The following is a 72089-nucleotide window of genomic DNA, read 5'->3' on the forward strand; positions in this document are numbered from 1 at the left end:
CTGAGTTAGGTCAAAGTGGGGATGAGAGACACCAGGTCCAGGTGAGGCCAAACTGAGGACCAGAGTCACCAGATCCAGGTGAGGTCCATGTTGGAAAGAGAGTCACCAGGTCCAGGAGAGGTCCAGTTGGGGACCAGAGTCACCAGATCCAGGTGAAGTCCAGGTGGGGACCAGAGTCACCAGATCCAGGTGAAGCCCAGGTAGGGACCAGAGTCACCAGGTCCAGATGAGGCCCAGGTGAGGACCAGAGTTACCAGGTACACGTGAGGCCCCGGTGGGGATCAGAGGCAACAGGTCCATGTGAGGCCGGCTTGGGGACCATGGTCAACAGGTCTACTTGAGGCCCAGGTGTGGAACACAGTAACCAGGTACAGGTGAGTCCCCGGTGGTGACAAGAGTCACCACGTCCAGGTGAGGCCCAGGTGGGGACCAGGATCACCAGGTACAGGGGAGGGCCTTGAAAGAACCAGAGTCAACAGTTAGAGGTGAGGTGCAGGTGGCAACCAGGGTCAGCAGGTCCAAGTCAGGCCAAAGTGGGGTTCACAGTCACTAGGGCATGGTGAGACCCAGAGGGGGACCAGAGTCACCTGGTCCAGGTGAGGTCCAGTTGTGGAACACAGTCACCGGGTCCCAATTATGCCCAGTTGAGGACCATGGTCAACAGGGCCAGGTGAGGCCCAGATGGGGATCGGAGTCACCAAATCCAGGTGAAGCCCAGGTGGGGACCACAGTCACCAGATCCAGGGTAGTCTCAGGTGCAGACCAGAATCACCAGGTCCAGGTGAGGTGCAGGTGGCAACCACACTCACCAGGTCCCAGTGAGGTCCTGGTGGGGACCAGAGTCACGAGGTACATGAGAAGCTAGAAACACTGCAGCCACCAGGTCCACATGATGTCCATGTGGGAACGAGAATCACCAGTTACAGGTGAGGACCAGGTGGGGATCTGACTCACCAGGTCCAGGTGAGACCCAGGTGGGAACCAGTGTCACCATGTCCAGGTGTGGCCCAGGTGAAGACCAGAGTTAATAGGTCCAGCTGGGTCACTGTTAGTGAACAGTGTAAGCATATCCTGATGCTACCCAGGTGGGTACCAGAGACACCAGGTCCTGGTGAGGCCCAGGTGGGACCAGAGACATGAGGTCCAGGTGAGGTCTCGATGGGAACCACAGTCACCAGGTCAGGTGAGGCCATGCTGAGGATCAGAGTCACCAGTTCCAGGTGAGGCCCAGGTGGAGCTAGAGCCACCTGGTACAGAAGAGGCCAAAGTCAGGACCAGAGTTACCAGGATCAGGTCAGTCCCAGTGGGGAATAGAGTAACCATGTCCCGATGATGCCCAGGTAGAACCAGAGTCACCAGGTCCAGATGAGGCGCAGGTGGGGAGCATATTCACAAGGTCCCGGTGAGGCCCAGTTGAGGACCAGAGTCACCAGGTCTAGTTGAGGCCTAGAGGGGTACCAGATTCACCTGGTCCAGGTGACATCCAGATGGGGACCAGAGTCACCATGTCAGGGTGAGGCCCAGAGGGGATCCAGAGTCATCATGTCCAGGTGAGGCTCAGGTGTGGAACAGAGTATCCAGGTCATAATGGTCCACAGGTGAGGTCCAGAGTCACCAGATCTGGGTGAGGCCCAGTTAGGATCAGAGTCACCAGTTCCAGGTGAGGCCAAGAAGGAGTCCACAGCAATCAGGTCCAGGTGGGGAACAAAGTCACCAGGACTGGGTGAGGCCCAGATGGGGACCAGATTCACCAGGTCCAGGTGAGGCCCAGGTGGTGACCAGAGTTACCAGTTCTGGGTGAGGACCAGGTAAGGACCAGATTCACCAGGTCCAAGTGAGGCCCACGTGGGGACCTGTGTCACCAGGTATGGGTGAGGCCCAGGTGGCAACCCCACTCACCAGGTCCAGGTGAGGCCAACCTGCAGGCCAGAGTCACCAGATCCAGGTGAGGCCCTGGTGGGGACTGGAGTCACCAGGTAAATGTGAGTCTACAAGAACACCACAGTCACCGGGTCCAGGGGTGGGTCATGTGGGAACGAGACTCACCAGGTCCTGGTGAGACCCAGGTGGGGACCACAGTCACCAAGTCCAGATTGAGGCCTAGGTGGGGCCCAGAGTCATCAGGGCCAGGTGAGGCCAAAGTGTGGAGCGAAGTTATCAGGTCCAGTTGAGTCCCAGGTGAGAACCAGTCATCTCGTCCAGGTGAGGCCCACAAGAGTAGTGCCTCCAAGCTCAATCCCGCGACTTCCTAGTAATTCCTGTCTTAGACTGGTGCTACATACTAAGTTCCATACTAGCTAATTGAACCCTGCATCCAACGGCAACTTACATCTGAGAGTTGGGCTCACACGCATTCCACACTGACTGCAGAATGTGTTTCCAACGTCTTCACCAGAGAAGCTTGTCAGAAGCTTGTGAGACGCAAGTGGAATAATGCAGGCCTGGAAGGTGTCTCCAGGTGGAGTAGAGTGGTATTCTTGGAACCTCCTGAGTTAGAATACTGCTGCGTTCTCAGGGCCAGAAGAATGCAGCTAGTTGAAAGCTGGCTTCTAGACATGCTTCCTTGTGAGAGTTGAGGTGAGGGCAGGACCCTCCCGCTACCTGACTGCCTGTAGACATAGGTCCTAACATCCTTATGTTAGGTGCTGGAAGAGGTTGTGAAAAGCATGTAGACCTTTCAGGCTTGTAGTCACGTGTAACTGAGTTCAATACAGCGATTTCCAACAGCCTTGTTCAATTAAAGTGTAGCTAGGTTCTAACTCCCATAAAAGAGTGGCTAGCAGACAGCTGCCTGCAAAGCATACACGCTTCTCAGAGTTGAGCTTATGGCCTGTACCTCCCACAATCTGACGGCCTGTACGGTCTGCTTCCACAGCATTCCGTTCTATGCGGGACTGTAGCCAAGTGAGAACCAAGTGTCTGCATTGTCAATTCGCGACTACCGGACACCTGCCTCCAAGTGATGCACACTCCTTTGGATGAGCTTATGCCTTGTTCCTCCCACATGCTGACCGCCTGTACCTTTCACTTCGAAAGGACGTCGTTTGATACGGGACACAAGTTTTGTGAGAGGCAAGTGCCTCCTAGCCCAATCCAACTTCTGAATAATTCCTCCCTCAGAAGGGAGCTACATACTAACTTCCAAACCTGAGTACCTAGTTGAAAGCTGTCTCTCTGGGGAACTTCCTTCTGAAAGATGAGCTGACACGCGGTCCTTCCCAGTTCCACACTGCCTGCAGATGCAGTTACGAACATCCTCACTAGACATGTTTTTCAGAAGCTCATGGGACGTAAGGGGCAAGCTGCAGGCTTCAAGGTTGTGTCTCCAGGTGCAGTAGAGCTTTATTCATGGAACGACCTGACTTCCAACGCTGTAAAGTTTGAGTTAGGTTACGGGTTAGGGTTAGGGTTAGGGTCCTGTTTAAGCTTAGGGTTAGGGTTAGGGTTAGGGTTAGGGTTCAGGTTAGGGTTAGGGGTAGGCTACAGGTTAGGATTAGGGTTAGGGTTAGGGTTAGGTTACGGGTTAGGTTACGGGTTAGGGTACGGGTTAGTGTTAGTGTTAGGGTTAGGGTACGGGTTAGGGTTAAAGTTAGGGTACTGTTTAGGGTTAGGGTTAGGTTACGAGTTAGGGTTAGGGATAGGGTAAGGGTTAAGGTTTGGATTAGGTTAGGATTAAGGTTAGGATTAGGGATTGGGTTTCGTTATGTTTAGGGTCGGTGTAAGATTAGGGTTAGGGTATGGGTTAGGGTACAGGTGAGGCTTAGGGTAAGCGTTAGGGTTAGGGTTAGGATTAGGGTACGGGTTAAGGTTAGGTTTAGGGTTAGGTTTAGGGTTAGGTTTAGGGTTAGTGTATGGGATAGGGTTAGGTTTAGGGTACTGTTCAGCATTAGGGTTAGGGTTCGGTTACAGGTCATGGTTAGGGTTAGAGTCGGGTTAGGGTTAGAGTTAGAGTTTGGGTTATGTTTAGGGTTCTGGTTAGGGTTAGGCTACAGGTTAGGGTTAGTGTTTGGGTTATGATTAGGGTTTGGTTTAGGCTTAGGTTAGGGTACAGATTAGGGTTAGGGTACGGGTTAGGGTTAGGGTGAGGGTACAGTTTAGAGATATGGTATGGATTACGGTACGGGTTAAGGTATGGGTTAGTGTACTGGTAATGGTTAGGGTTTGGGTTAGGTTTAGGGTTAGGGTTAGGGTACAGGATAGGGTTAGGTTTACAGTGTTAGGGTTTGGGTTAGGGTACAGGTTAGGGTTAGGGTTAGGGTAGGTTATGGTTAGGGTTAGTGTTAGGGTTAGGTTTCGGTTAGGGTTAGGGGTAGGGTTAGTGTTAGGGTTAGGGCTAGGGTTAGGGTACTGTTTAGGGTTAGGTATAGTGTTAGGTTTAGGTTACGGGCTAGGGTTAGGTTATGGGTTGGGGTTCGGGTTAGGGTATGGGATACGTTTTGGGTTAGGGTTAGGGCTGGGTTTATGGTTAGGCTTAGGGTACGGGTTCAGGTTAGAGTTAGGGGTAGGGTATAGGTTTGTTTATGGTTAGGGTATGGGTACGGTTACGGGTTAGTGTACGGGTTAGTGTTAGGGTTTGGGTTAGGGAACGGGATAGGATTAGGGTTTGGGTACGGGTTAGGGTACAGGTTAGGGTACAGGTTACGTTACGGTTTAGGGTTAGGGTACAGGTTAGAGTTAGGGTTCAGGTTAGGGTTAGGATTAGGGTTAGGTTTAGGGTACGGGTTAGGTTTAGGGTCACGGTATGGGTTAGGGTACGGATTAGGGTTAGGGTTAGGGTACGGCTTAGGGTTAGGTTTAGGGTTAGGGTTAGGGTTAAGGTACATGTTAGGGTTAGGGTTAGGGCACTGTTTAGGGTTAGGGTTAGGGTTAGGTTTAGTTTATGGGTTAGGGTTAGGGTTAGGGTTAATTTATGTGTTAGGGATACAGTTAGGGTGAGGGTTTCGGTTAGGTTAGGTTTAGGTTTAGGTTTAGAGATAGGGTTAGGGTTATGATTAGAGTTAGCGTTTGGTTTAGGGGTAGTTTTAGTGTTATGGTACGGGTTATGTTTAGGCTTAGGGTAGGGTACCGTATAGGGTTAGGGTACGGGTTAGGGTTAATTTTAGGGTTAGGTTTAGGGTACGGGTTAGGGTTAGTGTTAGGGTACCATTTAGGGTTAGCGTACACGTACGCCTTAGGGTTGGGGTTAGCGTAAGGTTTAGGGCACAGGTTAGGATTAGGGTTAGGCTATTGTTTGGGTTTGGGTCAGGGTTAGATTTAGGTTATGTGTTAGGGTTAGGGTATGGGTGGTGTTAGGATACGGGTTAGGGTTAGTGTACGGGTTACAGTTGGGGTTAGGGTATGGTTCAGGGTTAGGGTACGGGTTAGGGTTAGGGTACGGGTTACGGTTAGGGTTCGGTTAGGGTTAGGGTACGGGTTAGGGTAAGGGTTAGGGTTAGGTTTAGGGTTAAGTGTTGAGTTTAAGGGTTACGGAGAGCATTAGAGGTTAGGGTTAGGGGTTAGGGTTAGGGGTAGTGTTAGCGTTAGGGTTAGGGTTAAGGTTTGGGGTTACTGTTAGGGTTTGGGGTTAGGGTTAGGGTTTGGGTTAGCGTTAGGGTTAAGGGTAGGGTTAAGGGTAAGGGTTAGGTGTTAGGGTTAGGGTTAGGGTTATGGTTAGGTACGTGTTAGTGTTAGGGTTAGGATACGGGTTAGGGTACGGGTTAGGGTATGGGTTAGTGTTAGAGTACTGGTTAGGTTAGGTTTAGGGGATGGGTTAGTGTATGGTTATGGGACGGGCTTAGGGTTAGGGTACGGGTTAGGGTCCGGGTTAGGGTTGGGGTAGAGCTTAGTGTTAGTGTACCTGTTAGGGTTAGGATATGGGTTTCGTTAGGGTACGGGTTAAGTTTAGGGTTAGTGTTCGGGGTAGGGTTAGGGTTAGGGTTAGGGGTTAGGGGTAGGGTTAGCGTTACGGTTAGGGTTAGGGTTAGGGTTAAGAATTAGGGTTATGCCTAGGGTTAGGATAGGTTTAGTGTTAGGGGTTAGGGATTAAGGTTATTGATTTGATTCGATTCGATTCTTTTCGATTCGATTCGATTCGATTCAATTCTTTTTGATTCGAATCGATTCGATTCAATTCTTTCAATTCGATTCTTATCGATTTGATTCTTTTTGATTAGATAGATTCTTTTCTATTCGATTCAATTTTATTCGATTCGATTCTTTTCGATTCGATTCGATTCGAGTCTTTTTGATTTGATTCGTTTCAATTCAATTCTTTTCAGTTCGATTCGATTCAAATCTTTTTGATGCGATTCAATTCGATTCTTTACGATTCGATTCGATTTTTTCAATTCGAATTGATTTTTTTCGATTCGATTCGATTCTTTTCCATTCGATTTGATTCGTTTCTTTTCAATGCGATTCGATTCTATTCTTTTCGATTTGATTCTCTTCGATTCTTTTCGATTCGATTCGATTTTTTCGATTCGATTCGATTCCTTTTGATTTGATTCAATTCGATTCAAATCTTTCGATTCGATTCTTTTCGATTCGATTCGATTTTTTTCGATTCGATTTGATTCTTTTCGGTTTGATTCAATTCGATTCGAATGTTTTCGAATCAATTCTATTCTTTTCAATTCGATTCGATTCTATTCTTTTCGATTCGATTCTTTTCGATTCGATTTGATTCTTTTCGATTCGATTCGATTCAATTCTGTTCAATTTGATTCGATTCAATTCGATTCGATACTTTTTGATTCAATTCTTTTCGATTCGATTCGATTCTTTTCGATTTGATCGATTCTTTTCAATTCGATTCGATTCGATTCAATTTGATTCTTTTCGATGCGATTCGATTATTTTTGATTCGACTCAATTCGATGGTTTGATTCGATTATTTTCGATTCGATTTGATTCGATTCTTATCGATTCGATTCGATTATTTTCGATTCAATTCGATGCTATTTGAATATTTTCGATTCGATTCGATTGCATTAGATTCAATTATTTTTTATTCAATTCGATTCGATAATTTTTTATTTGATTCGATTCATTTCGGTTCGATTATTTTCGATTCATTTGAATTCAATTTGATTATTTTCGATTCGACTTGATTGGATTCGATTCGATTATTTTCGACTTGATCCGATTATTTTTGATTCGATCGATTCTTTTTGTTTTGATTCGGTTCTTTTCGATTCGATTCGATTATTTTCGATTCAATTCGGTTCGATTCGATTATTTTCAACTCAATTCGATTGATTTGGTTCAATTATTTTCGATTCAATTCGATTCGATTATTTTAGATTCGATAAGATTACTTTCGATTTGATTATTTTTGATTCGATTTCATTATTTTCAATTCAATTCAATTCGATTATTTTCTATTCAATTCAATGCGAATCGATTATTTTCTATTAGATTCGATTCAATTATCTTCGATTTGATTTGATTCGATTATTTTCAATTCGATTCAATTTGATTATTTTCATTTTGATTCGGTTCGATTCGATTCTATTATTTTCGATTCGATTCGTTTTGTATCGATTCGAATCATTTTGATTCAATTCGATTATTTTCTATTTGAATCGATTCTTTTCGATTCGATTCTTTTCTATTCAGTTTGATATTTTCGATTCGAATCGACTCGAATCTTTTTGATTCAAGTATATAAGATTCGATCCGATTCTTTTCTATTCAATTCAATTCGATTCGATATGATTCTTTTTTATTTGATTCGATTCGTTTTGATTCGACTCGATTCTTTTCTATTCAATTCTTTTCGATTCAATTAAATACGATTCTATTCTTTTCGATTCGATTTGATTCTTTTTGATTCGATACGATTCGATTTGATTCTTTTCGATTTGATTCGATTCAATTCGATACTTTTCAATTCGATCATTTTGATCGATTCGATTCTTTTCATTTCGATTCGATTCTTTTGGATTCGATTCAATTCTTTTCAATTCGATTCGATTCGATTCTTTTCGTTTCGATTTGATTCTTTTCTATTTTATTTGATTCGATTCATTTCAATTAGATTCGATACTGTTCGATTCGATTCTTTTCGATTCAAGTCGATTGGAATCGATTCGATTCTTTCGATTCTATTTGATTCGATTCGATACGATTCTTTTCGATTCGATTCTTTTTGGTCTGTTCGATTCGATTCTTTTCGACCCACTTCGATTCGATTCTTTTTGATTCGATTCGATTCTTTTCGATTTGATATGATTCGATTCGTTTCGATTTTTTTCAATTCGTGTCGATTCGAATCTATTCAATTCTTTTCTGTTCAATTCGATTTGATTCTTTTCGATTCGATTCAATTCTTTTCGATTCGATACGATTCTATTCGATTCTTTTTGATTCGATTTTTTCGATTCGATTCTTTTCAATTCGATTCAATTCTTTTATTTATTTTATTTATTTATGATAGTCACAGAGAGAGAGAGAGGCAGAGACATAGGCAGAGGGAGAAGCAGGCTCCATGCACCGGGAGCCTGATGTGGGATTCGATCCCGGATTTCCAGGATCGCGCCCTGGGCCAAAGGCAGGCACCAAACCGCTGCGCCACCCAGGGATCCCCGATTCGATTCTTTTAAATTTGATTCTTTTCGATTCGAATTGCTTCACCTCTTGTCGTTTCGATTTGATTCTTTTTGATTCGATTCGATTCGACTCTTTTCGTTTCGATTATATTCTCTTCGATTCCATTCTTTTCGATTCAATTCGATTCGATACGATTCGATTCTTTTCGATTCGATACCATTCGATTCGATTCTTCTCGAATCGATTCAATTCGATTCTTTTTGATTCGATTCGATTCTTTTGGATTCGATTCTTTTCGATTTGATTCGATTCGATCATTTGGATTCGATTTGTTACATTTTGATTCGATTCTTTACGATTCGATTCAATTCAATTCTTTTGGATTTAATTGGATTCGTTTAGATAATTTTTTTAATTTTTTAAAATTTATTTATGATAGTCACAGAGAGAGAGAGAGAGGCAGAGACATAGGCAGAGGGAGAAGCAGGCTCCATGCACGGGGAGCCCCACGTGGGATTCGATCCCAGGTCTCCAGGATCGCGCCCTGGTCCAAAGGCAGGCGCCAAACCACTTCGCCACCCAGGGATCCCCGTTTAGATAATTTTTGATTCAATTCGATCCTTTTACCCTAGCTTCGATTTGATTCTACTCGATTCAATTCATTTCGATTCTTCTTGATTCAATTCATTTCGATTCTTTTTGATTCGGTTTGATTCTTTTCGACTCAATTCGATTCTTTTCGATTTGATTCGATTTGATCATTTGTATTCGATTTGTTACATTTTGATTCGGTTCTTTTCGATTCGATTTGATTCAATTCTTTTGGATTTAATTGGATTCATTTAGATAATTTTTGATTCGATTCGATTCTTTTACCCTAGCTTCGATTTGATTCTACTCGATTAAATTCATTTCGATTCTTCTTGATTCAATTCTTTTTTTTTAATTTTTATTTATTTATTTATTTATGATAGTCACAGAGAGAGAAAGAGAGAGAGGCAGAGACATAGGCAGAGGGAGAAGCAGGCTCCATGCACCGGGAGCCTGATGTGGGATTCGATCTCGGGTCTCCAGGATCGCGCCCTGGGCCAAAGGCAGGCGCCAAACCGCTGCGCCACCCAGGGATCCCTTCTTGATTCAATTCTTTTCGATTCTTTTTGATTCGGTTTGATTCTTTTCGATTCAATTCGATTCTTTTCGATTCAATTCGATTCGATTTGTTTTTGAATCCATTTGATTTGATTCGATTATTTTCGATTCGACTCGATTTGATTCGATTCGATTATCGATTCAATTCCAATTATTTTCTATTCGATTCGATTCGATTATTTTTTATTCACTTCGATTCAATTATTTTCGATTCGATGCAATTTGATTCGATTCTTCTCATTTCAATTCAATTCGATTCTTTCGAATTCGATTCGATTCTTTTCGTTTCGATTTGATTTTTTCGATTTGATTCAATTCTTTTCAATTCGATTTGATATTCTTTGATTCAATTCTTTTCGATTCAATTCGATTTCGATTCGATTCTTTTCGATTAATTTCAATTCGATTCCATTCCATTCGATTCGATTCTTTTCGATTCGATTCGATTCTTTTCGATTCAATACGATTCGATCGATTCTTTTCGATGCGAATCAATTCGATTCCATTCTTTTTGATTCGATTGATTCGATTCTTTTATATTTGATTTGATACGATTCTTTTCAATTCGATTTGATTCCATTCGATTCGTTTCGATTCGTTTAGATTCTCTTTGATGTTTTTTGATTCGATCTTTTCAATCGATTTAATTCGATTCAATTCATTTTGATTCGATTCGATTTGATTCGAATTTTTCGATTCTATTCTTTTCAATTCGATTCTTTTCGATTCGATTCGATTCGATTTTTTTCTATTAGATTCTTTTCGATTTGATTCGACTCGACTCTTCGTTTCGATTCGATTCTTTTCGATTCGATTTGATTCTTTTCGTTTCGATTAGATTCTTTTCGATTCGATTCTTTTCGATTCGATTCAATTTGATTCTTCTCCATTTGATTCGATTTGATTCTTTTCGATTCGATTCGATAAGGTTCTTTTCGTTCAATTCAATTCTGTTCGATTCTATTCCATTCGATTCGATTCGATTGTTTTCAATTGATTTTATTAGATTCTTTTTGTTTCGATTCGATTCTTTTCGATTTGATTCGATTCGATCATTTGGATTCAATTTGTTACATTTCGATTCGATTCTTTTCGATTACGTTTGATTCGACTCTTTTCAATTCGATTGGATTCTTTTCCATTCGATATGATTCCATTCGTTTCGATTTTTTCGATTCGTTTCGATTCGAATCTATTCAATTCTTTTTTTTAAACATTTTTTTAAATTTTTATTTATTTATGATAGTCATCAGAGAGAGAGAGAGAGGCAGAGACACAGGCAGAGGGAGAAGCAGGCTCCATGCACCGGGAGCCCGATGTGGGATTCGATCCCGGGTCTCCAGGATTGTGCCCCGGGCCAAAGGCAGGCGCTAAACCGCTGCGCCACCCAGGGATCCCCTATTCGATTCTTTTCTATTCAATTCGATTCGATTGATTCTTTTCGATTCATTCGATTCGATTCCATTCGATTCGATTCTTTTCGATTCGATTCGATTCTTTTCGATTCGATACGATTCGATTTGATTCTTTTCGATTCGATTTTTTCGATTCCATTCTTTTCAATTCCATTCTTTTCGATTTGATTCTTTTCATTTCAATTCGATTCGATTTTCAATTCGATTCGATTCGATTCTTTTCGTTTCGATTAGATTCTCTTCTATTCGATTCTTTTCGATTCGATTCGATTTGATACAATTCAATTCTTTTTGATTCGATACCATTCAATTCGATTCTTCTCGAATCGATTCAATTCAATTCGATTCTTTTCGATTCGATTCTTTTTGATTTGATTCGATTCGATCATTTGGATTCGATTTGTTATATTTTGATTCGATTCTTTTCAATTCGATTCGATTCGATTCAATTCTTTTGGATTTAATTGGATTCATTTAGATAATTTTTTTAAAGATTTTATTTATTTATTCATGATAGTCACACAGAGAGAGACAGAGAGGCAGAGACACAGGCAAAGGGAGAAGCAGGCTCCATGCACCGGGAGCCCGATGTGGGACTCGATCCCGGGTCTCCAGGATCACACCCCGGGCCAAAGGCAGGCGCCAAACCACTGCGCCACCCGGGGATCCCTCGTTTAGATAATTTTTGATTCGATTCAATTCTTTTCCCCTAGCTTCGAATCGATTCTACTAGATTGAATTCATTTCGATTCTTCTTGATTCAATTCTTTTGATTCGGTTTGATTCTTTTCGATTCTTTTCGATTCGATTCAATTCAATTGTTTTTTAATCCATTTGATTCGTTTCGATTATTTTCGATTTGACTCGATTTGATTCGATTCAATTATCGATTCGATTCAATTCCAATTATTTTCGATTCGATTTGATTCGATTGTTTTTTATTCAATTCGATTCAATTATTTTCGTTTCGATGCAATTCGATTCGATTCTTCTCATTTCAATTCAATTCGATTCTTTCGAATTCGATTCGATTCGATTCTTTTCGTTTCGATTCGATTCTTTTCGATTTGATTCAATTCTTTTCAATTTGATTTGATACTGTTCAATTCAATTCTTTTCGACTCAATTCAATTCGATTCGATTCTTTTCGATTAAATTCGATTCGATTCTTTTCGAATCGATTCGATTCTTTTTGATTCAATATGATTCAATCGATTCTTTTCGATATGAATCAATTCGATTCCATTCTTTTTGATTAGATTCGATTTGATTCTTTTAGATTTGATTTGATACGATTTTTTTCAATTCGATTCGATTCGTTTCGATTCGTTTCGATTCTCTTTGATGTTTTTTGATTTGATCTTTTCAATCAATTTGATTCGATTTGATTAATTTCGATTCGATTCGATTCGAATTTTTCGATTCTATTCTTTTCAATTCGATTCTTTTCGATTCGATTCGATTTTTTTCTATTCGATTCTTTTCGATTTGATTCAATTCGTCTCTTTTCGTTTTGATTCTATTCTTTTCGATTCGATTTGATTCTTTTCGTTTCGATTAGATTCTCTTCAATTCGATTGTTTTCGATTCAATTCTTTTCGATTTGATTCGATTTGATTCTTCTCCATTCGATTCAATTTGATTCTTTTCGATTCAATTCGATAAGATTCTTTTCATTCGATTCAATTCTGTTCGATTCTATTCTATTCGATTCGATTAGATTCGATTACTTTTCAGTTCGATTCTATTCGATTCTTTTCGTTTCGATTCGATTCTTTTCGATTTGATTCGATTCGATCATTTGGATTCAATTTGTTACATTTCGATTCGATTCTTTTCGATTCAGTTCGATTCGATTCTTTTCAATTCAATTCGATTTGATTCGATTCTTTTCAATTCAATATGATTCGATTCGATTCTTTTCTATTCGATTCAACTCAACTCGATTCTATTAGATTCGATTTTTTCGATTCGATTCTTTTCAATTCAATTCGATTCTTTTCGTTTCAATTAGATTCTTTTCTATTTTATTTGATTCGATTCTTATCAATTCGATTCGGTACTGTTCGATTCGATTCTTTTCGATTCAATTCGATTGGAATCGATTCTTTTCGATTCAATTCGATATGATTCGATTCTTTTCGATTCAATTCGATACGAATCGATTCTTTTCGATTCAATTCGACATGATTCGATTCTTTTCGATTCCATTCGATACGATTAGATTCTTTTCAATTCGATTCGATTCTTTTCATTTTGATTCGATTCGTTTTGATGCTATTCAATTTGATTCTTTTCAATTCGATTCGATTCATTTCGATGCTATTCAATTCGATTCTTTTCGATTCGATTCGATAATATTTGATTCGATTTGATTCGATTCTTTTCGATTCATTTTGATTCTTTTCATTGTATTCGACTCGATTCTATTCGATTTGATTCGATACGATTCGATTCTTTTTGATTCGATTCGAATCTTTTCGATTCGATTCGATTTGATTCTTTTCAATTCAATTCGATATGATTCGATTCTTTTCGATTCAATGATACCATTCGATTCGATTCTATTCGATTCGATTCCTTTCTTTTCGGTTTGATTTGATTCTTTTCGATTCGATTCTTTTCAATTCGAATCGATTATGTTCCATTGGATTCTTTACGATTCAATTCGATTCAATACGATTCTTTTCTTTTTGATTTGATTCATTTTGATTCGATTCGATTCTTTTCGATTCAATTCGATTCGATTCATTTGATTCAATTAAATACGATTCTATTCTTTTCGATTCGATTCGATTTGATTTTTTTGATTCGATACGATTCGATTAGATTCTTTTCGATTTGATTCAATATGATTATTTTCAATTCGATTTGATTCGATTTGTTTTGATCCGTTTTGATTCTCTTTGATTTTTTTGATTCGATCTTTTCAATCGATTTGATTCGATTCGGTTCTTTTCGATTCAATTCTTTTCGATTCGATTTGATTCTTTTCTATTCGATTCTTTTCCATTCGATTTGATTCTTTTCGATTCGATTCGATTTGATTCTTTTCGTTTAGATTCGATTCTTTTTGATTCGATTCGATTCGAATCTTTTCGTTTCGATTAGATTCTCTACAATTCGATTCTTTGGATTCGATTCTTTTTGATTCGATTCGATTTGATTCTTTTCGATTCGATTCGATTCTTTTCAATTCGAATCGATTCAATACGATTCGATTACTTTTGATTCGATGCAATTTGATTCGATTTTTTTCGAATTGATTTAATTCGATTCGATTATTTTCGATTCAACTCGATTTGATTCGATTCGATTATCGATTCAATTCAATTCCAATTATTCTCGATTCAATTCGATTCGATTATTTTTTATTCATTTCAATTATTTTCGATTCGATGCGATTCGATTCTATTCTTTTTGATTCAATCAATTCGATTTGATTCTTTTCAATTTGATTCGATTCTTTTCGATTTGATTGCATTCGATTCAATTCTTTTCGATTCGATTCGATTCCATTCTTTTCGATTTGATTCGATTCTTTTCATTACGGTTCAATTCGATTCAATTCTTTTCAATTCGATTTGATTCTTTTCGGTTCGCTTCGATTCGATTCTTTACGATTCGATTCGATTCTTTTGTATTCTTTTCAATTCGATTTGATTCGATTATTTTCGATTCGATTAGATTCAATTCGATTCACTTTTTTCGAATCGATTCAATTCTTTTCGATTCCACTCCTTTCGACTTGATTTATTTGGATTCTATTCTTTTCGACTCGATTAGATTCTATTCTTTTCAATTCGATTCGATTCTTTTTGATTCGTTTCTTTTCTATTCTATTCGAATATTTTTGTTTCGATTAGATTCTTTTCGATTCAATTCGATTCGATTCGAAACTCTTAGATTCAATTCTTTTTGATTCGATTCAATTCGATTCGATTGTTTTCGATTCGATTCAATTCAATTCTTTTCGATTCGATTCAATTCTTTTCAATTTTTTCCATTTGATACTTTTTATTTGATGTTTCGATTATTTTCAATTCGATTTGATTCGATTCTTTTCCATTCGATTCGATATTTTCGATTCGATTCAATTCTTTTTTATTAGATTTCTTCGATTCTTTTCGATTCGTTTTGATTCGATTTTTTTCGTTTTGATTCGATAGTTTTTGGTTTGTTTCTTTTTGATTCGATTCGAATAGAATCTTATGATTCAAGTCTTTTTGATTCGAATTCCTTTCTTTACCAAACGATTCGATTCGATTAGATTCTTTTCAATTTGATTAGATTCTTTTCCATTCGATTCGATATTTTCGATTCGATTCTTTTTTATTAGATTTTTTCGATTCTTTCCTATTCGATTCAATTCGATTGTCTTCGATTTGATTTGATTCTTTTCTACTCGATACAATTCGATTCGATCCTTTTTGATTCGATTCGATTCTTTTCAATTCGATTCGATTCGATTCTTATATTCGATTCGATTTGATCTTTTTCGATTCAATTCGATTCTCTCTGATTCGATTCGATTTTTTTCATTTCCATTCGATAGTTTTCTATTCGTTTCTTTTCTATTCGATTCGATTCTTTTCGATTCGATTCAATTTGAATCTTTCTATTCGAGTGTTTTTGATTTGAATTCCTTTCTTTTCGAATCGATTCGATTTGATTCTTTTCGATTCGATTCGATTCTTTTTGATTCGATTTGATTCGATTCTTTTTGATTCGATTCGATTCAATTCGATTATTTTCACTTCCATTCGATTCGATTCTTTTGATTTGGTGCGATTCGATTCGATATTTTTCTATTCGATTCGTTTCGATTCTTTTCGATTCCAGCCTCTTCTATATGAATTTCTTTCTTTTCGAATCAATTTGATTCGATTTGATTCGATTCGATTCTTTTCGATTCGATTCGATTCTTTTCGATTCGATTCGATTCTTTTCTATTCGATTCGATGTTTTTCTATTCGATTCTTTTTTATTTGATTTGTTTCGATTATTTTCTATTCTATTCGATTCGATTCTTTTCGATTCGTTTCGATTCTATTTGATTCGTTTAGAATTGATTAGATCCTTTTCTTTTTTTATTTTTATTTTTAAAGATTTTATTTATTTATTCATGATAGTCACAGAGAGAGAGAGAGAGAGAGGCAGAGACACAGGCAGAGGGAGAAGTAGGCTCCATGCACCAGGAGCCCGATGTGGGATTCTATCCCGGGTCTCCAGGATCACGCCCTGGGCCAAAGGCAGGCGCCAAACCGCTGCGCCACCCAGGGATCCCGATTAGATCCTTTTCGATTCGATTCAATTCGATTTTTTTGATTCGATACGATTTTTTTCTTTTTGATATGATAGTTTTCGATTAGTTTCTTTTCGATTCTATTCGATTCGATTCTTTTTGTTTCGATTAGATTTGATTCGAATCTTTCGATTCGAGTCTTTTTGAGTCGAATTCCTTTCTTTTAAAATCGATTCCATTCAATTCTATTCGATTCGATTCAATTCGATTCGTTTTTTCTGAAACAATTCGATTGTTTTTGATTCCACTTTTTTTCGATTAGATTCATTTGGATTCGATAGTTTTCGATTCGATTCGATTCGATTCTTTTCTAATCGATTCGATTCAATTCTTTTTGTTTCGTTTCTTTTTGAAACCATTCGAATCTTTTCGGTTCGATCAGATTCTTTTCGATTCAATTCGATTCGATTCGAAACTCTTCGATTCAATTGTTTTCGATTCGATTGTATTCGATTGTTTTCGATTCGATTTGATTCTATTCTTTTCAATTAGATTTGATTCTTTTCAATTCGATTCGATTTTTTCTATGCGATTCTTTTTTATTTGATTTATTTCAATTATTTCCTATTCGATTCGATTCTTTTTGATTCGTTTAGAATTGATTAGATCCTTTTTGATATAATTCGATTCGATTTTTTTATTCGATACGATTTTTTTCTTTTCGATATGATAGTTTTCGATTAGTTTCTTTTCGATTCTATTCGATTCGATTCTTTTGGTTCGATTCGATTTGATTCGAATCTTTCGATTCGAGTCTTTTCAATTCGAATTCCTTTCTTTTAAAATCAATTCGATTCAATTCTTTTCAATTCGATTCACTTCGATTCGTTTTTTCTGAAACAATTCAATTCTTTTTGATTCCATTCTTTTTGATTAGATTCATTTGGATTCGAAACTTTTCGATTCGATTAGATTCGATTCTTATGAATCGATTTGATTCGATTCTTTTTGATTCGTTTCTTTTTGATTCCATTCGAATCTTTTTGGTTCCATTAGATTCTTTTCGATTCAATTCGATTCGAATGGAAACTCTTCGATTGAATTCTTTTCAATTCGATTCTTTTTGATTCGATTCGATTCTTTTCGATTCGATTCAATTCATTTCTTTTCGAATCGATTTTTTTCTATTCAATTCCTTTTTATTTGATTTGTTTCAATTATTTTCGATTCGATACGATTCTTTTCAATTCGATGCGATTCGATCCTTTTGGATTCGATTCAATTCCATTTTTTTGTATCGATACGATAGTTTCCGATTCTTTCTTTTCGATTCTATTCGATGTGATTCTATTTGTTTCGATTCCATTTGCATGTGGAAGTATCAGGCCTGTACTCACCATTATCAGAGTTGAATATAGTGATTTCAAATGGCCTTCTTCAGAGTGTAGCTAGTTTCTAACTCCAATGTACGAGTGGGTAGCAGACATCTGCCTCCAAGGCGTACACACTTTTGAGAGTTGAGCTTATGGCCTGTACTTCCCACATCCTCCTCCAGGTACACGGCGCTGGTAACAGGCCTAGGCTCGATGCGTGACTGAAGTGTTGTGAGAGATAAGACGAAAGTCCCGGCACACAAGAATAGGGCCTCGAAGCTCAATCCTGCGATTTCCTAGTAATTCCTGTCTTAGACAGGTGCTACATACTAAGTTCCATACGTGAGAGCTAGCTGAACCCCAAGTCCAAAAGCATCTCTCTTCCAAGAGTTGAGTTCACACCAAAACCCTCACAGTTCCACATTGCCTGCAGAATGAGTTTTGAACATCTTCACCAGAGACGTTTGTCAGAAGCTTGTGAGAAGCAAGTGGAATAATGCAGGCCTGGAAGGTGTCTCCAAGTGCAGTAGAGTGGTATTCTTCGAACCTCCTGAGTTAGAAGACTGCTTTAGTCTCACGGCCATTAGAACGCAGCTGGTTGAAAGCTGGCTTCTAGGCATGCTCTCTTGTGAGAGTTGAGCTCAGGGCAGGACCCTCTCGCATCCTGCCTGCCCATAGTCATACCTGCTAACATCCTTAAGTGAGATGATGGGAGGGGTTGGAGAAATGCAAGTGGAAGTGCCAGGACTGTACTCACGTGCATCTGACTTCAATACAGCGATTGCCAACGTCCTTGTTCAATTACAGTGTAGCTTGGGTATACCTCGCTTCGATAAGTGTTTAGCAGACATCAGCCTACAAAGCATACACTATGCTGTGAGTTGAGCTTATGGCATGTACCTCCCCAATCCTGACTGCCTGAAAGTTCGGCTTCCACAGCATTTCGTTGTATACGAGAGAAGCGGAGTATAAACTAAGTGTCTCCCTTGTCAATATCGCGCCTAGCGGACAGCTGCCTACTAGGCATGCACACTTCTTTGGCTTGAGCTTATGTCTTGTACCTTCCACATGCTGACTGCATGTACGCTTCACTTCCAAAGGATTTCGTTCGATACAGGATGCAATTTTTGCAAGAGCCAAGTGTCTCTTAGTTCAATCCAGCGACTTCTGAGGAATTCCTCCCTAAGATGGGAGCTACATACTAACTTCCAACCTGAGAACGTAGCTGAAAGCTCTCTTGGGGAACTTCCCGCTCGGAGATAAGCTGAAACATGGTCCTTCCCAGTTCCACACTGCCTGCAGATACAGTTAGGAACATCCTCACTAGACATGTATGTCAGAAGCTCATGGGACACAAGGGCCAGCAGCAGGCTTCAATGGTTGTGTCTCCAGGTGCAGTAGAGTGGTAGTCATGGAACGTCCCACCTTACAATGCTGCTACATTCTCATGGCCATCAGAACGAGCTAGTAGAAAATTGGCTTCTAGGCATGCTTCCTTCTGAGGCTGAGTTCAGGGCAGGACCATCTTGCATCCTGCCTGCCCGTAGACGTAACTGCTAATATCCTTATGTTAGGTGCTGGGAGAGGGTGGCGAAATGCATGTGAAAGTGTCAGGCCTGTACTCACGATTATCTGAGTTGAATACAAGCGATTTCAAACAGCCTTCTTCAAAGAGTGTAGCTAGTTTCTAACTCCCATGTATGAGTGGATAGCAGACATCTGCCTCCCAGGCTACACACTTTTGAGAGTTGAGCTTATGGCCTGTACTTCCCACATCCTGCCTGCAGGTACACTTCGCTGCTAACAGGCCTAGGCTCCATGCGTGACTGAAGTGCTGTGAGAGGTAAGTGGAAAGTCTCAGCACACAAGACTAGTGCCTCCAAGCTCAATCCAGCGATTCCCAGTAATTCCTGTCTTAGACAGGTGCTACATACTAAGTTCCATACGAGAGAAGCTAGCTGAACCCCGAGTCCAAAAGCATCTCTGTTTTGAGAGTTGAGCTCACACCCAGTCCCTCACAGTTCCACACTGCCTGCAGAATGAGTTTTCAAAATCTTCACCTGAGACGTTTGTCAGAAGCTTGTGAGATACAAGTGGAATAAGGCAGGCCTGGAAGGTGTCTCCAGGTGCAGTAGAGTGGTATTCTTCGAACCTCCTGAGTTAGAAGACTGCTTTAGTCTCACAGCCATTAGAACGCAGCTGGTTGAAAGCTGGCTTCTAGGCATGCTCTCTTGTGAGACCGGAGCTCAGGGCAAGACTCTCCCCCATCCTGCCTGCCCATAGTCATAGCTGCTAGCATCCTTAAGTGAGGTGCTGGAAGAGGTTGGAGAAATGCGAGTGGAAGTGTCAGGACTTTACTCACGTGTATCTGAGTTCAATACAGCGATTGCCAATGTCCTTGTTCAATTAGAGTGCAGCTGGGGTATACCTCGCCTCAATAAGTGTCTGGCAGACATCGGCCTACAAAGCATACACACTTCTGAGAGTTGAGCTTATGGCCTCTACCTCCGCCATCCTGACTGCCTGTACGTTTCGCTTCCACAGCATTTTGTTGTATGCGGGAGAGTAGCAGAGTGAGAACCAAGTGTCTGCCTTGTCAATTTCGCACCTAGAGGACAGCTGTCTCCAAGGCATGAACACTCCAATGGATTGAGCTTAGGACTTGAACCTCCACATGCTCACCTCCTGTATGCTTCGCTTCCATAGGATTTCTTTCGATACGGGACGCAAGTTTTGCGAGAGGCAAATGTGTCTTAGTTCAATCCACAACTTATGAGGAATTCCTCCCTCAGATGGGAGCTACATACTAACTTCCAAACCTGAATACCTAGCTGAAAGCTCTCTCTCTACGGAACATCCCTCTCAGAGATGAGCTGAAACAGTCCTTCCCAGTTCCTCACTGCCTGCAGATACAGTTACGAACATCCTCACTAGACATGTTTGTTAGAAGCTCATGGGACACAAGGGGCAAGCTGCAGGCTTCAAGGTTGTGTCCTCAGGGGCAATAAAGTGGTATTCATGGAACATCCAGAATTACAATGATGCCACTTTCCCATGGCCATCAGAACACAGTTAGTAGAAAGCTGGCTTCGGGACATGCCTCGTTTTGAAAGCTGAGCTCAGGGCAGGACCCTCCTGCATCCTGCCTGCTCATAGTCGTAGCTGCTAACATCCTTATGTTAGGTGCTGTGAGAGGTTAGAGAAATGCAAGTGGAAGTGTCAGGGGTGTACTCACGTGCATCTGACTTCAATACAGCGATTGCCACGTCCTTGTTCAATTAGAGTGTAGCTCGTGTATACCTCGCCTCGATATGTTCTAGCAGACATCAGCCTGCAAAGCATACACACTTCTGATAGTTGAGCTTATGGCATGTACGTTCTGCTTCCACAGCATTTCGTTGTATGCGGGATAGTAGCGGAGTGAGAACCAAGTGTCTGCCTTGTCAATTTTGCGCCTAGCTGACAGCTGCCTCCAAGGCATGCACACTCCTTTGGATTGAGCTTAGGAATGGAATCTCCCACATGCTGACCGCCTGTACACCTCGCTTCAAAAGGATTTCGTTCGATACGGGACCCAAGTTTTGCGAGAGGCAAATGTGTCTTAGTTGAATCCAGCAAATTCTGAGGAATTGCTCCCTCAGATGGGAGCTACATACTAACTTCCAAACCTGAAACCTAGCTGAAAGCTCTCTCTCTGGGGAATTTCCTTATGTGAGAAGAACTGACACGCCATCCTTCCCAGTTCCACACTGCCTACAGATGCAGTTATGTACATCCTCACTAGACATGTTTTCAGAAGCTCATGGGACGCAAGAGCCAGCTGCAGGCTTCAATGGTTGTGTCTCCAGGTGCATTAGAGCAGTATTCATTGTAAGCGTACCGCCTTACAATGCTGCTACGTTCACAAAGCCATCAGAAGGAGCTAGTAGATAGCTGGTTTTTAGGCATGCTTCCTTTTGAGAGCTAAGATCAGGTCAGGACCCTCCCTCATCCTGCCTGCCCGTAGACGTAACTGCTAATATGCTTATGTTAGGTGCCGCATCCTAACTGCCTGTAGACATAGGTCCTAGCATCCTTATGTTAGGTGCTAGAAGGGTTGTGTGAAAAGCCTGTGGAAGTGACAGGCCTGCACTCTCGTGTATCTGAGTTCAGTACAGCGATTGCCAACGTCCTTGTTCAATTCGAGTGTAGCTCGGTTCTAGCTCCCCTGAATAAGTGTCTAGCAGACATCGGGCTGCAAAGCATACACACTTCTGAGAGTTGAGCTCATGGCCTTTACCTCGGCCATCCTGACTGCCTGTGCGGTCTGCTTCCACAGCATTTCGTTGTATGCGGGACAGTAGCGAAGTGAGAACCAAGTGTCTGCCTTGTCAATTTCACGCCTAGCAGATGGCTGCCTCCAAGGCATGCACACTCCTTTGGATTGAGCTTATGGCTTGTACCTCCCACACGCTGACCGCCTGTATGCTTCGCTTCCAAAGGATTTCGTTCGATACGGGACGCAAGCTTTGTGAGCGGAAGTGTCTCTTAGCTCAATCCAGCTACTACTGAGCAATTCCTCCCTCAAAGGGGAGCTGCATACTAACTTCCAAACCCGAGTACCTCGTTGAAAGCTGTCTCTCTGGGGAACTTCCTTCTGCAAGGTGAGCTGACACGCAGTCCTTCCCAGTTCCACTCTGCCTGCAAATGGAGTTACGAACATCCTCAGTAGACATGTTTGTCAGAAGCTCGTGGGATACAAGGGGCAAGCTGCAGGCTGCAATGCTTGCGTCTCCAGGTGAAGTAGAGTAATATTGATGGAACGTCCTGACTTATAATGTTGCTACATTCTCACGGCCATACAACTCAGCGAGGGGAAAGCTGGCTTGCAGGCATGCTTCCTTTTGAGAGCAGAGCTCAGGGCAGGACCCTCCCGCATCCTGACTCAGTCTAGACGTAGCTGCTAACATCCTTATGTTAGGTGCTGGGAGACGTTGTGACAAAAGCATGTGGAAGCGTTTGGCCTGAACTCATGTGTATCTGAGTTGAATAGAGATTTCCAATGGCCTTCTTCAACCAGAGTGTAGCTAGTTTCTAACTCCCATGTACGAGTGGATAGCAGACATCTGCCTCCCAGGTGTACACACTTTTGAGTGTTGAGCAATGGCCTGTACTTCCCACATCCTGCCTGCAGGTACACTTCGCTGCAAACAGGCCCAGGCTCGATGCGTGACTGAAGTGTTGTGAGAGGTAAGCGGAATGTCCCGGCACACAAGACAAGTGCCTCCAAGCTCAATCCAGAGATTTCCTAGTAATTCCTGTCTCAGACTGATGCTACATACTAAGTTCCATAGATGAGAAGCTAGCTGAACGCCCTGTCCAAAGGCAACTTACTTCTGAGAGTTGAGCTCACACTCAGTCCCTCACAGTTCCACCCTGCCTGGAGAATGAGTTTCCAACATCTTCACCATGGACATTTTTCAGAGGCTTCTGAGACAAGTGGAAAAATGCAGACCTGGAGGGTATGTCCAGGTGCAGGAGAGTGGTAATCTTGGAACCTCCTGACTCAGAATACTGCTGCGTTCTCACTGCCATAAGAACGCAGCTGGTTGAAAGCTGGCTTCTAGGCATGCTTCCTTGTGAGACCTGAGGTCTGGGCAGACCCTCCCGCATCCTGACTGCCTGTAGACATAGGTCATAGCATAAATACGCTAGGTGCTGGAAGGGGTGGTGTCAAAAGCTTGTGGAAGTGACAGGCCTGCACTCTCGTGTATCTCAGTTCAGTACAGCGATTGCCAACGTCCTTGTTCAATTCGAGTGTAGCTCGGTTCTAGCTCTCCTGAATAAGTGTCTAGCAGACATCGGGCTGCAAAGCATACACACTTCTGGGAGTTGAGCTCATGGCCTTTACCTCGGCCATCCTGACTGCCTGTGCGGTCTGCTTCCAAAGCATTTCGTTGTATGCGGGACAGTAGCGAAGTGAGAACCAAGTGTCTGCCTTGTCAGTTTCACGCCTAGCAGATGGCTGCCTCCAAGGCATGCACACTCCTTTGGATTGAGCTTATGGCTTGTACCTCCCACACGCTGACCGCCTGTATGCTTCGCTTCCAAAGGATTTCGTTCGATACGGGACGCAAGCTTTGTGAGCGGAAGTGTCTCTTAGCTCAATCCAGCTACTACTGAGCAATTCCTCCCTCAGAGGGGAGCTGCATACTAACTTCCAAACCCGAGTACCTCGTTGAAAGCTGTCTCTCTGGGGAACTTCCTTCTGCAAGGTGAGCTGACACGCAGTCCTTCCCAGTTCCACTCTGCCTGCAAATGGAGTTACGAACATCCTCAGTAGACATGTTTGTCAGAAGCTCGTGGGACGCAAGGGGCAAGCTGCAGGCTGCAATGCTTGCATCTCCAGGTGAGGTAGAGCGATATTGACGGAACGTCCTGACTTATAATGTTGCTACATTCTCACGGCCATAACAACTCAGCGAGGAGAAAGCTGGCTTGCAGGCATGCTTCCTTTTGAGGGCAGAGCTCAGGGCAGGAGCCTCCCGCATCCTGACTCAGTCTAGACGTAGCTGCTAACATCCTTATGTTAGGTGCTGGGAGACGTTGTGACAAAAGCATGTGGAAGCGTTTGGCCTGAACTCATGTGTATCTGAGTTGAATAGAGATTTCCAATGGCCTTCTTCAACCAGAGTGTAGCTAGTTTCTAACTCCCATGTACGACTGGATAGCAGACATCTGCCTCCCAGGCGTACACACTTTTGAGAGTTGAACTTATGGGCTGTACTTCCCACATCCTGCCTGCAGGTACACTTCGCTGCAACCAGGCCTAGGCTCGATGCGTAACTGAAGTGTTGTGAGAGGTAAGCGGAATGTCCCGGCACACAAGACTAGTGCCTCCAAGCTCAATCCAGCGATTTCCTAGTAATTCCTGTCTCAGACTGGTGCTACATACTAAGTTCCATAGATGAGAAGCTAGCTGAACGCCCTGTCCAAAGGCAATTTACTTCTGAGAGTTGAGCTCACACTCAGTCCCTCACAGTTCCACCCTGCCTGCAGAATGAGTTTCCAACATCTTCACCATAGACGTTTTTCAGAGGCTTCTGAGACGCAAGTGGAACAATGCAGACCTGGAGGGTATGTCCAGGTGCAGGAGAGTGGTAATCCTGGAACCTCCTGACTCAGAATACTGCTGCGTTCTCACTGCCATAAGAACGCAGCTGGTTGAAAGATGGCTTCTAGGCGTGCTTCCTTGTGAGACCTGAGGTCTGGGCAGACCCTCCCGCATCCTAACTGCCTGTAGACATAGGTCCTAGCATCCTTACGTTAGGTGCTGGAAGGGGTGGTGTGACAAGCCTTTGGAAGTGACAGGCCTGCACTCTCGTGTATCTGAGTTCAGTACAGCGATTGCCAACGTCCTTGTTCAATTCGAGTGTAGCTCGGTTCTAGGTCCCCTGAATAAGTGTCTAGCAGACATCAGCCTGCAAAGCATACACAGTTCTGAGAGTTGAGCTCATGGCCTTTACCTCGGCCATCCTGACTGCCTGTGCGGTCTGCTTCCACAGCATTTCGTTGTATGCGGGACTTTAGCGAAGTGAGAAGCAAGTGTCTGCCTTGTCAATTTCACGCCTAGCAGATGGCTGCCTCCAAGGCATGCACACTCCTTTGGATTGAGTTTATGGCTCGTACCTCCCACACGCTGACCGCCTGTATGCTTCGCTTCCAAAGGATTTCGTTCGATACGGGACGCAAGCTTTGTGAGCGGAAGTGTCTCTTAGCTCAATCCAGCTACTACTGAGCAATTCCTCCCTCAGAGGGGAGCTGCATACTAACTTCCAAACCCGAGTACCTCGTTGAAAGCTGTCTCTCTGGGGAACTTCCTTCTGCAAGGTGAGCTGACACGCAGTCCTTCCCAGTTCCACTCTGCCTGCAAATGGAGTTACGAACATCCTCAGTAGACATGTTTGTCAGAAGCTCGTGGGACGCAAGGGGCAAGCTGCAGGCTGCAATGCTTGCGTCTCCAGGTGAAGTAGAGTGATATTGATGGAACGTCCTGACTTATAATGTTGCTACATTCTCACGGCCATACAACTCAGCGAGGGGAAAGCTGGCTTGCAGGCATGCTTCCTTTTGAGAGCAGAGCTCAGGGCAGGACCCTCCCGCATCCTGACTCAGTCTAGACGTAGCTGCTAACATCCTTATGTTAGGTGCTGGGAGACGTTGTGACAAAAGCATGCGGAAGCGTTTGGCCTGAACTCATGTGTATCTGAGTTGAATAGAGATTTCCAATGGCCTTCTTCAACCAGAGTGTAGCTAGTTTCTAACTCCCATGTACGAGTGGATAGCAGACATCTGCCTCCCAGGTGTACACACTTTTGAGTGTTGAGCAATGGCCTGTACTTCCCACATCCTGCCTGCAGGTACACTTCGCTGCAAACAGGCCCAGGCTCGATGCGTGACTGAAGTGTTGTGAGAGGTAAGTGGAATGTCCCGGCACACAAGACAAGTGCCTCCAAGCTCAATCCAGAGATTTCCTAGTAATTCCTGTCTCAGACTGGTGCTACATACTAAGTTCCATAGATGAGAAGCTAGCTGAACGCCCTGTCCAAAGGCAATTTACTTCTGAGAGTTGAGCTCACACTCAGTCCCTCACAGTTCCACCCTGCCTGGAGAATGAGTTTCCAACATCTTCACCATGGACATTTTTCAGAGGCTTCTGAGACAAGTGGAAAAATGCAGACCTGGAGGGTATGTCCAGGTGCAGGAGAGTGGTAATCTTGGAACCTCCTGACTCAGAATACTGCTGCGTTCTCACTGCCATAAGAACGCAGCTGGTTGAAAGCTGGCTTCTAGGCATGCTTCCTTGTGAGACCTGAGTTCTGGGCAGACCCTCCCGCATCCTGACTGCCTGTAGACATAGGTCATAGCATAAATACGCTAGGTGCTGGAAGGGGTGGTGTGACAAGCCTTTGGAAGTGACAGGCCTGCACTCTCGTGTATCTGAGTTCAGTACAGCGATTGCCAACGTCCTTGTTCAATTCGAGTGTAGCTCGGTTCTAGCTCCCCTGAATAAGTGTCTAGCAGACATCGGGCTGCAAAGCATACACACTTCTGAGAGTTGAGCTCATGGCCTTTACCTCGGCCATCCTGACTGCCTGTGCGGTCTGCTTCCACAGCATTTCGTTGTATGCGGGACAGTAGCGAAGTGAGAACCAAGTGTCTGCCTTGTCAGTTTCGCTCCTAGCAGATGGCTGCCTCCAAGGCATGCACACTCCTTTGGATTGAGCTTGTGACTTGTTCCTCCCCACAGCCCGAGGAGAAGGTGGAGGGTGACACTTTAAGCTGAATGACCTCTGTGTTCAGCTTTCTTTACTTGGGAAAGATATCATGCCAAAAAAAAAAATTAAAATTGAAAGTAAAAGAAAAAATTACGTATTATGGAAAGAGTATTATCGCTGAGACATGTGTAGGAAGCTTTGCCACTGCCATCAAGGTGGGTGACACAAAAGGCAATCTGGAATGAAGAAGCAGGAACGCGTTAACTGTCTAATAAAATACATTCATTATGCAAATCTCCTACTTCCTGCTACTTGGACTCTCATTCTTATAGATTAGGAGGAGGTTCCTCTCTTTCACAATTGCTGCAGAATCGTTTTGTATGAAGTATGGTGGTGCCTCCCCGACCCCCTGAAAACCATGAGCATCGATGTTGACTGCTGGATCTGTCACCTCAGCAAACTGGATGTGACTTGTGCCTTGTTGGATTGCCAGAATGTAGAAAGAAATGTACTGTTCTTTTTTTTTAAACAATGTAATTGCTGCTTGATAAGGACCGAACATTATTTTAGTTTCATGTTTAATTTGAATTAAATATATTCTGTGGTTTAAAAAAAAGAATCGAATCGAATAGAAAATAATTGAAACCAATCAAATAAAAAGGAATCGAATGGAAAAAATCAAATCTAAAAGACATGAATTGTATCGAATTGAAAAGAATCAAATCGAATCGAATCGAATCGAAAATAATCAAATCGAAAAGAATTTAATCGAAGTATTTCGAATCAAATCGAATTGAATAGAAAAGAATTTAATCGAACCGAAAAGATTAGAATGGAATCAAAAAGAAACAAATCAAATATAATCGAATAGAATCGAATCGAAAAGAATCGAATCGAATCGAATAGAAAATAATCGAAACAAATCAAATAAAACAGAATCGAATAGAAAAAATTGAATCGAATCGAAAAGAATCAAATCGAATTGAAAAGAATTGAATCAAATCTAATCGAAAACAATCGAATCCAATCGAATCCAATTGAAAACAATTGAATCGAAGAGATTCGAATCGAATCGAATTGAATCGAAAAGAATCTAATCGAACCGAAAACATTCGAATAGAATCAAAAAGAAATGAATTAAATAGAATCAAATCGGAATGAATCAAAAAGAATCGAATCAATCGAATCAAAAATAATCGAATCCAAATAAATCGAGTCCAAAGGAGTGGAATGGAAAAGAATCGAATCATTTAGAAAGAAATGAATCGAATTGAATCGAATTGAATCCAAAATAATCGAATCAAATCGAATTGAAAAGAATCAAATCGAATCAAAAAGAATCAAATCGAATTGAAAAGAATCAAATTCAAAATAATCGAATCAGAGTCGAATTGAAAAGAATCGAAACGATTCGAATAAACCGAATCGAAGAGACTCGAAAAGAATCGAATCGAATCGAATCAAAAAGAATCGAATAGAATTGAAAAGAATCGAATCGAATCGAATAAAAAAGAATCGAATTGAATTGAAAAGAATCGAATCGAATCAAATCAAAAAGAATCGAATCATACCAATTTGAAAAGAAAGACATTCGAATTGAAAAGAATCGAATCGAAAAGATTCGAATCGAAAAAAATCGAATCAAATCGCACTGAATCAAATAATCGAATCTAATGGAAATGAAAATAATCGAATCAAATCGAATTGAATCAAAAAGAATTGAATCAAATCAAATCGAAAGGAATCGAATTGAATCGATTCGAAAAGAAAGGAATTCAAATCAAAAACTTTCGAATAGAAAGATTCGAATTGAATCGAATCGAATAGAAAAGAATCGAATTGAATCGAGTAGAAAAGAAACGAATAGAAAACTATCGAATGGAAATGAAAAAAATCGAAGAGAATTGAATCGAATCGAAGAGAATCGAATCGTAAAGAAAAGGATCGAATCTAATTGTATCGAATAGAAAATAATCAAATCAAAACAAAAAGAATTGAATCGAATCGAAAAGGATTGAATCGAATCAAATTGAATAGAAAAGAATCGAATCTAATCGAAAAGAATCGAATCTAATCGAAAAAAATAAAATCAAATCGAAAAGAATTGAATCGAATCGAAAAGAATCGAATCGAATCAAATTGAAAAGAACCGAATTAAATCGATTCGAAAAGAAAGAAATTCAAATCGAAGAGACTCGAGTCAAAAAGAATTGAATCGAATTGGAAAAAATAGAATCGAATCACACCGAATCAAAAGAATCGAATCGAATGGAAGTGAAAATAATCGAGTTGAATCGAATTGAATCAGAAAGAATCAAATCGAATTGAATCAAAAAGAATCGAATCGAATCAAAAAGAATCGAATCGAATCGAATCGATTTGAAAAGAAAGGAATTCAAATAAAAAACACTCGAATAGAAAGATTCAAATTGAATCGAATCGAAAAGAATAGAATCGAATCGAATAGTAAAGAAATGAATAGAAAACTATCGAATGGATGCGAAAAAAATCGAATCGAATCGAAGAGAATCGTATATAATCGAAAAAATCGAATCAAATCGAATATAAGAATCGAATCGAATCAAAAGTAATCGAATCGAATCGAAAAGGATTGAATCGAATTTTATCGAATAGAAAAGAATCAAATCAAATCGAAAAGAATCGAATCGAATCGAAAAGGATCGAATCGAATCAAATCAAATAGAAAAGAATCGAATCGAAAAGAATCGAATCGAATTGAATCGAAAAGAATCAAATCAAATCGAAAAGAATCGAATCAAATAGAAAAGAATCGAATCAAATCGATTCGAAAAGAAAGAAATTTGAATAGAAGAGACTCGAATTGAAAAGAAACGAGTAGAATCGAATAAAAAAAATCGAATCAAATCGCACCAAATCAAAAGAATCAAAATCAATGGAAGTGAAAATTATCGAATAGAATCCAATCGAATCAAAATGAATCGAATCGAAAAGGATCGAATCGAATCGAATAGAAAAGAATCGAATCGAATCGAATAGAAAGTAATCGAATCGAATCGAAAAGAATCGATCGAATTGAATCGAAAAGAATCAAATCAAAAAAAATCAAATCAAATCGAAAAGAATCGAATCAAATCGAAAAGAATTGAATCGCATTGAAACAAATCGAAAATAATCGAATCAAATCGATTCAAAAAGAAAGAAATTTGAATAGAAGAGACTCGAATTGTAAAGAAATGAATAGAATCGAATAAAAAAATCGAATCAAATCGCACCGAATCAAAACAATCAAAATCAATGGAAGTGAAAATTATCGAATCGAATCCAATCGAATCAAAAAGAATCGAATCAAAACGAATCGAATCCATTCGATTCGAAAAGAAAGGAATTCAAATCAAAAACACTCGAATAGAAAGATTCGAATAGAATAGAATCGAATCGAAAAGAACCGAATCGAATGGAATAGAAAAGAAACGAATAGAAAACTATCGAATCGAAACAAAAAAAAATCGAATCGAATCATATCGAATTGAATCGAAAAAGATCAAATCGAATCGAATAAAAGAATCGAATCGAAAAGAATTGAATCGAATCGAAAAGAATCGAATAGAATTGTATCGAATAGAAAAGAATCAAATCAAATCGAAAAGAATCGAATCGAATTGAAAAGGATCGAATCGAATCAAATCGAATAGAAAAGAATCGAATCAAATTGAATCGAAAAGAATCAAATCCAATCGAAATGAATCGAATCGAATTGGAAAGAATCGAATCGAAACGAAAATAATCAAATCGAATCGAATCAAAAAGAACTGAATCGAATCAAATTGAAAAGAATCGAAAATAATCGAATGAAATCGAAAAGAATCTAATCAAATCAATTCTAAAAGAAAGGAATTCGAATCGAAAAGACTCGAATCGTAAGATTCAAATCAAATCGAATTGAAACAAAAAGAATTGAATCGAATAGAATCGAAAAGAAACGAATCGAAACTATCATATCGGGATCCCTGGGTGGCGCAGCGGTTTGGCGCCTGCCTTTGGCCCAGGGGTGCGATCCTGGAGACCCGGGATCGAATCCCATATCAGGCTCCCGGTGCATGGAGCCTGCTTCTCCCTCTGCCTGTGTCTCTGCCTCTCTCTCTCTCTGTGACTATCATAAGTAAATAAATAAAAATTAAAAAAAAAAAAAAAAAAGAAACTATCATATCAAAACGTAAAAAATCATATCGAATTGAAAAAAATCTAATCGAATCGAATTGAAAAGGATCAAATCGATTCGAAATGAATCAGAAAGAATTGAATCGAAAAGAATCGAATTGAAAAGAAACGAATCAAAAAGAATCGAATCGAATAGAAAAGAATAGAATCTAATCGAATTGAAAAGAATCGAATCAAAATAAATCGAGTCGAAAGGCGTGGAATTGAAAAGAATCGAATCGATTCGAAAAAACGAATCGATTGAATCGAATCGAATGGAAAATAATTGAATTGAATCGAATTGAAAAGAATAGAAAAGAATCGAATCGAATCGAAAAGAATCGAATCGAACCGAAATGAAAAGAATCGAATCGAATTGAATTGAAAAGGATCGAATCGAAGAGACTCGAATCATAAAGAATCGAATCGAATCAAAGAGTCGAATCGAAAAGAATCGTATCGATTTGAAAAAAACGAATTGATTCGAATCGACTCAAAAAGAATCGAATCGAATCAAAAAGAATCAAATAGAATAAAAAAGAATCGAATCGAACCAAATCGAAAAGAATCAAATCAAATCGATTCGAAAAGAAAGAAATTCGAATCGAAAAGAATCGAATCGAATGGAATCGAAAATAATCGAATCGAATCGCACCGAATCAAAAGAATTGAATCGAATGGAAGTGAAAATAATCGAATTAATTGAATCGAATCAAAAAGAATTGAATCGAATCGAAAAGAATCGAATCGAATCGATTCAAAAAGAAAGGAATTCAAATCAAAACCACTCGAATAGAAAGATTCGAATCGAATCAAATCGAATCGAAAATAATCGAATCGAATCGAATAGAAAGAAACGAATAGAAAACTATCAAATGGAAATGGAAAAATCGAATCGAATCGAAGAGAATCGAATCGAATCGAAAAAGATCGAATCGATTCAAATATAAGAATCGAATCGAATCGAAAAGAATCGAATCGAATCGAAAAGGATCGAATCGAATCAAATCGAATAGAAAAGAATCGGATCGAATCGAAAAGATTCGAATCGAATCGAAACAAAAAGAATCGCATCGAATAGAATCGAAAAGAACGATTCGAAAACTATCGTATCAAAACCAAAAAAATCGAATCGAATCTAAACAAAAAGGATCGAATCAAATCGAATTGAAAAGAATCGAATCGAATCGAAAATAATTGAAATAAAAAAGAATCGAATAGAAAAAATCAAATTGAAAAGAAATGAATCGAATCAAAAAGAATCTAATTGAAAGGAATCTAATCGAATAGATTCAAATCGAATCGAGTCGAAAATTGACTCGAAACGAAAAGAATCGAATCGAAAAGTATCGAATCGAATTGAAAAAAACCAATCGAATCTAATCTAAAAGAATTGAATCGAATCGAATCGAATTGAAAAGATCATATCGAATCGAATAGAAAAGAATCGAATCGAATCAAATCGATTCGAAAAGAATGGAATTCGAATCGAAAAGAATCAAATCGAATTGAATTGAAAAGAACTGAATCGAATCAAATAGAAAAGAATAGAATTGTAAAGAATCGAATAGAATAGATTCAAATCGAGTCGAATCAAATCGAAAAGAATGGAATTGAATCGAAAAGGATCGAATCGAATCAAATCGAATATAAAAGAAACAAATCGAATCGAAATCGAATCGAATCTAATCAAATCGAAAGAATTGAAGCAAATTGAATAAAAAAGAATCGAATCCAAATGATTCAAATCGAAAAGAATCAAATCAAATCAAATCAAAAAGAATCGAATCAAATCGAATCCAATCGAAAATAATCGAAACAAATCGAATGAAAAAGAATCGAATCAAATCACAAAAATCGATTTGAACTGAAAAGAATCGAATCAAAAAGAACCGAATTGATTCAAATCGAAAAGAATCGAATTGAAAGGAATCTAATCGAATAGATTCAAATCGAATCGTATCAAAAAGAATTGATTCCAATCGAAAGGAATCAATCGAAAAGTATCGAATCGAATTGAAAAAAACGAATCTAATCTAAATCTAAAAGAATAGAATAGAATAGAATTGAAAAGATCATTTCAAATCGAATAGAAAAGAATCGAATCAAATCGATTTGAAAAGAAAGGAATTCGAATCGAAGACTCGAATCGAAAGAATCAAATCGAATCGATTCGAAAAGAAAGGAATTTGAATCGAAAAGACTAAAATCGAAAAGAATCAAATCGAATCGATTCGAAAAGAATCGAATCGCATGGAATCAAAAGAATCGAATCTAATGGAAGTGTAAAGAATCGAATCGAATCGAAAAGAATCGAGTCGACACATTTGATTCGAATCGAATCAAATTGAAAAGAAATGAATCGAAAACAATCGAATCAAATTGAAAACAATCGATTCGAATCGAATCGCATCCAAAAAAAATCCAATGGAATCGAATCGAAAAGAATCGAATCGAATCAAATCGTTTGGAAAAGAAAGGAATTCGAATCGAAAAAACTAGAATCGTAAGATTCGAATCGAATCAAATAAAAAAGAAACGAATCAAAAACTATCGAATCAAAACAAAAAAAATCGAATCGAATCGAATCGAAATGGATTGAATCGAATCGTATCGAATAGAAAAGAATCAAATCAAATCGAAAAGAATAGAATCGAATCGAAAAGAAAAAATCTAATTAAAAAATTATATTGAAAAAAATTATATTGAAAATATTGAATTGAATGGAAAAGAATCGAATCGAATCGAAAAGAATTAAATTGAATCGAACCGAAAACAATCGAATCGAATCGAATTGAAAGGAAACGAATCAAAAACTATCATATCAAAATGAAAAAAATCGTATCGAATCGAAATAAATCAAATCGAATCAAAAGGGATCGAGTTGATTCGAAACGAATCAAAAAGAGTCGAATCGAATGGAAAAGAATCGAATCGAATCGAATCGAATCGAAAATAATTGAAACAAATCAAATAAAAAACGAATAGAAAAAAATCAAATCGAATCGAAAAGAATCGAATCAAATAAAAAAGAATCGAATCAAATCTTTTGGAAAAGAAAGGAATTCGAATCGAAAAGACTCGAATCGTAAGATTCAAATCGAATCGAATCAAAAAGAAACGAATCAAAAACTATCAAATCGAAATTTAAAAAATCGAATCGAAAAGAATGAAATCAAATCGAAAAGGATCAAATTGAATCATATCTAATAGAAAAGAATCAAATCAAATTGAAAAGAATCAAATCAAATTGAATAGAATCAAATCGAATTGAATAGAAAAGAATCAAAAAATCTAATAAAAAAGAATCGAATCGAATCGAAAATATCGAATCAAATGGAAAAGAATCGAATCAAATGGAAAAGAATTGAGTGAAAAAGAATTGAATCGAATTGAATCGAGAGGAATCGAATCGAATCTAAAAGAATCGAATCGAATCGAATCGAAAGGAATCGAAAATAGAAAACTGTTGATTCGAATCTAAAAGAATCGACTCAAATCGAATCGAAGAGAATCAAATTGAATCAAAAAAATCGAATTGAACCTTAAAGAATAGAATCGAATCGAAAAGAATCAATTCGAATCGAAAAGAACAGAATCGAATCAAATCGAAAAGAATAGAATTGAAAAGAATCTGATCGAATAGCTTCAAATCGAATTGAATCGAATCGAATATAATGGAATCGAATCGAAAAGAATCAAATCGAATCGAAAAAAATTGAATTGAATCGAATCTAAAAGAATTGAATTGAAAAAATAGATTCGAATGGAATCAAAAAGAATCAAATTGAATCAAATCGATTCGAAAAGAAAGGAATTTGAATCGAATTGAATCGAAAAGAATCGAATAGATTCGAATCGAATCGAATTGAAAAAATTTGAAACGAATCTAATCAGATCGAATGGAAAAGAATCGAATCAAATAGAAAAGAATTGAATCGAATCGAACCGAATCAAAAATAATCAAATAGATCGAATCAAAAAGAATCGAATCGATTTGAAATGAATAGAGTAGAATCAAATCGAAGAGAAGTGAAAAGATTCGAATCGAATCGAAAAGAATTGAAATGAATCGAACTGAATCCAAAAGAATTGAATCCAATCGAACAGTATAGAATCGAATGCAAAGAATCGAATGCAAAGAATCGAATCAAATCAAAAAGAATTGAATCGAAAAGAATCGAATCGAAACGAAAAGAATCCAATTGTACCGAATCAAATCGTAAACAATCAAATCGAATCGAATCGAAAAGAATCAAATTGAATCAAATCGAAAAGAATCGAATGGTATCGAATTGAATAAAAAAGAATCGAATCATATCTAATTGAATTGAAAAGAATCAAATCGAATAGAACCGAAAAGAATCGAATCGAATCGAATTGAAAAGAATCGAATCGTATCGAATCGAATCTAAAAGAATCAAATTGAATAGCATCGAAAAGAATCGAATCGAATCGAAAAGAATCAAATTGAATCGAATCGAAAAGAATTCAATCGAATTGAATCGAATCAAAAAGAATTCAATCGAATTGAATCAAATCGAAAAGAATCGAATCGAACCGAAAAGAATCAAATCGAATGGAATCGAATAGAATTTAATTGAATCGAAAAGAATTGAATTGAATCGAATTGAATCGAAAAGAATCGAATAGATTCAAATCAAATCGAATTGAAAAACTTTGAAACGAATCTAATCAGATCGAATGGAAAAGAATCGAATCAAATCAAAAAGAATTTAATCAAATTGAACCGAATCAAAATAATTGAATAGATCGAATCAAAAAGAATCGATCGATTTGAAATGAAGAGTAGAATTTAATCTAAGCAAAGTGAAAAGATTTGAATCGAATTGAAAAGAATCGAAACCAATCGAATTGAATCCAAAAGAATTAAATCGAATCAAACAGTATCGAATCGAATCCAAAGAATCGAATTGAATCAAATTGAAATGAATCAAATAGAAAAGAATCGAATTGAAACGAAAAGAATCCAATTATATCGAATCAAATTGTAAACAATCAAAAAGAATCGAATTCAATTGAATCGAAAAGAATCGAATGGTATCGAATTGAATCGAAAAGAATCGAATCATATCTAATTGAATTGAAAAGAATCAAATCGAATAGAACTGAAAAGCATGGAATCGAATCGAATCGAAAAGAATCGAATTGTATCGAATCGAATCAAAAAGAATCTAATCGAATAGCATCGAAAAGAATCGAAATGAATAGAAAAGAATCGAATCTAATCAAATCAAAAAGAATCGAATCATATCGAATGGAATCAAAAAGAATCGAATCATATTGAATTGAATTGAAAAGAATTGAATCGAATAGAACTGAAAAGAATCGAATCGAATACAATCGAAAAGAATCGTATCAAATTCGAATCGAATCGAATTGAGTCGAAAAAAATCGATTCCAATGGAATTGAATCGAAAAGAATCTAATCGAACAGTACCGAATCAAATTGAAAAGAATCGAATCAAATAAAATCGAAAAGAATCTAATTGAAATGAAAATAATCAAATCGAATCGAATAGAATTGAAAAGAATCGAATCGAAACGAAAAGAATCAAATCGAAGAGAATCGAATCGAATAGAAAAGAATCGAATTGAAAAAATCGAATCGAAAAGAATCGAGTTGAGTTGAATCGAATTGAAAAGAATTGAGTCAAATCGTATCGAATAGAAAAGAATCGAATCGAATCGAAAAGAATCGAATCGAATGGAATTGAATCGAATTGAATCGAAAAGAATCGAATCGAATTGAATCGAAAAGAATCGAATAGATTCGAATTGAAACGAATCGAAAAAAATCGAAACGAATTGAATCACATCGACTGGAAAAGAACGAATCGAATCGAAAAAAATCAAATCGAACTGAATCGAAAAGAATCGAATTGAACAGAACCAAAAAGAGGCGAATCGAACTGAATCGAAAAGAATCGTATCGAATTGAATCGAATTGAATGGAAAAGAATCGAATCGATTCCAATCGAATTGAATCAAAAAGAATCGAATTGAACAGTATCGAATCTAATTGAAAAGAATCGAATCAAATAAAATAGAAAAGAATCAAATCGAAAGGAAAAGAATTGAATCGAATCTAATTGAAAAGAATCGAATCAAATAAAATAGAAAAGAATTGAATCGAAACAAAAAGAATTGAATCGAATCGAATTGAAAAGAATCGAATTGAATCAAAAAGAATCGAATTGAAATGTATCGAATCGAAGCGAAAAGAATCAAATCGAATCGGAAAGATCGAATCGAATCGAATTGAATCGATTCGAATCAAAAAGAATCGAATCTAATCAAATTGAATCGAAAAGAATCGAATTGGATCGAAAAGAATAGAATCGTATAGAATCTAATTGAAAAGAACCAAATCGTATTGAAATGAATCGAAAAGAATCGAAATGAATAGAATCAAAAAGAATCGAATCGAAAAGAATCGCATCAAAACAAAAAGAATCGAATCAAATCGACTCAAAAAGAATCGAAACGAATCGATTCGAAAAGAATCGAATGAGATCGAATCGAAAAGAATTGAATCGATTTGAATTGAAAAGAATCAAATCGAATTGAATTGAAACGAAAAGAATTGAATTGCATCGAATCGAAAATAATTGAATCGAATTGAATAAAAAATAATCGAATCGAATTGAATATAATTGGAATTGAATCGAATCGATAATCGAATCGAATCAAATCAAATCTAGTCGATTGAAAATAATCGAATCAAATCAAATAGATTAAAAAACAATCGAAACAAATCAAATCGAATTAAAAATAATCGAATCAAATCGTAACGAATCAAATAAAAAAGAATTGAATCGAAAAGAATCGAACCGAATTGAAAAGAATCGAATAGAATCGAATCAAAAAGAATCGAATAGAATCGAATCAAAAAGAATCGAAATGAATCGAATCGAGTAGAATCAAATCGAAGCTAGGTGAAAAGAATCGAATCGAATCAAAAATTATCTAAACGAAAAATAGAAAAATTATCTAAACGAATCCAATTGAATCAAAAAGAATCGAATCGAAAAGAATCGAATTGAAAAGAATCAAATAGAATCGAATAGAATAGAATCGAACAGAAATGATTCGAATGAAAAGAATCTTATCGAATCGAATCAAAAAGAATCTTATCGAATCAAATTGAAAAGAATCAAATATAATCGAAGAGAATTAAATTTAAAAGAATCGAATTGAAGAGAATCTGATCGAAAAGAAAAGAATCAAATTGAATCCAATCGAAAAGAATCGAATAGAATCGAAAAGAAAGAATTGAAAAGAATCAAATTGAATTGAATCAAATCGAAAAGAATCGACTCGAATCATATCGAACCGAAAAGAATCAAATCAAATCAAATCGAAAATAGAATTGTATTGAAAAGAATCGAATCGCATCGAAAAGAATCGAATCGAATCGAATCAAAAAGAATTGAATCGAATGCAATCAAAACGAAAAGAATCGAATCGAATCGAATTGAAAAGAATCAAATCGAATTGCATGAATCGAAAAGAATCGAATCGAATTGAATCGCATCGAATCAAAAATAATTGAATCGAATTGAATAAAAAATAATCGAATCGAATCGAAAATAATTGGAATTGAATTGAAAATTGAATCTAATCAAGTCGAATAGAAAATAATCGAATCGAATCAAATCGATTCGAAAAAAATCGAATCAAATTGCATCGAATCAAAAATAATCTAATCGAATGGTGTTGAATCGATTCGAATTGAAAAGAATCGAATCAAATCAAATCGAAGTGAAAAGAATCAAATCGAATCGTATCAAATCAAAAAGAATCGAATCGTATTGAATCGGATCGAATCGAAAAGAATCGAATCGGAAAGAATTGAATTGAAGAGAATCTAATCGAAATGAAAAGAATCGAATCGAATCGAATCAAAAAGAATCGAATCGAAACGACAAGAGTCGAATCGAATCGAATCAAAAAGAATCAAATTGAAAAGAATCGAATCGAAAAAGTCGAATGGAAAAGAATCAAATTGAATTGAATCGAATTGAAAAGAATCGAATCGAATCATATCGAATTGAAAGGAATCAAATTGAATCGAAAAGAATCAATCAAATCGAATTGAATCAAAAAGAATCGAATAGATTTGAATCGAAAAGAATTGAAAAAAATCTAAACGAATCGAATCATATCAAATCGAAAAGAATCGAATCGAATCGAAAAGAATCGAATCAAAGTGAATCGAAAAGAATCGAATCGAAAAGAATCGTATCGAATCGAATCAAATTGAATCGAAAAGAATCGAATCGATTACAATTGAATTGAATCGAAAAGAATCGAATCGAACAGTATCGAATCTAATTGAAACGAATCGAATCAAATAAAATAGAAAAGAATCAAATCGAAACGAAAAGGATCGAATCGAATTGAATTGAAAAGAATCAAATTGAATAGAAAAGCAACGAATCGAAAAGAATCGAATCGAGGGATCCCTGGGTGGCGCAGCGGTTTGGCGCCTGCCTTTGGCCCAGGGCGCGATCCTGGAGACCCAGGATCAAATCCCACATCGGGCTCCCGGTGCATGGAGCCTGCTTCTCCCTCTGCCTGTGTCTCTGCCTCTCTCTCTCTCTCTCTCTGTGTGACTATCATAAATAAATAAAAATTAAAAAAAAATTAAAAAAAAAAAAAGAAAATTCTTAAAAAAAAAAAAAAAAAAAGAAAAGAATCGAATCGAAATGGAAAGAATCGAATCAAATGGAAAAGATCGAATTGAAAAGAATCAAACTGAATTGAATTGAATCAAAAAGAATCGAATCGTATCAAATCGAAAAGAATCAAATCAAATCGAATCGAAAAGAATAGAATTGTATTGAAAAGAATTGAATCGAGGGATCCCTGGGTGGCGCAGCGGTTTGGCGCCTGCCTTTGGCCCAGGGCGCGATCCTGGAGACCCGGGATCAAATCCCATGTCGGGCTCCCGGTGCATGGAGCCTGCTTCTCCCTCTGCCTGTGTCTCTGCCTCTCTCTCTCTCGCTGTGTGCCTATCATAAATAAATAAAAAATTTAAAAAAAAAGAATCGAATCGAATTGAAAAGAATTGAATCGAATCGAATCGAAAAGAATTGAATCGAATGCAATCAAATCGAAAAGACTCGATTCAAATTGAAAAGAATCAAATCGAATTGATTGAATCAAAAAGAATCAAATCGAATTGAATCACATCAAATAGAAAATAATTGAATCGAATTGAATAAAAAATAATCGAATCAATTCAAATTGAATCGAGAATAATTGAAATTGAATGGAATCGATAATCGAATCGAATCAAATCGAGTCGAATCGAAAATAATCAAATTGATTCGAAAAAATCGAATCAAATTTCATCGAATCAAAAGTAATCGAATCGTATTGAATCGATTCGAATTGAAAAGAATCGAATCGAATCGAAAAGAATCAAATTGAATCGAATCAAAAAGAATCGAATCCAAAGAATCTAATTGTAGAGAATCTAATCGAAACGAAAATATTCGAATCGAATCGAATCAAAAAGAATCGAATCTAAACGAAAAAATCGAATAGAATAGATCAAAAAGATCGAATTGAATGGAATCAAATCGAAAAGAATCGAAACGAATCGTATCAAATAGAAAAGAATCAAATTGAATTGAATCAAAAAGAATAGAATTGTATTTAATTGAATCGAAAAGAAATCGAATCAAAATGAATCGAATCAAATCGAAAAGAATCGTATCGAATTGAATTGAATCGAAAAGAATCCAATCGAACATAATCGAATCGAATTGAAACGAATCGAATCGAAAAGAATCGAATCGAAACGAAAAGAAAGGAATCGAATCGAAGCGAAAAGAATTGAATGGTATCATTGAATCGAAAAGAATTGAATCATATCGAATTGAATTGAAAAGAATCAAATCGAACAGAACCCAAAAGAATCAAATCAAATCGAATAGAAAAGAATCGAATTGTATCGAATCGAATAGAAAAGAATCAAATCGAATACATCAAAAAGAATCTAAACGAATCGAAAATAATCGAATCAAACCATTGAATTGAGTCAAATCAAAAATAATCGAATCGAATTGAAAAGAATCAAATTGAATTGAATCGAATCGAATCGATTTGAAAAGAATCGATCAAATCGAAAAGAATCGAATCGAATCGAATCGAAAAGTATCGAATCAAATCGAATCAAATTGAATCAAAAAGAATTGAATCGTGGGATCCCTGGGTGGCGCAGCGGTTTAGCGCCTACCTTTGGACCAGGGCGTGATCCTAGAGACCTGGGATCGAATCCCACGTTAGGCTCCCGGTGCATGGAGCCTGCTTCTCCCTCTGCCTATGTCTCTGCCTCTCTCTCTCTCTCTGTGTGACTATCATAAGTAAATAATAAAAAAATTTAAAAAACCTTAAAAAAAAGATTGGAATCGAATCGAAAGAATCGAATCAAATCAAAAAGAATAGAATCGAATCGAATCAAAAAGAATAGAATCGATTCGAAAAGATTCGAATCGAATTGAATCAAATCGAAAAGAATCGAATCTAATCGAAAAAGATAGAATCAAATCGAAAAGAATCGAATCGAAACGAAAGATTTGAATCGAATTGAATCGAATCTAAAAGAATCGAATCAAATTGAAAAAATCGAATCGAATCAAAAAGAATAGAATCGAATCGAAGAGAATCGAATCGAAAAGAATAGAATCAAATTGTATCGAAAAGAATCGAATCAAATCAAATGGAAAAGAATCGAATCAAATCGAAAAAAATCGAGTCGAATTGAAAAGAATCAAATCAGTTCGTAAAGAATCAAATTGAATCACATCGAAAAGATTTCAATCGAATCGAACTGAAAAGAATCGAATAGAAACGAATCAATCAAAAAGACTCGAATCAAATCGAATCGAAACGAATCGAATCGAATCAAATTGAATCGAAAAGAATCTATCGAATTGAAAAGAATCGAATCGATAAGAATCGAATTGAAAGAATTGCATCGAATCAATTCGAATCAAAAAGAATTGAATCGAATCGAATCGAAAAGAATCGAATCGAAACAAATCCCTAACCCTAACCCCTAACCCTAACACTAAACCTATCCTAACCCTAACTCTTTTTTTTTAATTTTATTTATTTATGATAGTCACAGAGAGAGAAAGAGAAAGGCAGAGACATAGGCAGAGGGAGAAGCAAGCTCCATGCACCGGAAGCCCGATGTGGGATTCGATCCCGAGTCTCCAGGATCGTGCCCTGGGCCAAAGGCAGGCGCCAAACCGCTGCGCCACCCAGGGATCCCCCTAACCCTGACTCTTAACCCTAACCCTTAACCCTAACCCTAACTCTAACCATAACCCTAAACCTAACCCTAACCCTAACCCCTATCCCTAACCCTAACCCGAACACTAACCCTAAACTGAACCCGTACCCTAACCCTAACCGTACTCTAACCCTAACAGGTACCCTAACACTAACCTGTACGTCAACCCTAACCCATACCCTAACCCGTACCCTAAACCTAAGCCCACACCCTAACCCATACACTAACCCGTCCACTAACCCTAACCCTAACCAGTACTCTAACACTAACCCGTACCCTAACCCGTACCCTAACCCGTATCCTAACCCTAACACTAACACGTACCTAACCATAACCCTAATCCTAACCCCTAACCCAAACCCTAACCCTAACCCTAAAACCTAACCCCTAACCCTAAACCTAAACTAAAAACAAACCCTAAACTTAACCCTAACCTTAATCCCTACCCCTAACCCTAATCCTAACCGGAACCCCTAACCACTAACCCTAAACCTAACCCTAACCCTTAACCCTAACCCTTAACCCTAACCCTAATCCTAACACTAACCCAAACCCTAACCCTAACCTTAACCCCTAAACTTAACACTAACACTAACACTATCCCCTAAACCTAACCCTAACCCCTAACCCTAACCCTAACCCTAAAACTAACACTAATACTAACCCTAACCCCTAACTCTAAACCTAACTCTAAACTTAACCTGAAACCTAACCCATACACTAAACCGCACCCTAACGCTAACACTCAACCGTAACCTAAACTGAACCCTAACCTGTACCCTAACTCTAACCTGTACCCTAAACCTAAACCTAACCCGTACCCTAACCCGCACCCAAACCCGTACCCTAACCCTAACCCTATCCCGTACAGTATCCCTAACCCTAACCCTTACACTAACCCTATTCCGTACCCTACCCCTAACCCGTACCAGTACCCTAACCCTAACCCATTCCCTAACCGTAACCGCAACCCATACTCTAACTGTAACCCGTACCCTAACCCCTAACCCTAACCCTAACCCTTAACCCTAACCCTTAACACTAACGCTAACCCTAACCCTAACCCTAAACCAAACCCTAAACCTAATTCCTAACCCTAACCGTAACCCTAACCCTAACCCTAACCCAAACCCTAACCCTAACCCCTAACCGTAACCCCAAACCTTAATCCTAACCCTAACCCTAACACTACCCCTAACCCCTAACCACTAACGCTATTTATTTACCCTGACCCTCAACACTTAACCCTAAACCTAACCCTAACCCTTACCCTAACCCTGCCCCCAACTGAAGCCTAACTGTAACTCGTACCCTAACCCTAAACCATACCCTAACCCCAACCCTAACCCGTACACTAACCCTAACCTGTATCCTAACCCTAACCCGTACCCTAACTCTAACACATAACCTAAATCTAACCCAGACCCTAACCCAAACAATACCCTACCCCTAATTCTAACCTGTGCCCTAACCCTTGCGCTAACCCCAACCATAATGCTAACCTGTACACTAACTCTAAATGGTACCCTAACACTAACCCTAACCCGTACCCTAATCCTAACCCTAAAACTAACCCTAACCCGTACCCTAACCCTATACTGTACCCTGCCCTAATTCTAACCATAACCCGTACCCAAACACTAAAACTACCCCTAAACCTAACCCTAACTAATCATAACCCTAACCCTATCTCTAAACCTAACCCTAACCCTAATCCTAAACTAACCCTAACCCTCACCCTAACCGTATCCCTAACATGTAAACTAACCCTAACCCTAACCCTAACCCATAAACTAAACCTAACCCTAAGCCTAACCCTAGCAGTACCCTACCCTAACCCAAACATGTACCTTAACCCTAACCCTAACCCTAAGCTGTATCCTAACCCTAACCCTAACCCAAACCCTTACCCTAACTCCTAACCCTAACCGTAACCCTAACCCTAACCCTAACCCCTAACCCTAATCCTAAACCTAACCCCTAACCCCTAACCCCTAACCCTAACCCTAACCCTTAACCCTAACCCTTAACCATACCCCTAACCCCTAACCCTAACCCTAAACCAAACCCTAACACTAACTCCTAACCGTAACACTAACCCTAACCCGTACCCTAACCCTAAACCGTAAACTAACCTGTACCCTAACCAGTGCCCTAACCCGAACCCAAAACCCAATCCTATCCTGTTCCCTAACCCGAACCCTAACACTAACCCGTACACTAACCCGTAACCGTACCCGTACCCTAACCCATAAACAAACCCATACCCTACCCCTAACCCTAACCTGAACCCGTACCCTAAGCCTAACCCTAACCCCAACCCTAACCCTAACGCGTTCCCTAACCCTAACCCTAAACGTATCCCATACCCTAACCTAAACCCTAACCCATAACCTCACCCTAACCCTAACCCTAACCCTAACCCGTAAACTAAACCTAACACTATACCTAACTGTAAACAGTACCCTAACCCTAACCCTAACCCTAACCGAAACCTAACCCTAACACTAACCCTAACTGTAACCTACCCTAACCCTAATCTTAACCCTAACCCGTAACCTAAACCTAACCCTAACTCTAACCCTAAACAGTACCCTAAACCTAACCCTAACCCGTACCCTAACCCAAACCCTAACACTAACCCTAAACCTAACCCTATCCTGTACCCTAACCCTAACCCTAAACCTAGCCCTAACCCGTACCCAAAACCTAACCCAAACCCTAACCGTTACCAGTACCCTAACCCATACCTAAACCCGTACCGTAATCCATACCATATCTCTAAACCGTACCCTCACCCTAACCTTAACCCATACCCTAACCCTAATCTGTACCCTAAACCTAAGCCTAAACCAACCCTAATCATAACCCTAACACTAACCCTAACCCGGAGCCTAACCCTAACCCGAACCCTAAACATAACCCGAACTCTAACACTAACCCTAACCCGTACTCTAACCCTAACCATAACTCTAACCTGTAACTTACCCCTAACACTAACCCTAACGCTAAACAGTACCCTAAAGCTAACCCCATCCCATACCCTAACCCTAAACCTAACCCTAAACCTAACCCAAAACCTAACCTTAACCTGTACCCTAATCCTAACCCGTACCCTAACGCTTACCCTAACCCTCACCTGTACCCTAACCCAAACTCTAACCCGTACCCTAACCCTAACCTTACCCCAACCCTAAACCTAATGAAACCCAATCCCTAATCCTAACCCTAACCCTAACCTAATCCTAACCTTAACCCTTACCCTATCCCTAACCCTAACCCATAACCTAACCCTAACCCTGAACAGTACCCTAACTTTAACCCTAACCCGTACCCTAACCCTAATCCTAACCGTAAACCTAAACCGAACCCTAAACCATTCCCTAACACTAACCCTAACCCTAACCCGTACCCTAACCCTAACACTAACACTAACCCATACCCTAATCCATAACCTAACCCGTACCCTAACCCGTAACCTAACCCGTAACCTAACCCTAACCCTAACCCTACACTAACCCGTAGCCTACCCCTAAACCTGAACCTACCCCTAACCCTAACCTGAACCCTAACACTAACCCTAACCCTAACCCTAACCCTAAGCTTAAACAGGACCCTAACCCTAACACTAACCCATAACCTAACCCAAACTTTACAGCATTAAGTCAGTTCGTTCCATGAATAAAGCTCCACTGCACCTGGAGACACAACCGTTGAAGCCTGCAGCTTGCACCTTGCGTCCCATGAGTTTCTGACAAACATGTCTAGTGAGGATGTTCGTAACTGCATCTGCAGGCAGTGTGGAACTGGGAAGGACCGCGTGTCAGCTCATCTTTCAGAAGGAAGTTCCCCAGAGGGACAGCTTTCAACTAGATACTCAGGTTTGGAAGTTAGTATGTAGCTCCCTTCTGAGGGAGGAATTACTCAGAAGTCGTTGGATTGGGCTAAGAGACACTTGCCTCTCACAAAACTTGTATCCTGTATCGAACGACGTCCTTTTGAAGTGAAAGGTACAGGTGGTCAGCATGTGGGAGGAACAAGCCATAAGCTCATCCAAAGGAGTGTGCATCACTTGGAAGCAGGTGTCCGGTAGTCGCGAAATTGACAATGCAGACACTTGGTTCTCACTCCGCTACTGTCCCGCATAGAACGGAATGCTGTGGAAGCGATCCGTACAGGCCGTCAGATTGTGGGAGGTACAGCCCATAAGCTCAACTCTGAGAAGCCTGTATGCTTTGCAGGCAGCTGTCTGCTAGCCACTCTTTTATGGGAGTTAGAACCTAGCTACACTTTAATTGAACAAGGCTGTTGGAAATCGCTGTATTAAACTCAGTTACACGTGACTACAAGCCTGAAACGTCTACATGCTTTTCACAACCTCTTCCAGCACCTAACATAAGGATGTTAGGACCTATGTCTACAGGCAGTCAGGTTGCGGGAGGGTCCCGCCCTCACCTCAACTCTCACAAGGAAGCATGTCTAGAAGCCAGCTTTCAACTAGCTGCATTCTTCTGGCCCTGAGAACGCAGCAGTATTCTAACTCAGGAGGTTCCAAGAATACCACTCTACTCCACCTGGAGACACCTTCCAGGCCTGCATTATTCCACTTGCGTCTCACAAGCTTCTGACAAGCGTCTTTGGTGAAGACGTTGGAAACACATTCTGCAGGCAGTGTGGAACTCTGAGGGACTGCGTGTGAGCCCAACTCTCAGATGTAAGTTGCCGTTGGATGCAGGGTTCAATTAGCTAGTATGGAACTTAGTATGTAGCACCAGTCTAAGACAGGAATTACTAGGAAATCGCAGGATTGAGCTTGGAGGCACTACTCTTGTGGGCCTCACCTGGACGAGGTGACTGATTCCCACCTGGGACTCAACTGGACCTGATAACTTTGATCCACACTTTGGCCTCACATGGCCCTGATGACTCTGGGGCCCCCACCTAGGCCTCAATCTGGACCTGGTGACTGTGGTCCCCACCTGGGTCTCACCTGGACCTGGTGACTCTCGTTCCCACATGTACCACACCTGGACCTGGTGACTGTGGTGTTCTTCTAGCCTCACATTTACCTGGTGACTCCGGACCCCACCAGGGCCTCACCTGGATCTGGTGATTCTGGCCTGCCAGTTGGCCTCACATGGACCTGGTCAGTGGGGTTGCCAACTGGGCCTCACCCATACCTGGTGACTCAGGTCCCCACATGGGCCTCACTTGGACCTGGTGAATCTGGTCACCACCTGGGCTTCACCTGGACATGGTGAATCTGGTCCCCATCTGGGCCTCATGCAGTCCTGGTGACTTTGTTCCCCACCTGGACCTGATTGCTGTGGACTCCTTCTTGGCCTCACATGGAACAGGTGACACTGATCCTATCTGGGCCACACCCAAATCTGGTGACTATGGTCCTCACCTGGGCATCATTGGGACCCTCGTTACTCTGTTCCACACCTTTGCCTCACCTGGGCATGATGACTCTGGAAACCCTCTGAGCCTCACCCTGACCTGGTGACTCTGGTCCCCATCTGGATGTCACCTGGACCAGGTGATTACGGTACCCATCTAAGCCTCAACCATATGTAGTGACTCTGGTCCACAACTGAGCATCACCTGGACCTAGTGAATATGCTCCCCACCTGGGCCTCATCTGGAACTGGTGACTCTGGTCCTTACCTGAGCATCATCGGGACATGGTTACTCTATTCCCCACTGGGACTCACCAGGATCTGGTAACCCTGGTCCTCACTTTGGCCTCTTCTGTACCTGGTGACTCTGGCCCCACCTGGGCCTCACCTGGAACTGGTGACTCTGATCCTCATCATGGCTTCACCTGACCTGGTGACTGTGGTTCCCACAGGGACCTTACCTGGACCTCATGTCTCTGGTCCCCACCTGGGCCTCACCTGGACCTGTTGTCTCTGGTACCCACCTGGGTAGTATCAGGACATGGTTACACTGTTCCCTAACAGGAACCCACCTGGAACTGTCAACTCTGGTCTTCACCTGGACCACACCTGGACATGGTGACACTGGTTCCCACCTGGGTCTCACCTGGACCTGGTGAGTCTGATACCCACCTGGGCCTCACCTCTAACTGGTGACTCTCGTTCCCACATGGACCTCATGTGGACCTGGTGGCTGCAGTGTTTCTACCTTCTCATGGACATGGTGACTCTGGTCCCCACCAGGGCCTCACCGGGACCTGGTGAGTGTGGTTGCCACATGCAACTCACCTGGACCTGGTGACTCTGGTCTGCACCTGAGACTATCCTGGATCTGGTGACTGTGGTCCCCACCTGGGTCTCACCTGGACCTGGTGACTCTCGTTCCCACATGAACCACACCTTGACCTGGTGACTGTGGTGTCCTTCTAGCCTCACATTTACCTGGTGATACCGGTCCCCACCAGGGCCTCACCTGGATCTGGTGACTCTGGCCTGAAGTTTGGCCTCACCTGGACCTGGTGAGTGGGGTTGCCACCTGGGGCTCACCCATACCCAGTGACTCAGGTCCCCAAATGTGCCTCACATGGACCTGGTGAATCCGGTCCTTACCTGGTCCTTGCCCGGACCTGGTGACTCTGGTCACCACCTGGGCCTCACCTGGACCTAGTGAATCTGGTCCCCATCTGGGCCTCACCCAGTCCTGGTGACTTTGTTCCCCACCTGGACCTGATTGCTGTGGACTCCTTCTTGGCCTCACCTGGAACTGGTGAATCTGATCCTTTCTGGGCCTCACCCAGACCTGGTGACTCTGGTCCTCACCTGGGCATCATTGTGACCTGGTTACTCTGTCCCACCCCTGAGTCTCACCTGGACATTTTGACTCTGGAACCTATCTTCGCCTCACCCTGACCAGGTGACTCTGGTCCCCATGTGGATGTCACCGGACCAGGTGATTCTGGTACCTCTCTAGGCCTCAAAAAGACCTGGTGACTCTGGTCCTCAACTGGACCTCACCTATACCTAGTGAATATGGTACCAACCTGGGACTCATCTGGACCTGGTGATTCTGGTCTGCACCTGAGACTACCCTGGATCTGGTGAGTGGGTCCCCACCTGGGTCTCACTTGGATCTGGTGACTCTGATCCCCATCTGGGCCTCACCTGGCCCTGTTGACCATGGTCCTCAACTGGGCATAATTGGGACCCGGTTACACTGTTCCACAACTGGACCTCACCTGGACCAGGTGACTCTGGTCCCCCTCTGGATCTCACCCTGCCCGGGTGACTGTGAACCCCACATAGGTCTGACTTGGTCGTGCTGACTCTGGTTGCCACCTGCACCTCACCTCGAACTGTTGACTCTGGTTCTTTCAAGGGCCTCCCATGTACCTGGTGATCCTGGTTCCCATCTGGGTCTCACCTGGACCTGGTGACAGTTGTTACCACCTGGGACTCATCTGGACCTGGTTACAATGTTCCACACCTGGGCCTCACATAGACCTGTTGACCATGGTCCCCAGCCGGCCTCACATGGACCTGTTGCCTCTGGTCCCCACCTGGGCCTCACGTGTACCTGGTAACTCTGATCCATACCTGGGCCTCATCTGGACCTGTTGACTCTGGTCCCCACTTGGGCTCCACCTGGATCTGGTGACGCTGGTCCCCACCTGGACCTCTCCTGGACCTGGTGACTCTCTTTCCAACATGGACTTCACCTGGATCTGATGACTCTGGTCCTCAGTTTGGCCTCATCTGGACCTGGTGACTCTAGTCCTCACTGTAACCTAACTCAGACCTGGTGAGTCATTCCGCACCTAGGCCTCACCCAGACCTGGTGACTCTTGTCCCCAGCTATGCCTCAATTCAACCTGATGAATCTGGTCCTCACGTGGGCCTCACATGGACCTGGAACTCAGCTGGATACAGTGGCTCTGGTTCCCACATGGGGATCACCTGATACTGGTGACTGTGGTCTCCTTCTATGCCTCACCGGGACCTGGTGATTCTGATCCTCATCTGGGCCTTGCATGGTCCTAGTGACTCTGGTCCTCACCTAGGCAGCATTGCGACCTGGATACTGTATTCCACACCTGGGCCTCACTTTGACCGTGGACCTCTGGTCAAACTCTGGGCCTCAATCTAAACTGCTTACTTTGGTTCCATTTTTGGGTCTCACCCTTACCTGGTGACTCTCGTCCCTCCCTGGGATTCACTTGGACCTGGTGAATCTGGTCATTACCGGGTCGTCACCTGCACCTTGTGATTCTGGTCACCACCTGGGTCTCACCTGGACTTGGTGAATCTTGTTGCCACCTGGGCCTCACCTGGACCTTGTGACTGTGGTCCCCACCTGGATCTCCCCTGGATCTGGTGGTTCTGGTTCCCATATGGGTCTCTCCTGGACTTTGTTCCTGTGGTCTCCTTTGGCCTCACCTGGAACAACACGACCCTGATCCATATTTGGGGCTCACCTGGACCTGGTGACTCTGGTCCTTACCTGGGCATCATTGGGACCTGGTTACTCTCTTCTCTACCTGGGCCTCCCCTGGACCTGGTGACTCTGGTCACCCTCTGGACCTCACCCTGACTTGGTGACTGTAGTCCCACCTGGGCCTCACCTGGAGGAGGTGACTGGTTCCCACAGGGACCTCACCTGGACCTGGTGACTCTGGTCCTCACATGGGCATCATGGGACCTGGTTACTCAGTTCCACATCAGGGCCTCATCTGGACCTAGTGACTCTCGATCCCTCTTGGCCTCACCCTGACGTGGTGACTCTGGTCCCCACCTGTTTATCACCTGGACCGGGTGACTCTGGTCCTCCTCTGGGCCTTCACTGAAGCTGGGGACGCTGGTCCTCAACTGGGTCTCAACAGGACCTGGTGACTCTCGTTCCCACATGAACCACACCTGGACCTGGTGTCTGTGGTGTCCTTCTAGCCTCACATTTACCTGGTGACTCTGGTCCCCACCAGGGCCTGACTTGGATCTGGTGACTATGGCCTGCAGGTTGGCCTCACCTGGACCTGGTGAGTGAGGTTGACACCTGGGCCTCACCCATACCTGGTGAGTCAGGTCCCCACGTGGGCCTCTTGGACCTGGTGAATCTGGTCCTTACCTGGTCCTCACCCGGACCTGGTGACTCTGGTCACCACCTGGGCCTCACCTGGACCTAGTGAATCTGGTCCCCATCTGGGCATCACCCAGTCCTGGTGGCTTTGTTCCCCACCTGGACCTTATTGCTGTGGAATATTTCTTGGCCTCACCTGGAACTGGTGACTCTGATTCGATTTGGGCATCACCCAGATCTGGTGACTCTGGTCTTCACCTCAGCATCACTAGTACCTGGTTACTCTGTTCCACACCTGAGCCTCACCTGGACATGATGACTCTGGACCCCCTCTGGGCCTCACCGTGACCTGGTGACTCTGGTCCCCATCTGGATGTCACCAGGACCAGGAGATTCTGGTACCCCTCTAGGCCTCAACCAGACCTGGTGACTCTGGTCCTCAACTGGGCCTCACCTGGACCTAGTGAATATGCTCCCCACCTGGGCCTCATCTGGACCTGGTGACTCTGGTAACTACCTGGGCATCATCGGGACATGGTTCCTCTGCATGGCCTGCAGGTTGGCCTCACCTGGACCTGGTAACTCTGGTCCTCACTTTGGCCTCTTCTGTACCAGGTGACTCCGGCCCCACCTGGGCCTCACCTGGACCGGGTGACTCTGATCCTCAGCAGCATGCCTCGAATGCACCTTTCCGCTAGCTGCGTTCTAAAGGCTGTGAGAATGTAGCTACATTGTAAGTCAGGAGGTTCCATGTATACCACTCTACTTCACAAGAGACACAAGCATTGAAGCCTACAGCTAGCTCCTTTTGTCCTATGAACTTCTGACGAACACGTCTAGTGAGGATGTTCGAAATTTCATCTGAAGGCCATGTGGAACTGTGAGGGACTGGGGGTGAGCTCAAATCTCAGAAGAAAGTACCCTTTGGACACTGCATTCCACTAGCTTCTCATGTATGGAACTTAGTATGTAGCACCAATCCTAGAGAGCAGTTCTTCACATATCTCTGGATTGGGCTTGGAGACACTAGTCGTGTCGGCCGGCACCTTCCACTAACCTCTCACAACCCTTCTGTCACGATGCGAGCCTAGGCCTGATAGGAGCGAAGTGTACCTGCAGTCAGCATGTGGGAGGTACAGGGCATAAGTTCAACTCTCAGAAGTGTGTATGCTTTACAGGCAGATGTCTGCTAGACACTTATTGATGGAAGCTAGAAACGAGGTACACTTTAATTGAACAAGGACGTTGGCAATCGCTGTATTGAACTCAGATACACGTGAGTACAGGCCTGTCACTTCCACATGCTTTTCACACAACCTCTTCCAACACCTAACATAAAGATGCTAGGACCTATGTCTACAGGCAGTCAGGATGCGGGACGGTCCTGCCCTGACCTCAGCTCTTACAAGGAAGCATGGCTAGAAGTCAGCTTTCAACTAGCTGCGTTCTTATGGCAGTGAGAATGTAGCGGTATTCTAATTCAGGAAGTTCCAAGATGACCACTCTACTGCACCTGGAGATACCTTCCAGGTCTGCATTGTTCCACTTGCGTCTCACAAGATTCTGACAAAAGTCTATGGTGAAGATGTTTGATACTCATTCTGCAGGCAGTATCGGACCGTGAGGGACTGAGTGCGAGCTCAACTCTGTAAAGTAAGTTGCTTTTGGACAAGTCATTCAGCAAGCTTCTCACCTATGGAACTTAGTATGTAACACCAGTCTAACACAGGAATTACTAGGAAATCGCTGGATTGAGCTTGGAGGCACTAGTCTTGTGTGCCAGGACTTTCCACTTACCTCTCACAACACTTCAGTCACTCATCGAGCCTAGGCCTGTTAGCAGTGAAGTGTACCTGCAGGCAGGATGTGGGAAGTACAGGCCATAAGCTCAACTCTCAAAAGTGTGTACGCCTGGGAGGCAGATGTCTGCTACCCACTCGGACATGGGAGTTATGGGCAGGCAGGTTGCGGGAGGGTCCTGCCCTGAGCTCAGCTCTCAAAAGGAAGCATGCCTAGAAGCCAGCTTTCTACTAGCTCATTCTGATGGCCATGAGAACATAGCAGCACTGAAAGGCGGGACTTTCCATGAATACTGCTCTACTGCACCTGGACACACAACCATTGAAGCCTGCAGCTGGCCCTTGCGTCCTATGAGATTCTGACAAACATGTCTAGTGAGGATGTTCGTATCTGCATCTTCAGGCAGTGTGGAACTGGGAAGGACCGCGTGGCAGCTCATCTCGCAGAAGGAAATTCCCCAGAGAGTGAGCTTTCAGCTAGGTACTCCGGTTTGGAAGTTAGTATGTAGCTCCCATCTGAGGGAGGAATTCCTCGGAAGTCGCTGGATTGAACTAAGAGACACTTGCCTCTCGCAAAACTTGCGTCCCGTATCGAACGAAATCCTTTGGAAGTGAAGCGTACAGGCAGTCAGCATGTGGCGGGTACAAGCCATAAGCTCAATTCAAAGGAGAGTGCATGCCTTGCAGGCAGGTGTCCGCTAGGCGCGAAATTGACGAGGCTGTCACTTGGTTCTCACTCCGCCACTCTCCCGCATACAACGAAATGCTGTGAAAGTGGATTGTACAGGCAGTCAGGATGGGGGAGGTACAGGCCATAAGCTAAACTCTCAGAAGTGTGTATGCTTTGCAGGCTGGTGTCTGCTAGACACTTTTCGAGGCGAGGTATACCACTGCTACACTCTAATTGACCAAGGACTTTGGCAATCGCTGTATTCAACTCAGGTACACGTGAGTACAGTCCTGACACTTCCACTTGCATTTCTCCAACCTCTCCCAGCACCTAACGTAAGGATGTTAGCAGCTATGACTCTGGGCAGGCAGGATGCGGGAGGGTCCTGCCCTGAGCTCACCTCTCAGAAGAGAGCATGCCTAGAAGCCAGCTTTCAACTAGCTGTGTTCTAATGGCCGTGAGACCATAGCAGTCTTCTAACTCAGGAGGTTCGAAGAAGACCACTCTATTACACCTGGAGACACCTTCCAGGCCTGCATTATTCCAGTTGCTACTCACAAGCTTCTGACAAATGTCTCTGGTGAAGATGTTCAAAACTCATTCTGCAGGCAGGGTGGAACTGTGAGGGACGGGGTGTGAGCTCAACTCTCGGAAGAGAGATGCTTTTGGACTCGGGGTTCAGCTAGCCTTCATGTATGGAACTTGGTATGTAGCACCTGTCTAAGCCAGGAGTTACTAGGAAATCGCTGGGTTTAGCTTGGAGGCACTAGTCTTGTGTGCTGGGACTTTCCACTTACCACTCACAACACTTCAGTCACGCATCGGGACTAGGCCTGTTAGCAGCGAAGTGTAACTGCAGGCAGAATGTGGGAAGTAGAGGCCATAAGCTCAACTCTCAATAGTGTGTACGCCTGGGAGGCAGATGTCTGCTACCCACTCGTACATGGGAGTAAGAAAGTAGCTACACTCTTTGAAGAAGGCCGTTTGAAATCGCTGTATTCAACTCAGATATTCGTGAGTACAGCCCTGACATTTCCACATGCATTTCGCCACCCTCTCCCAGCACCTAACATAAGGATATTAGCAGTTTCATCTTCGGGCAGGCAGGATGCGGGAGGGTCTTGCCCTGAGCTAGCAAAGAATCGAATCGAATCAAAAAGAATCGACTCAAATTGAATCGAAAAGAATCGAAAAGATTTGAATCGAATCAAAAGAATCAAATCGAATTGAAAAGAATCGAATCAAATCGAATTGAAAAGAATCAAATCGAAATGAAAAGAATCGAATCGAATCGAATTAAATCAAAAGAATCAAATCGAATCAAAAAGAATCAAATCGAATCGAATTGAAAAGAATCGAATCGAATCAAAAGAATCGAATCGAATTGAATCGAGAAGAATCGAATCGAATCGAAAATAATCATATCAAATCGAATTGAATCAAAAGAATCGATTCGAATAAAATCGAATCGAATTGGAAAAATCGAATCAAATCAAAAAGAATCGAATCAAATCGAATCGAAATGAATCGAAAAAAATCGAATCCAATCGAATTGAAAAGAATAGATTCGAATCAAATTGAATTGAAAAGTTTCGAATCGAAAAGAATCGAATCGAATATAAAAGAATCGAATCGAATCGAATAAAAAATAATTCGAATCGAATCAAAAAGAATCGAATCAAATAAAAAAGAATCGAAAAAAATTGAATCGAAATGTCGAAAGAATCGAATCGAAAAGAATTGAATAGAATTGCATTGAAAAGAATCGAATTGAATCAAAAAGAATCGAATCGAATCAAATTGAAACGAAAATAATAGAACCGAATCGAATCTAATATAATAGAATCGAATAGAATCGAATTTAATCAAAATAATCGAATCGAATCGAATTGAATCGAAAAGAATAGAATCAAATTGAATAGAAAATAACCGAATCGAATGGAATCGAATCAAATCGAAAAGAATCAAATCGAATCGAATCGAAAATAATCGAATCAAATCGAATCGAATTTAAATGAAAATAATCAAATATAATCGATTCGAATCGAATTTAATAGAAAATAATGGATCGAATCGAATCGAATAAAATAGAATCGAAAAGAATAGAATCGAAAATAATCTAATCGAATCGAAAAGACTCAATTGAATTGAAAATAATCGAATCGAATCACTAATATTCGAATCGAATAGAAAATAATCGAATGAATTCGAATCGAATTGAATCGAAAATAATAGAATCTAATCGAAACGAACATAATTGAATTGAATCGAATCAAATCCAATCGAAAATGAGCGACTTGAATTGAATCAAAAATAAGAGAATCGAATCAAATAGATTAGAATAGAATAGAAAATAAACGAATCGAAAATAATCATATCGAATAGAAAATAATCGAATAGAATAGAAAATAATCGAATCGAATCGAAAAGAATCGAATCGAATCGAAAAGAATCGAATCGAAAAGAATCGAATCGATTCGAATGAAAATAATCGAACGAATCGAAAAGAATCCAATTGAATAGAAAATAAGCGATTCAAATCGAAAATAATCGAATCGACTCGAATCGAATCGAAAATAATTGAATCGAATGGAATCAAATCGAATCAAAAAGAATCGAAATGAATTGAATAGAAAATAATGGAATAGAATTGAATCGAATAGAATCGAATCGAAAATAATTGAATCGAATCGAAAATAATCGAATAGAATCGAATCGAATCGAAAATAATTGAAATGAATAGAATCGAATAGAAAATAATCGAATCGAATCGAATCAAAAATAATCGAATCGAATCGAATTGAAATGAAAATGAATCGAATCACAAATAATCGAATTGATTCGAATCAAATTGAATCGAAAATAATCGAATCGAATGGAACCGAATCGGATCGAAAAGGCTCGATCGAATCGAAAATAATCGATTTGAATAGAAAAGAATCGAATCAAATAAAAAATAATCAAATCAAATTGAATCGAATCAAATATAATCGAACCGAATCGAATCGAAAATAGTCGAATCGAATCAAATAGAAAATATCGATTCGTATCGAATCGAATGGAATCGAAAATAATCGAATCGAATTGAACGAAATATGATCAAATCGAATCGAAAATAATCGAATCGAATCTAAAATAATCGAATAGAAAAGAATGGAATGGATTCGAATCAAAAATAATTGAAACGAATCAAAAAGAATCAAATTGAATCGAAAATAAACGAATAGAATCGAAAATAAACGAATTGAATCGAAAATAATCGAATCGAATTGAATGGAATCGAATCGAAAATAATCGAATTGAATTGAATCGAATCGAATCGAATAGAAACAAATCGATTCGAAAATAATCGATTCACATCGAATCGAATCGAAAATAATGGAAACAAATAGAATCGAGTCGATTCGAATCAAAAATATTGAATCGAATCGAAAAGAATCGAATCGAAAAGAAAAGCATCGATTTGAATAAAAAAAATCGAATCGAATCGAAAGGATTCTAATCGAATTGAAAAGAATTGAATCGAAACGAATTGAATCAAAAATAAAGGAATTGAATCGAATCTAATCGAATCAAAAATAATAGGTTCTCATCAAATCGAATCGGAAATAATCGAATTGAATTGAATTGAAAATAAGCGAATCGAATTGAAAAGAATCGAATCGAATCTAAAATAATCTATACGAATCCAATCGAATCGAATCGAAAATAACCGATTCGAAATGAATCAAATAGAAAATAATCGAACCGAATCGAACCAAATTGTATCTAAAATAATCGAATCGAATCAAACCGAATTGAATCGAAAATAATCGAATCGAATTGAACCGAATTGATTCGAATATAATCGAATCGAATCGAAAATACTCGAATAGAATCAAATCGAATTGAAAATAATCGAATTGAATCAAATTGAATCGAAAAAAATCGAATCGAATCGAAGAGAATAGAATTGAATCGAATAGAATCAAATTGAATAGAAAATAATCGAATTGAAAAGTATCGAATTGATTTGAATCGAAAATAATAGAATCGAATCGAATCAAATCGAATAGAAAATAATCAAATCGAATCGAAAATAATCGAATCGAATCGAATTGAATTGAAAATAATTGAACCGAATTGAAAATAATCAAATCGATTCGAATTGAATTGAATCGAAAATAATAGAATCGAGTGGAATCGATTGGATCGAAAAGACTCGATCGAATCGAGAATAATCGAATCGAATCGAAAATTATCAATTCAACTCGAATCGAATAAAAAATAATCGAATCGAATCAAATCGAATCTAAAATAATGGAACTGAATTGAAAATAATCGAATCGAAAATAATCGATTAGAATCGAAAATAATCGAATCGAATCGAAAATAATCGAATAAAATCGAATTGAATCTAATCAAAAATAATCGAATCGAATCAAATCGAAACTACTCGACTCGAATGGAATCGAATTGAAAATAATCGAATTGAAACGAATTGAATAAAAAATAATCGAATCGAATCGAAATTAATCGAATCGAAAATAATTGAAAATCATCAAATCGAATTGAAAAAAATCGAATCAAATCGAATTGAATCGAATTGAATTGAAACGAATAAATTCAAAAATAATCGATTCACATCGAATCGAATCGAAAATAATGGAAAAGAATAGAATTGAAAATAATTGAATCGAATCGAAAAGAATCGAATTGAATCTAAAATAATCGAATCGAAAAGAATCGAGGCAATACGAATAGAAAAGAATCGAATCAAATAGAATAGAATCAAAAAGAAAATAATCGAATCAAATAAAAAATAATCGAATCAAAATGAATCTAATCGAAAATAATCGAATCGAAAAATAGAATCAAATCAAAAATAATCAAATCGAATCGAATTAAAAGTAATCGAATCGAATCAGAAAGAATTCATTATAATCGAATCGAATCAAATTGAAACGAAAATAATTGAATAGAATCGAATTGAAAATGACCAAATTGAATCGAAAATAATCGAATCGAATCATATCAAAAAAATCAAATCGAATCGAATCGAATCGAATCGAATCTAAAATAATCCAATCGAATCCTTAGAATCGAAAACAATCAAATAGAATGGAAACGAAAACAATCGAATCGAATCGAAAAGTATCAAATCGAATCGAAAATACCGAATCAAATCGAATCGAGTAAAAAATAATCGAACCAAATCGAATCAAAAATAATCAAATTGAATCGAATCGAATAGAAAATACTGATTCGTATCGAATAGAATCGATCTAAAATAATCGAATCTAATTGAATCCAAAATAAGCAAATCGAATCAAAAATAATCCAATCGATTCTAAAATAATCGAATCAAAAAGAATGGAATCGATAGGAATCGAAAATAATCGAAACGAATCGAAAAGAATCGAATCGAATTGAAAATAATCGAATCGAATCAAAAATAATCGAATTGAATCAAATTGAATCAAAAATAATCGAATTGAATCAAATCGAATCGAAAATAATCGAATTGAATTGAATCAAATAGAATCGAATTAAGACGAATCGATTCGAAAATAATCGATTCACATCGAATCGAATCGAAAATAATGGAAACGAATAGAATAGAAAATAATCGAATCAAATTGAATAAAAATAATCGAATAGAATCTAAAATAATCGAATCGAAAAGAATCGAGTCGATTCGAATCAAAAATATTGAATTGAAGCGAAAAGATTCAAATCGAAAAGAAAAGAATTGGGATCCCTGGGTGGCGCAGCGGTTTGGCGCCTGCCTTTGGCCCAGGGCGCGATCCTGGAGACCCGGGATCGAGTCCCACGTTGGGCTCCCGGTGCATGGAGCCTGCTTCTCCCTCTGCCTGTGTCTCGGCCTCTCTCTCTCTCTCTGTGTGTGACTATCATAAATAAATAAAAATTAAAAGAAAGAAAAGAAAAGAATCGATTCGAAATGAAAATAATCGAATCGAATCGAAAGGATTCGAATCGAATTGAAAAGAACTGAATCGAATCCAAAAGAATCGAATCGAATCGAATCAAATCAAAAATAATCGATTCACATCGAATCGAATCGGAATTAATCGAATTGAATTGAAAATGAAAATACTCGAATCGAATTGAAAAGAATCAAATCGAATCGAAAATAATCTAAATGAATCCAATCGAATCAAATCGAAATTAATCGAATTGAAATGAATCAAATCGAAAATAATCGAACCGAATCGAACCGAATTGAAATTAAATTAATCGAATCGAATCGAACCGAATTGATTCGAAAATAATCGAATCGAATCGAATCAAAAATAATCGAATCGAATCGAATCGAATCGAAAATAATCGAATTGAATCGAAAATAATTGTATCGAATCGAATTGAATCGAAAATAATCGATTCGAATAGAATCAAATAGAAAATAATCCAATCGAATTGAATAAAAATAATCAAATCGAATCGAAAATAATCAAATCGAATCGAAAATAATCCAAACGAAAAGAATCGAATCGATTCAAATCGAAAATAATCGAATCGAATCAAAAAGAATTGAATAGAATCGAATCAAAAAGAATCGAATCGAATCAAATCCTTAACCCTAACCCCTAACCCCTAACACTAAACCTATCCTAACCCTAACCCTTAACCCTAACCATAACCCTAACCCTAACTGTAACCCTAACCCTAACCCCTAACCTCTAACCCTAACCCTAACCCTACCCAAACCCTACCCTAACCCCTAACACTAACCTTAACCCCTAACCATAACCATATCCCTAACATAACACCAACCCCTAAACCCTAACCCTAAACCTAAACCTAACCCTAACCCTAACTCCTAACCCTAACCCTAACCCTAAACACTCACCCTAACCCTAAACCTAAAGATAACCCTAACCCTAACCCCTAACCAGTAACCCTAAACCCTAGCCCTAACCCTTAACTCTAACCCTAACACTAATCCTAACACTAACCCAAACCCTAACTCTAACCCCTAACCCTAACCTTACCCCTAACCTTAACCCTAACCCTAACACTAACCCTAACACCTAACCCCTAACCTTAACTCTAACCCTTAACACTAACAATTAACCCTAACCCTACCCCTAACCACTAACCCTAACACTATCCCTAACCCTTAAACCTAACACTTAGCCCTAACCCTAACCCTAACCCTAAACCTAACTGTAACCCTAACCCTAACCCCTATACCTAACCCTAACCCTAAACCCTCACCCTAACGCTAACCCTAACCCTAAACCTAACACTAACACTAACCCTAACCCCTAACTCTAAACCTAACCCTAAACCTAACCCGAAACCTAACCCATAAACTAACCCGTACCCTAACCCTAACACTAACACTCACCCGTAATCTAACCCTAACCCTAACCTATACCCTAACCCTAACCCGTATCCTAAACCTAACCCTAACCCTAACCCATAACCTAACCGGTACCCTAACCCTAACCCTATCCCGTACAGTAACCCTAACACTAACCCTTACACTAACCCGTACCCGTACCCTAACCCTAAACCGTACCCGTACCCGAAACATAACCCTAAGCCGTACCCTAACCCTAACCCGTACCTTAACCCTAATCTTACCCGTACCCTAACACTAACCTGTACCCTAACCCTAACCCGTACCCTAACCCTAAACCATACCCTAAACCTAACCCATACCCTAACACGTACCCTAACCCTAAACCAACCCTAACCTGTACACTAACCACTACCCTAACCCTAACCCTAACCCGTTCCCTAACCCTAACCGTAACCCGTACCCTAACCATAACCCGTACCTTTACCCTAAACCTATCCCGTACCCTAACTCTAACCCTTACCCTTACCCTAACCCTAACCCGTACACTAACCCTAACCCTTACCCTAACCCTAAACAGTAACCTAACCTTAACCCGTACCCTAAACCTAACCCGTACCTTAACCCTAATCTTACCGATACCCTAACCCTAACCCGTACCCTAACACTAAACCATACCTTAATCCTAACCCGTAACCTAACCCTAACACGTACCCTAACCCTAACCCGTACCCTAACCGTAACCCGTATCCTAACCCTTAACCCTAACCCTAACCCTAACCCTTACCCTAAACATAAACATAACCCTAACCCTAACCCCTAACCCTAAACCTAATCCTAACCCTAACCCGAAACCTAACCCATACACTATCCCGTACCCTAAACCTAACACTCACCCGTAACCTAACCCTAACCCAAACCTGTACCCTAACCCTAACTGAACCCTAACCATAACCCGTACCCTAAGCCTAACCCTTACCCTAAACCTAACCCATAACCTAACCCGTACCCTAAACCTAACCCTAACCCATGCCCTAATCCTAACCGAACCCTAACCGTAACCCGTACCCTAACCCTAACCCGTACCCTACCCCTAAACCAGACTAACCCCAACCCTAACCGGTACACTACCCTAACCCGTATCCTAACCCTAACACATACCTAACCCTAAACCGTAACCTAAACCTAACCCATACCCTAAACCTAACCCGTACACTAACACTAGACTTAACCTGTACCTTAACCATAACCCATACCCTAACCATAACCCGTACCCTAAAACAAACCTGTACCCCAATTTTAACTAATACACTAAACCGTACCTTAAATAGTACCCTAACCCATACCCTAACACTAACCTGTACCCTAACCCATAACCTAACCCATACCCTTCCCTAACCCTAACCGTAAAGAGTACCCTAACCCTAACCTGTACCCTAACCCGTATCCTAACCCAAACCCGTACCCTAACCATAACCCTAACCATAACCCCTAACCCTAACCCAAACCCCTATCCCTAACCCTAACCCTAACCAATAACATAACCCTAACCCTAACCGTAAACCCAACCCCAACCCCAACCCTAAACCTAACCCTACCCCCTAAATCCTAACCCTAACCCTAAACCAAAACCTAACCCTAACCCCTAACCCTAACCTTAACCCCTAACCCTAATCCGAACCCCTAACCCCTAACCCTTAACCCTAACCCTAACCCCTAACCCTAAACCCTAACTTCTAACCCTAACCCTAACCCATAACCCATAAACCTAACCCTAACCCTAACCAGTAAACCTTAACCCTAACCCTAACCTTAACCCAAACCCTAACCCTATCCCCTAATCCTAACCCGAACCCCTAACCCATAACCCCAACCCTAACCCTAACCCTTAACCCTAAACCTTAACCCTAACCCTAACCCTAAACCAAACCCTAACCCCTAACCCTAACCTTAACCCCTAACCTTAACTTTAACCCTAACCCTAACACTACCCCTAACCCCTAACCCCAAACCCCTAACCCTAAGCCCTAACCCTAACCGTAACACTTAACCCCAACACTTAACACTAACCCTAACCCTAACCCCAACCCTAACCCGTACACTAACCCTAACCTGTATCCGAATCCTAACCCGTACCCTAAACCTAACATGTAACCTAAATCTAACCCTGACCCTAACCCAAACAATACCCTAACCCTAACCCTAACCCGTTCCCTAACCCTTACCCTAACCCCAACCCTAAGGCAAACCCGTATACTAACCCTAAATGGTACCCTAACCCGTACCCTAACCCTAAACCATACCCTTCCCTAACCCTAACCATAACCCGTACCCTAACACTAAAACTACTCCTAAACCTAACCCTAACTATAATCATAATCCTAACCTATCTGTAAACCTAACCCTAACTCTAACCCTAACCTAACCCTAACCCTCACCCTAACCCTATCCCTAACACGTAAACTAACCCTAACCCTAACCCTAACACATAAACTAAACCTAACCCTAACCCTAAACAGTAACCTAACCCTAACCCTAATGTGTACCTCAACCCTAACCTTAACCCTAAACCTAACCCTAAATCGTTGGATTGGGCTAGGAGACACTTGCCTCTCACAAAACTTGTGTCCAGTATCGAACGACGTCCTTTCGAAGTGAAAGGTACAGGCGGTCAGCATGTGGGAGGAACAAGCCATAAGCTCATCCAAAGGAGTGTGCATCACTTGGAGGCAGGTGTCCGGTAGTCGCGAAATTGACAATGCAGACTCTTGGTTCTCACTCCGCTACTGTCCCGCATAGAACGGAATGCTGTGGAAGCGATCCGTACAGGCCGTCAGATTGTGGGAGGTACAGCCCATAAGCTCAACTCTGAGAAGCCTGTATGCTTTGCAGGCAGCTGTCTGCTAGCCACTCTTTTATGGGAGTTAGAACCTAGCTACACTTTAATTGAACAAGGCTGTTGGAAATCGCTGTATTGAACTCAGTTACACGTGACTACAAGCCTGAAACGTCTACATGCTTTTCACAACCTCTTCCAGCACCTAACATAAGGATGTTAGGACCTATGTCTACAGGCAATCAGGTAGCGGGAGGGTCCTGCCCTCACCTCAACTCTCACAAGGAAGCATGTCTAGAAGCCAGCTTTCAACTAGCTGCATTCTTCTGGCCCTGAGAACGCAGCAGTATTCTAACTCAGGAGGTTCCAAGAATACCACTCTACTCCACCTGGAGACACCTTCCAGGCCTGCATTATTCCACTTGCGTTTCACAAGCTTCTGATAAACGTCTCTGGTGAACACGTTGGAAGGACATTCTGCAGGCAGTGTGGAACTGTGAGGGACTGCGTGTGAGCCCAACTCTCGGATGTAAGTTGCCGTTGGATGCAGGGTTCAATTAGCTAGTATGGAACTTAGTATGTAGCACCAGTCTAAGACAGGAATTACTAGGAAGTCGCGGGATTGAGCTTGGAGGCACTACTCTTGTGGGCCTCACCTGGACGAGGTGACTGGTTCCCACAGGGACCTCACCTGGACCTGGTGAATCTGGTCCTCATATGGGCATCATGGGACCTGGTTACTCAGTTCCACATCGGGGCCTCACCTGGACCTAGTGACTCTCGTCCCCCTCTGGGCCTCACCCCAAGGTGGTGACTCAGGTCCCCACCTGGATATCACCTGGACCGGGTGACCCTGGTCTCCTCTGGGCCTCACCCGGACTGGGGACTCGGGTCCTCAAATGGGCCTCAACAGGACGTGGTGTATCTACTCCTCACTTAGGCCTCGTCTGGACCTTGTGACTGTGGTCCCACATGGGCATCAATGGGAAATGGTTACTCTGTTCCCCACCTGGGACTCACCTGGATCTGATAACTTTGATCCACACTTTGGCCTCACCTCGTCCTGATGACTCTGGGCCACCCACCTAGGACTCCATCTGGACCTGGAGACTGTGGTCCCCACCTGGGTCTCACGTGGACCTGGTGACTCTCGTTCCCACATGAACCACACCTGGACCTGGTGACTGTGGTGTCCTTCTAGCCTCACATTTACCTGGTGACTCTGGTCCCCACCAGGGCCTCACCTGGATCTGGTGACTCTGGCCTGCTGGTTGGCCTCACCTGGACCTGGTGAGTGGGGTTGCCACCTGTGCCTCACCCAAACCTGGTGATTCTGGTCCCCACCTGGGCCTCACCGGGACCTAGTGAGTGTGGTTGCCACCTGCACCTCACCTGGACCTGGTGATTCTGGTCCCCACTGGAGCCTCACCCATACCTGGTGACTTAGGTCCCCACGTGGACCTCACTTGGACCTGGTGAATCTGGTCCTTGCCTGGTCCTCACCCGGACCTGGTGACTCTGCCCGGGTGTTGGGCTCCGTTTCAGTGAGACGTTTCCGAAGCTCACAGGCCTCAGCTGGAGCCTGGAAGGAGGCAGTTCGGCCCCAGGGAGAGGGACGCCTCCTCCTGCACGGCCTCCTGCAGTGCGTAAGCGTTCTGAAGATGGCGCCCGACCCCAGTCCCCGTGCAAGGTGCACGCATGCGCAGTAAGCCTCCTCCGCCTGCACTAACAGGAGCCTGCCTGTGCTTGGGAGGCCTGAGGAGGACGTGGGGTCACGTCCACGCTGATGACCCCAGCCTCCTCAGGACCCGCGGTGAGGCTTCAGGAGGACATTGGGCCGTGTTCATGCTGTCAGGAGCCCTGGTCTCCTTAGGACCCGCGGTGAGGCTTCAGGAAGATGTGGCGCCGTGTCCACTCTGGCAGGAGCTCCCGGGCTCCTCACGACCCAAGTTGAGGCTTCTGGAAGATGGGGGCCACATCCATGTTGACAGGAGCCCCGGCCTCCTCAGAACCCACGGTGAGGCTTAGGGAGGATGTGGGGCCACGTCCACACTGACAGGACGCTGACCTCCTCAGGACCCCTGGTGTACACTTCAGGTAATATGGGGATGTGTCCATGCGGACAGAAGACCCCAGGCTTGTCAGGGCTCGTGGTGAGGCCTAAGAAAGATGTGGGGACCGCATCCACACTGACAGGTCTCCGGCCTCCTCAGGACCCACTCTGAAGTTTTGGGAAGATTTGGGGCCACGTCCATGCTGACAGGATTCCCCAACCTCCTCAGGTCTTATGATGAGGCTTGAGGAAAATATGGGGCCACGTCAACACTGACAGGACCCCCGTCCTCCTCAGGACATGCACTTGGCTTCGGGACATATAGGGCTGCGTCTATGCTGACAGGAGCCCACAGCCTCCTCAGGACCCATAGTGAGTTTTCAGGGGGACAGGGGGCCATGTACAGGCTGACAGAAGCCCCCGGCCTCCTGAGGACCTGCTGTGAGGCTTCCAGAGGATGTGAGTCATAGTCTACAGTGACAGGAGCCCCGTCGTCCTCAGGACCCACTGACTCAGGAGCACATGGGGTCCCGTCTGCACTCACAGGAGCCCGGCTTCCTCAGGACCCCCTGGAGGACTCTGGAGGCGCTATTGGGGTCCACGTCCACAACAGAAGGGACTACTCAGAACCACAGGGTAAGTGAATGGGTAGAATGAATGGTAGGGTCAGGAGAGGGGAGGCAGTTGGTGGTTAGGCTTAGGTTAGATGTTAGGTGTTTGTGATTAAGCTTATGATTACAGAATACAGGTTAGGGTGAGGGATAAGGGTAAGGGTCAGTGGTTAGGAGTTAGGATGGGGGTTAGGGATTAGGGAAAGGGGTTAGGGTTAGGGTTAGGGACAGGATTTAGAGTTAGGGTTAGGGTTTAGGCTTTAGGGATTAGGGCAGGAGGTTAGGAGTTGGGGTTAGTGTTATGGTTAGAGTTAGGGTTGGGCTTAGGTTTGCAGTTAGGGTTAGGGGTAGAGACAGGCTCCCTAAAGGGAGGGCGATGTGGGACTCGATCCTGGGATCCCAGGATCACACCTTGAGCCAAAGGCAGATGCTCAACCACTGAGCCACCAGGTGTCCCCCAGGGTTTGTTTCAAATCTAGTTTGTCTGATATAAGTACGGGTCCTCCAGCTTTCTTTTGCTGTCCATTAGCGTGATAGATGATTTTCCATCCCCTGACTTTCTTTTTTTTTTTTTTTTTTTCATCCCCTGACTTTCAATCTGCTGGTGTCTATAGGTCTAAGGTGAGCATCTTGTAGGCAGCATACAGATGGATCTTGTTTTTTAAATAAAGACTTTATTTGAGAGAGAGAGAGAGAGGGGCAGAAAATTAGGCAGAGAGAGGGGCAGAAAATTAGGCAGAGAGAGAAGCAGGCTCCCCACCAGGAGCCCAATATGGGACTCAATCCCAGACTCCAGGATCACACCCTGAGTCAAAGGCAGAGGCTCAACCCCTGAGCCACCCAGGCATCCTGGATCCTGTTTTTTAAGCCACTGATACCCTATATCTTTTGATTGGAGCATTTAGTCTATCAGCATTCAGAGTGATTATTGAAAGATATGAACTTAGTGCCTTTGTGTTACCTGTAGAGTTGGGGTTTCTTGTGATGTTCTCTGGTCCTTTCTAGTTTTTTGCTTTTGGTCTCTTTTTTTCCCCCACTAGAAGAGTCCCTCTTAAAATTCCTTACTGGACTGGTTTAGCGGTCATGAACTCCTTTATTTTTTGCCTCTCTAAGAAACTCTTTATCTCTCCTTCTATGCTGAATGACAGCTTTGCTGAAGAGAGAATTCTTACAAATTGAACTCCAATTAAAAAAAATTTAAAAACATAAAATAAATTTTTGCTATTATGATTGAGGAAAATGGCATTTTATGTTCAGAAATTTTTAGTTTCTACCTAGGGAGATTAAATAAATTTTGATGATTATTCTTAAAAAAAAAACAAAAGAAAGAATTCTTGGCTGCATACTTTTCCCATTCAGCATATTGAATATTTCCTTCCACTTCCTTCTGGCTTGCCAAGTTTGTGGACAGATCTGCTGCAAACTGATTCATCTTCCCTTGTAGGTTAAGGACTACCCCCCCAAGCCCCACCTCCAATGCTTTCAAGATTCTTTTCTTGTCTGTGTATTTTGTGACTTTGACTCTGAGGTGCCTGGGTGATGGTCAGCTTCTGTTGAATTTATTGGGAGTTCTCTGTCTCTCGATTTCAGTGTCTGTGTCCTTCCTCAGGTTATAGAAGTTTATATAATTCATTCAAATAAAACTTCTACCTTTTCTCTCTCTTCATCTTCTGAGTCTCCCATGATATGAATGTTATTGTTTTAATAAGTGGCTGAGTTCCCTCAGTCTGTCTCTGTGGTCCATAACCTTTCTTGTTTTTAAGGCTTCCACTTGGGACTGCATCTCAGTTATAGCATTTTTAACGTTTGCCCAACTAGATTTTAGTTCTTTTATTTCTACAATAAGGGATTCTCTAATTTTCTTCTGTGCTCTTTTTCCAGCCCAGCTGCTATCTTTCTAATCATTGTTTTAAACTGTGGTTAGACATCATATATGTGTATTGATGAACTTCCTGGCTGTGAGTACTACCTCATGTTATTTTATGGAGGTGAATTTCTTCATCTCATTTTTTCCAGAAAAGAAAGAAGGAAGAAAAAGAAAAACCAAGAAAAACAATAACAACTGCCCTCCCCCAAAAAACACCAGATTATTTTGGCCTGCTTCTTAAAAGATTCTAAATCCCAAAATAAGAAACACAAAGTACCATGAAAGTAAAAATAAGAAATATATAAGGTACATACATAAAAATTAAAATAAGGCAATTAATAAAAAAGAATCAAAGAAAATAAATGAAAATAAAGCACAAAGTACAAAGGAAGCTAGACCCTACTTTCCAGGCAGAGCTGAAGCTCTGCAGCCTCTGTGGTCCAACAACTTGGTGGCAGCAAGTGGTCTGTGCGGGGTCTGGGGATGGGCCTTGGGGCTGATTCTCAGCTGCACATCTGCAGGGTCAGAGGCGGGGTGGGCGTCAGCGCCTCTGGCCTCCAGTGGGCAGTGCTGTGCTGTTCCCTGAGACTTGGCGCTGATGGGCGGGATGTGGGTGGGGACGCTGGGTCCTCTGGCTCTGGGGCTGAGTATCCTGACCCCCAGTCTGCAGGGGTCTCCACAGAAGAGTCCCCAAGCCCCCGGGTCTCCGCCGCTTCTCTCAGAACCCTGCGTTCACTCTGCCTGCGTCCCAGCTTCTTTTGGTTTTGTTTTTTTATCTCAGACTGTTGTGCCCAAGATTGCAAATCCGAGAAACCACTGAGAAGCCAACACCGATGCAAACGCACGAGGGTTTATTTACAAGCTGGAGCTTGCGTCCCAGTACACCCGACACAGCGCAGCAGGGACTTGGACCCCGAAGTGGGTTTTAGCTTAGTTTTAAGGGCTGGTCTCAGGGACCTCCAGAAGGGCTGGAGCAATTCCTCAAGTTCTGTTTACATTTTGATATGGGGCCTTCAAGGGCATTGAGCTCTGTTCTCATTCTAATAGGGACTTCCTGCCCTAGGCCTGGGCTCAGTTCCTATGCTAATGTGGGGCTTTCAAAGATATTAAGCTGTAAACTTTTGTTTTTTTTTTTTGCTGTAACTGAAGTAATGGAAATTTCAGCTCTTCTTTGCAGGAGCCTGGGATGGCTGGACATGTGCTAACACTGGACTTAAAGTGGAATGGCCTTAATTTTCTTGGCCTCCACGCATCCTGTCTTCCTATCTAGCTCCTTCCCCCTTCCTGGAGCTCCTAAGAGAGCAATTGCAAATGACCTCTGGTGGCAGCCTGTGTTGGGGGACAGGCCCAGGGATTTGGGATCAGGAAGACCTGGAGCAAGGGTGTCCCTGCTGTGCAGCCGGATTCAATGCTGCAGACTCTTATTCCCTAAGGCTATCTTGACAACTGACTTTGTACATAGAAAAGCTCTCCTTTGTCTTTAAAAGATGGAGAGCAAGTCAAAGTGGTTTTTCTCTGCCCATCTGATTGCTCAGATTCCAAACTGAGACGTATTTCCTGTTAATAAGGATAATTTACTATCCGTAGTACTATGGTGAAAATATTCTGACACAAGTAATTCAGAGGGATGAGGGTTTCTCATCTCTTTCTTCACAGCTCAGTCACTCATCAGGAAATGCATCTTTATGGATTTGGAAAGAACTGAGAGACATTATTACCAATGGTCATATTATTAGGTTAAGGATTCTTCTCTGAGATCCCATCACTGGGACCTGGATACTCTATTCCACACCTGGGCCTCATTTTGACCAGGGACCTCTGATCCCACTTTGGGCCTCAAACTAAACTGGTTACTCTGGTTCCCCCTCTGGTCGCCCATCCCGGGTTTCACTTGGACCTGGTGAATCTGGTCCTTACCTTGTCCTCACCTGGAGGACCTATGTCTACCGTGGGTCCCACCTGGACTTGGTGAATCTTGTTGCCACCTGGGCCTCACCTGGACCTTGTGACTGTGGTCCCCACATGGACCTCACCTGGATCTGGTGGCTCTGGTTCCCATATGGGGCTCTCCTGGACCTGGTTCCTGTGGTCTCCTTCTGGCCTCACCTGCAACAAAACGACTCTGATCCATACTTGGGCCTCACCTGGACCTGGTGACTCTGGTCCTTACCTGGGCATCACTGGGACCTGGTTACTCTCTTCTCTACCTGGGCCTCACCTGGAGCTGGTGACTCTGGTCACCCTCTGGACCTCACCCTGACCTGGAGCCTGTGGTCCCACCTGGGACTCACCTCAATGAGGTGACTGGTTCCCACCGGGACCTCACCTGGACCTGGTGAATCTGGTCCTCACATGGGCATCATGGGACCTGGTTACTCAGTTCCACATCGGGGCCTCACCTGGACCTAGTGACTCTTGTCCCACTCTGGGCCTCACCCTGATGTGGTGACTCTGGTCCTCAACTGGGCCTCAACAGGACCTGGTGAATCTACTCCTCACTTAGGCCTCGTCTGGACCTTGTGACTCTGGTCGCACCTGGGCATCAATGGGACATGGTTACTCTGTTCCCCACCTGGGACTCACCTGGACTTGATAACTTGCTCTACACTTTGGCCTCACCTGGCCCTGATGACTCTGGGACCCCACCTAGGCCTCAATCTGGACCTGGTGACTGTGGTCCCCACCTGGATATCACCTGGACCAGGTGACACTCGTTCCCACATAAGCCACTCCTGGACCTGGTGACTGTGGTGTCCTTCTAGCCTCACATTTACCTGGTGACTCTGGTCCCCACCAGGGTCTCACCTGGATCTGGTGACTCTGGCCTGCAGGTTGGCCTCACATGGACCTGGTCAGTGGGGTTGCCACCTGGGCCTCAACCACACCTGGTAACTCAGGTCCCTATGTGGGCCTCACTTGGACCTGGTAAAACTGGTCCTTACCTTGTCCTCACCCAGACCCGGTGACTCTGGTCACTACCTGGGACTCACATGGACCTGGTGAATCTGGACCCCATCTGGACCTCACCCAGTCCTGGTGACTTTGTTCCCCACGTGGACCTGATTGCTGTGGACTCCTTCTTGGCCTCACCTGGAACTGGTGACTCTGATCCTATCTGGGCCTCACCCATATCTGGTGACTCTGGTCCTCACATGGGCATCATTGGGACCTTGGTAACTCTGTTCCACACCTGAGCCTCACCTGGACATGATGACTCTGGAACCCCTCTGGGCCTCACCCTGACCTGGTGACTCTGGTCCCCATATGGATGTCACCAGGACCAGGTGATTCTGATACCCTTCTAGACCTCAACCCGACCGGGTGACTCTGGTCCTCAACTGGGCCTCACCTGGACCTAGTGAATATGCTCCCCACCTGGGCCTCATCTTGACCTGGTGACTCTGGTCCCTACCTGGGCATCATCGGGACATGGTTACTCTATTCCCCACTGGG

This window comes from Canis lupus, unplaced genomic scaffold, assembly GCF_011100685.1.
Source record: "Canis lupus familiaris isolate Mischka breed German Shepherd unplaced genomic scaffold, alternate assembly UU_Cfam_GSD_1.0 chrUn_S1548H1736, whole genome shotgun sequence".
NCBI classification, from domain to species: Eukaryota; Metazoa; Chordata; class Mammalia; order Carnivora; family Canidae; genus Canis; species Canis lupus.